This window comes from Polyodon spathula, chromosome 21, assembly GCF_017654505.1.
Source record: "Polyodon spathula isolate WHYD16114869_AA chromosome 21, ASM1765450v1, whole genome shotgun sequence".
Classification (NCBI taxonomy): Eukaryota; Metazoa; Chordata; class Actinopteri; order Acipenseriformes; family Polyodontidae; genus Polyodon; species Polyodon spathula.
The window spans coordinates 30,663,085-30,713,753 of NC_054554.1; the positions used below are offsets into that span (position 1 = coordinate 30,663,085).

At 41.4% G+C, this 50,669-nt stretch overlaps 1 protein-coding gene across 8 annotated transcripts; it reads right to left on the reverse strand.

Annotated features, from left to right (window-relative positions):
- Window positions 1–1,987: 1,987 nt before the first annotated feature.
- Window positions 1,988–43,463, reverse strand: LOC121296732 (septin-9-like). Of its 8 annotated transcripts, XM_041222511.1 has the most exons (13): window positions 43,177–43,463; window positions 40,535–40,561; window positions 39,226–39,282; window positions 24,906–25,535; window positions 11,557–11,751; window positions 10,537–10,665; window positions 10,152–10,233; window positions 9,881–10,018; window positions 7,519–7,636; window positions 6,325–6,420; window positions 5,945–6,041; window positions 4,090–4,141; window positions 1,988–3,651 (listed from the first exon to the last, which is right to left on the reverse strand). In XM_041222511.1, the coding sequence occupies exons 1-13, from the start codon at window positions 43,196–43,198 to the stop codon at window positions 3,519–3,521; spliced, it is 1,776 nt and encodes a 591-aa protein (XP_041078445.1). In that variant the 5' UTR covers window positions 43,199–43,463; the 3' UTR covers window positions 1,988–3,518. The 8 variants fall into 8 exon arrangements, with proteins under 8 accessions (XP_041078445.1, XP_041078446.1, XP_041078450.1 ...); XM_041222512.1 differs by lacking the exon at window positions 40,535–40,561; XM_041222516.1 differs by lacking the exons at window positions 39,226–39,282; window positions 40,535–40,561.
- Window positions 43,464–50,669: the final 7,206 nt, after the last annotated feature.

Genomic DNA, 50,669 nt, shown 5'->3' on the forward strand with positions numbered 1-50,669 from the left:
TCTTACATGTCTTTGATTCCCTTGGCGGTCTGTCCCAACCTGCCTAGTAGCTGCCACTGCTAGTAACAGTATGGTGTTGACTTCTAGTCATTAAACACATACCTATCTGTGGAAAGTAAACCTGCTTCTACATAGTTTCATCTGTGCAGTCTCACTACTTACTGCTGTAACATGATCTGCACACACACACAATTCACTGCTGAAATAACCTCTGTGTTTCCCATTCCTAACTGCACTGTGGGCTTTGTCATCTACTTGGAGAGACCAATATAGAAAACACAAATGGTGGAGGGGGGTGGGGGGGTAGTAATAATGAGCGACTTACATTAAAAAAAAAAAACTGTGTCTCAACCTGAAGGCAGCAGACAATGTAAGAAACGCCATGTCTGGTGCTGAGATGGTGAAAGAGGCACCGCCATTAAAGAGTTAGGTTTGAGTGACTTTCACATCGCTATCTTAGCAGAAAAGAACCCCTCCCTCCTCCATTATGTACATAAACTGTGTAGAGCAGGGCCCTGGAATGAGGAGAGCGTCTCCACACTGAAAAGCGTTTCCTTCTTTAAACTCAGGAAGCACATGGAGAAGCAGCATTTCAAAATCACTGCCAAAACACAGCATCTTAATTGTCTACAAATGTCATGGGACGTGCAGCAAAGCGAAGAGCATAAAAGTATATTCAGGAAGGTGAAGAATAAGCAGGGTTACACCATCACTACTTGGATATGTTCAAGGCCGCCCCGATTATTAGATTTACGCCACTTGCTAAGACTCCTGCCTGGCCCCAGCACCCAGTCAAACTGACTGGAGGAAAGACTGTCTGTGGAAGCCAGTTTGTAGATGCTTATTGCTGGTCAGGCCTCCTATCAAGTGTTACCAGATGATCACATTGACAAAGCTGCTCATTATGGTGTTTTCACTGAGCACATGCATTCTTACCCTTAGCCAGATGGATACTAAACTGCATTCCTGAAATCGATTATCTGCCTCCCATGAAAGAATAGCCCAATGGATAAAGCTGATGAGTTTTGAGAGGCAGGCAACAATGAAATGCAATCACATGTACTTTGAATGAATATACTGAAAGTGGCATCACTGGCATGGCAGGTACATCAGTACGAGGGGCCTGGAAACAGGTTAAGGGTCAATATAAAGAGGTGTTCAAACAGCTGAAGTTCTGCAGGCCAGGCTCTAAGTCTTCTTACTTAGAAAGATTAAAATCCTAATGGAATGCATACATGTTCAAGAAGGTCTTGAAATCAACACAGTAACTTGAGGAAAAATGTGTTCTAACTGCAAACCAAATTGAATGATTAGTACTTCACCCAGGAGGCAGTGCGAACATGCCAATACAATAACATGATCAAAAGGGAAAGTCGTCTATGTGTGTGATCCTATTTTTAAACATGCATAAAAATAATGGAAAAACAAAACTATAGTGGAAGTGATGTTATTGAATGTAGAGTTTCAGTGGCTACAAAACATATCTATTGGTTGCTTGAAATCCACTGCAGGATTGATTAGATGTTGCACACGCACACACGTTAAGAATGCCAGTTACCTGGAAATATGTTCAACATGCAATGCTATCGTCGTTTTGCCCCCTCTCAGCTACAGCCACGTATTCACTGGTCAAACATCCTGCAGAAAGACGTTATTGTTGCCTTTTCTTTCATCACCACTGAGCGTTGCTGGGTAGTAACGGAAAATGGTCAGTTTGCTAACTAAAGTCCCGTAGTTTTGCATCTGGGATAAATGTTACAGGTTAACAAAAAAATAAATAAAAACAGAACACAAATTTGCAAATGTTTATTTTAGGAAATGATATAAAAACATAAAATGTGTTATTTATTATCATTTGATAACAAAAAAAGCCAAATACTTATTATTTTTACCCACAATTAATAGATTCCATACTGAAAAGTTTAAGATACGCTTAAATCTTTGAATTGCTGAAAACAAAAACAAAATAACGAAATGAACAAGAAAACATTCTCATTGAACCACCCTGACAGAAGTGCTGCAAGCTTTGTACTAGGATGAGACGCCCCTGGAAGGATCCGAGGTGTCCTTCATGTTTATTAAACCGATTCAAGATGACAGAGATGCACACTGACAAATACATGATCCACATGACAGAGATGCACACTGACAAATACATGATCCACATAACAGAGATTTCTGCACTTCTATAGCTATTGAACTGAAGCACACTGTACATGGAAGCAGCATGACGATCAGTATGCAAAGCACAACTAAACAGGTTGTGCAAATCCCATCATGTTGTACTGTGATCCAATACAGTGTGTCTCTTGTGCTGAAGACCATGTTAAACATACTGGATTCATCACCAGCTAGTCCCCACCCCCTCCCTAAAGAAAAAAAAAAGGTGCTAATCAAAGAAACAATAAATAAGAGAGAGTCATCATCAGTACAAGTGATGAACAGTGACAGATCATAAATAATGCGCCTGGAAGAAGAGAAGATCTCACCAACCATGAGCTGCATTCAGAGGCTGTACCTTTCCATTCAGCACAAAGATCTTTTATTACATCAAATTATAGATGTTTCACTTTAGAGGAAAAATAGCATAGCTCTTATTTGGTTTACATAAGGCACAGAAAGCAGAACCCCCCACCCCCCCACACCCTGTCCTTCACAGTGAAAAAAAGGACAAATGCAACTGAACAGCACTAAAGCAAATCAGCCAGTTTACAAACGAAGTTCATAAAACAATGAATGAAATGCTGCTCTACACAATCAAAGAGCCCTATCAGCGCAACACACTACACACAATCAGAGCCCTGTCAACCCTGTTACACAAACCTCCTCACAATGCTACACACATTATTACATCATGCAGTTTCTTACTTCCAAACATCTGCATTGCAGTTCTATAAAATCCCTCTGAACTCGCCTGTCCAGTCAGGCAAGCAGTCCCTGCAACTCAAACCATCCCAACAGCCTTACATGGGAAAGCTTGCTGCGTGTTTTAGAAGCTGTGTTATACTGAAGCTGCTAAAACTATTGGCATTTAACAGCAAGCACTACAAATAAATTAGAAAATTGCCCAACTTTCAGAAAACGTATTATAAAACCCAAGAGAACATTGCTGGTGAAAACACACACAGCAACTTCTACAAACAAGCACCTACACCACAACCTGCCACACTGCCCTCTACGAACACGTCTCTCACTGCTCCGAGAAAACGACCCACACGGCATCCCAATACAAAATGCCATGGACACGCACGCATACACAGACAGATACGCACGCACGCACACAGCAAAGCTCAGTCTGTCCCTTTCACTCGCCCCGAGCCCCAGCCTCTAACTCGTCATGCTGCTGCAGTTTGTCCCCATTGCGATTCAGACGGGTTTCAGAGCGAGCGGGAGCTCATAGACACTATTACTCAATACACACATTTGGTCACTGGAGGAGAGTGTTGGCACTTTGTTCAAGTTGGTTTTCTTTGTAGCAGATCCGGGTGGATGGAGGGGTGTGGCCTGAGAGGCCTGCTTTACATTTCATTGGTTGAAGCGTCTTGTTCAGAAACTCCATTGGAGTACGCGTTGCTGTCGTTCAGCCTCTTCACACGGTACATCTCATAGTGGATACTGCTGGTGATGTCCTTTATGTTCTGCATGTGTGTTCTGTAATAAAACAAACATGAAGCTGAAAGCCACCGCTGCAGACATTGCTGTCAATGTAGTAGCATCTTCTAACACATACTGGGTCCTACTATGAAGCAAAGGCAAAATTGTCAGAGGGGCCCCGAGCAGTTCAATTATATTTCCAAGCTAGTTTTATGCCATTAAAATATTTATAATAGGGACCACATAGTTTAGTTTTCTTTAGGCTTCACTAAAGTTTTAGTATTGACTAAACAATCAAATGAGTCCAGGAATGTGTAATACAAGATGTTAGAAACAACACTAGACAGATAAAACCTTTTATTTAGAGAGGTTTTATAACGGATCATTGAACTAAAGAGGGAGCTCCTTACGAGCCAACCAGGCAACAGAACTCATGCAACTGGCCTATATAACATGCTCATTATTCTCAAAGTACAGTTTAGAATGAATACCAACCTTATCAGGAGGTCTCGCAAATATGCAAACTCACAGTGTGCAATATTCTCAACTGAAAAACAAAAGATTTAAAAAAGGGATCATGAGCTCCTGTTAAAGACACAAGCAGATCTATATTTCCAGCCCTGCCGTGTGTCAGCCCCACACCAGTCACTAGGCTGCAGTTTAACAGACCCAGTTACCCAAGAGAAAGTAAAGCTTAATACTCAACATACAATGCTCCACATTACTAAAATAAATAAATAAATAAAAATAAATAAAATGTTTTTCTAAAAACAATGAGCAGATTCTCATCCACATCCCTGGGGTTAGCTGCTATTGTGATTCTGTGGCAAGGCTCAGATTGAGGATTCGACTGTGAATTCGTTTTATTGCACCATTCAAAAGCTGTCACTAGAGGGCAGTCTTGCAATGCAAAACGGAGCAAGAAAATACACAGTTACATTGATTCCTGTCACAAAGACCAGCAATCACAGAGCAACTTCTGAGGAATTTAGTTTGTTGAAACCATTTCAGAAGAGAGAATTGAAGGCTTGACAAAATGCAGGACAAGCATGCATTAACTTTACAAATGAGAGTGCATGTATGCATGTATTAGATGATGTCAGTTTGTAAGTGAAAATCGTATTTGAATAACTGCACCTAGAAGATTGGCAGGAATATAAGATTTGACATGTTAGTTACATTGCTGTTGCTTACAGTGGCCTTATGATGGAGAATGTAGAATGAGAATGTAGATAGCAGCTTTATATTAGACACATGGTATCCACACAAAGATAAAGGCTTGAGTGTACACTAGCCTTCTGTCGAGACTATACAAATTCTCTGAACAAAAATTGCAGACAGAATCTAAGGACACCCACAGAGACAAAGAATTGTCATTGAGAAACATATTCAGTGAAGAGAACTGAGATCATGTTGCAGACAACTGCATTTCCTTCCTTCAAGGTTTGGTGCTCTGCCTGATATTCAGACAGCCAGCCTGGAGAATGTGTCTGGCTGGGACCCCTAACAGGTAGACACAGTCCGACGGGGGCACAGCCTCTGTAGTGAAGCGCTTGTTTATTGCACTGATAGAGCAGCAGGGCTGGCTGGGTATAAAAGGCTCTTTGTACTCTCTGCAAGAAAACACAGCAGTGTAAGTCGAGTCTCTCTGCTTGAGGCATCCTCCTGGCTTCATTCATCTCCTAACTGTATAAACATGTGCTGCTCAGACAAACAGGGACTGTGAACGGAGTTTAGAAAAAGCAGAAAGCTTGTCTGCACACAAGGACTGGGCACTAGCAGGCAGTGACGTATGTTGTGTTGGAGGGGGGAGGTGGGGGTGTCTCTGTATGTTCTCCCCATTCTAATTGGCTTCCATTGTCAGTCCTGGTTTATTTTTAAAAAACTGTTCATGCAGACTCTCTCCAAAGTGTTTTCACATCTCATTTTAGGGGGGATACTTAGCAGTAGCATAACAGATGTTGTGAATGTTCTCTGGCACACTGCTGTAAACCACAGCACCACTTCTCAGGAATCAGACCACTGCTTTTCCATGGAGGAGATAAAGGTATACAACCACATACAGTAATGCAGTGGCCAGAGTACCTGCTTCCATTACTACATGTATGCTTTGCTGATAAGAACCTTGTTCTGAACAAAGGAAACTGTGTGTGGAGTCAGTACAGCTTGCACTTTGCGTGTGGCACCCTGAGACACACTGTGTAACAACAGAAGCTCCTTTATTGGTAACTTGTCTTTGCCAGCCCAAGAAAAGAATCCTTATCCTTAAGCAGAACCGAGCCTAACATGAGCACACATACAGAGCACTTCCCACTGCATGTCTTGTTTGATAATTACTGATTAAACATACCTTCAATGGTGCCCCATTTAGTTTTCCTCCCCAGGACTCTCCTCCCATTCACCTGGTATTCCTGGTCACTGCCGACCACAGCGAATGGAATCATTTCCTGGAGAGCGAAACAGAAGCATAGAGAGGCAGGTATGAGTTAAAAAAAAAAACAAAAAAAAACCATGAACTAAACAAATGAGATTGATTATCTGATAATTTACATGAAGAAATTTACAAATCAGTCAATTTCCTAAAGCGTCTTTCTTTCCTGTGCTGTGCTCAGCTGTAACACACAGCAGCCACTGGAGCTGAACCTCAGGACCTGCTGGTCAGCGATCCTCTCCACGAGTCTCGAGCTGCACACAGCCATGTCTCTTCAATGATCAGGCACAGACACTCACTCTTATCTTCTCATTGATCATGCGGTCCTCAGCGTCCTCGTCAAACTCTTTCTGTGGATACACATCAATGCCGTGGGCTCCGAGTTCCTCCCTGATCTGCACAAACACACAACTGAATGCTAAACATTGTCTTCAAACTGCTCACACTTAATGGCCCTATGGTGTCAACACGGTGATGTCGAGTATATTAGAACTCCTGGAGCTTGCAATAGAGTTCCTATTCACAAGATTACAATAAAGGCCCTCATTCAAAGGATTACCAGTCAGTTATTCTACTAGTTAACACAGCTATTAAAAAAAAAAAAAAATCCACACACACCACAAAATAAATAACTAAATAAATAAATAAAAAAATCACACACAGCAACAGCAAAAAGGAAACAAAGAACTCATAGAAGTGTGTGGGATTGTACTCCATTTGAAGTCATGGATTGTTCAGCTTTAGGAAATGTAACACTTCACTGCTTTGCCATCACCAGCTGCAGCTAAAGGGGAAGAAAAAACACCTCAATACACACAGGCTCCCTTTTCTTGATGTTCCTGATTAATGAAGTATGACGTGAGAGGCATGCCGCTATTAATAAATATGTTCAAATAAACAGCCAGTGCACAGAGGCAGGCTGGGCTCCACGCAGTTGGAAATGACTGGGCCAGCTTCCCAGGAAATGATGTCAGCCGGCCTCACCCACAGCCACATCAGCAATGAGGAGTAAGTGAGACAGCAGAGGAGCACATGGAAATAACGTTCAAACAGACCTCAAAAGCAGCCTTCACTGTAAAGCTGTGCTGGGAGAGCCAGAATGAGCAAGACGTGAATGCCAGCTCTGCTTCACATTCATTCAGCTCAAAATGCAGTCCAAGAGCAACACAAGGAAGGGGTTATTTTTATAGCCTGCCGGCACACTGTAGTGAATTGAGTCAGATAAACAAGCACTGGATAGCACCGTGCCCCGTGTTTGAACAGGACTTTTAAAAGGTTACTTGTAGAGCAGCACTCCCACTCCGGATATCTTTTACTGTACCTTGTTAATTATTAAAGAGACACATGATTGGGGGGGACGGGACGGGACGGGACGGGACACTGTTTACCCTTTCCTGCATATTGTTAGCTTTGTGAATGGCATTGAACCATGGATTTGTTATAACACAATAACACAGTGCTGTGTATCTGGTAGGTTCAGAGCAATCATGTACCTTTTGTTTAAAGAAGTCTCTCTCCTCTAGCGTCAGCGTGTCTGCCTTTGCGATCACAGGCACTATGTTGACCACTTTACTGAGACGCCTCATAAACTCCACATCGAGGGGTCGAAGGCTGAACAGGGAAACAAAAATACACAACTTAGTCAGCAATAGAATCTAAACAACTGAGTTTAAACATGTGATCCTATGAACCCATACACTACCGCTTGCATTTGTATTTTTCAAGTAAGCCACTCATGAAAACAGACGGCAGGGAATCAATCTCTTGGTTGGGTAAATAAGCATGTGTGGAAGCAACAAATCGCATGAAGACTGTGTGTGTGCTGCATAGCTGTACAAGAGGAAAGATTTATTGTGGCACAGTTCCAGTTGAACCACTGCTTATGTACATACAAGCACTTAAGTGAATATTGAACAAACAGTACTAAAAAGTAGTTATTTGCAGGAATAAAATTCTCATTACTTGAAAACAGATGCAGCCAGCTTAAAGCTCACTGATGTTATCTTCCCTTCCACAAAAGCAGATGACCCTATTTACACTAATAGCACAGTAATTCTGCACCGGGCTGTACAGTTACAATGCAACATGCTTGAGTTGCAAAAAAGTGTCTTGTAATTTTACTGCATTAACACACAGTGTTATGTCATTCAATGCTATGAAAGTGTATTGAGATATCCTTCATGGAAAGGGTCAGATTCTTCATCCAGATGTGAACACTGCATCCCTGCTATGATGACCTCTTGAATATCCAACAAAATTAGAAGGCTTGTTTGTTTCATCCTTTTTTTATACTTTCTTCTTTTGACTCTTGGCACTAGCTTAAAAAAATGCCATAAAGTACTGGATCTGGTTATTGCACTTTTTCCACCAATTAGTATCACAGTTCAAAGCAGCCCAGCAGCTGTTGAGTAGCTTTTTATTCTGGAGATAGAAATCTATGATGCTGGATAAACACTGAACACTACAGGAATATGTTAAATGGGCCTTTCATTTTAGGAATCTCTCTACTACTATTGGCCTCAGGAAATGTAAAGAACATACTAGATCATTATATTTCTTAGCAGTAATGAAACATGCAATATCACGAAAATGAAAGCTGCCACTATTTTGTGTTCAGTCAGAGTGTGGATAATCCTCAGCGTGTCTGTGCATGATAAAGCCAGCAAGCCTGGCATACAATCTGCAGGGCTAAAGAGGAGAGCTTCAGTCTTGATTACTGGGGTCTGAGCTGTGATTGAACCAGGTCTGTGTTCCGAGTCTTTCACGGACAGGTGTGAGCTTACAGACACCACTCAGTGGCGACATGAACCCATCTAGTTTATATGAAAGCCTGCTGCAGGCTACACATTTTTAGGGGAGCCTGTAGGTAAAATATCCAAGTGTGTAATCAGATCAGTTACTGTCAAGCAGCCCTGAGGAATGGGGGCATTGTGTAATTGCAGAAAGAGTGTCAATCTCACTGCCTGCAAGGAGTGAGTTTGAATTCAAGGCTATTAGACTATATGGCATGCATCAGCTTACCAGTCTATATTAACCAAAGGGTTAAAGGCTCAGGTTTTTAATGTAGTGATAAACAAGATGCATGAAACGCGTGGCACAGAGTTCAATTACATGCAGATGTGAAGGCAGAAGATTATAAAATGAAAAGGTCAAGATTCAATGTACCCCATCAGCCAGAGAAAGCATGTTCCTTTGGGAGGTTGTGCACAGTGACATGAACAGACTTCTCATGCATATTCCAGACAAAGCAATCCGTGCAACATGAATATCCCAGTCTAGATTTAACACAGCTGGTGCTCAATGAAGCTCAGGTACTGTAAAAGTCAGGAGTCATTTTAACACAGAATTTGAAATTTCAACATAAAATTACACAGAGCATACGGACTGAATTTGACAAAGAACCAAAACCCTCCCCCAGGAACTCCCCCTCCCCTCTCCTCTCCTCCAAAAGGCCCCCTCCTCCCCCCCCCCCCACCCCTCTGGGGAGTTTGCTTCCTGACATCCTGCGCACAGTTTCCACAATTCTGTGTTTCTTCAGCTCATCAACAGCCAGCTGTATCCTCCACAGTCACATGGACAGGAAACCACAGCCCCGTGAGACAGGCCTGAACACAGAGCTAAGCCAGAGCAAGCAGAACAGCAGCCTTCAGAGCAGCTGACAGCACAGCCAGTTCTCTCACATACCCACAGCAGGGTAGAATACAGAGCAGCTCTCTCATATACCCACAGCAGGGTAGAGTTCAGAGCAGCTCTCTCACATACCCACAGCAGGGTAGAGTTCAGAGCAGCTCTCACATATCTGAATATTGTGGAAAGGAAATGCTCATATTGTGTTGATGACAATGGGGTACTCACCAGTGTCCGGTGGGGGGAATGAAGTATATACAGCAGTGCACTCTGGAGTCAGGGATCCACCTCTTCCTGTTAATGTTGAGCTCCTCCTGAAGGTACTTCTCATACTGATCATTGATGAACTTCATGATGGGCTGCCAGCTTCCAAGAGGTAGAGGAGAGGAATCAGCACAGAAACGCTCTACACATAGTCTGGATACAAGGGCTTGGCAAGTTCATAGTTCACTTATTAAATGGAAGTTTAACTGGACCAATGGAGAGGGGGCACACTTACCAGTTCTCATTGTTGATGTGATCTCCAAATCCAGGCGTGTCGATTACAGTGAGCTTCATCCGGACTCCCTTCTCCTCAATATCTGGGAGGGAAAGGGAAAGAGCGAGAGCAGGGATGAGCAGGAACACAATGCGGGAGCATCGAGGAATATTTCATTGATTTGTGTTGTATTTTACTTATAACCAATCTATTAGTTAGTTAAAAGCAGCATAAACTGGACCCTACACAAGTCTCCTATTCAGTACACACTCACTGAAGGAAGGGTCTGAGAAGTACAGCAGCCCTGTGACTCATTTCCTTCTGGTTTGAATGCGGGTGCATCTTTCTAAAAGCCTGTCTGAGTAACCTTTGCCTCAGTGGAAACGCATGGCTCTGATGTTCTCACCGTGGCTGACGGATTTGATCTCAATCGTCTTGGGAATCCTCTCCTCGGCTGTGGCTTGCATGGATCTGCGGCTCACCTTGGACTTGAAGAGAGTGTTCACCAGCGTGGACTTTCCCAGTCCGCTCTGACCTGAGCACAGAACAGAACAGAACAGAGAGAGAGAGAGGTAACAGTCACAGCTTCACATTGAGCATTGGAAATAGATGGAGTCCTGGATTTAATACAAATTATAGTCCTCCTATAAACATCCAAGTACATGAGTGACAGTTTGCTCTGGTGTTTCTTGTATTGAAACATATGCACTGTTCCTTAAGAGAAGTATCTCTCCTACAGCAGTGTCACTGACTGTTAATCTTTCTAGATGTGCCCGCCCGTGTGATGAAACTTTACAGAGAAGCTTTTGAATTTTGGGCCCATTGGAATCCATTCATGTGCCAGATCCCCCTCCTAATCATGCACAGCCAAGCTATAGCAGAGGCTGCCCATTCACTCAGGCCCAAGGCATCGGCAGCTGAGCTTCCATCAGAAATCTGCTCCAAAACCTCCAGCCTTACATGGCAAAGTCGGTTCAGTAAAATAACAGCTTTTATTTTTCAACATCAAATCCTGCTAGATAAAAACTGCGGGGCAAAGTGGCTGCCGATCAATCTCTATATTGTATGGTCATTTGTTAATTGTAATGTTGTCGTTACTTTTACACCCTTTGCTTTCAGAAATAACAAAACCGAAAGCTTTTTTTTTTTTTTTTTTTTTTTTTTAATTAGTTTCTATATTAGTGGCTTTATTGATTTGTTTTTTTCCACTTTCAAATCACTAGAATAAAACTGAGATGCCAATACACCCTGGTTACATCACATTAAAAAACAAACAAAGTCTCCCCAAAAATAAATAAATAAAATAAAATCCCCATTTTTGAAAAGAATGCATTTGGGTTAGGGGAGGATCAAAACAGATCAGTTACTGTGTTTGGATGATAAATCAGGCTTTGTAAAGTTAGGAAAATGCAGGGCAGGGACTCACCCACAACCATAATGTTGAGCTGGAAGCCCTGCTTCATGGCCTTCCTTCTCATCTGCTCCAGGATGGCATCGATGCCCACGTAGTTGAAGTCAGGGGGCGGCCTCTCGCCGCGTACTGACGGGACTGGCTTGCTAGCCGCGTCTCTGGAAGGCTCTGCCATGGCGGTACTTGTGTTGCAGGGAATTACCTCTGGCACTGTTGGGAAGCAGAGGACGAAAGGAGGGAAGCTTTTTAAACAGCAAGCATTGTGGGTGACGTTGCAAAGGCTTCTTCATCCTTCCTAGGGAGTTATGGGTTGTCCCTGCTCAGGAGGTTCTGAGAGCCAGACTGTTGGTCTCTCTCACTATGTATATTGCTTGTGACTTTGCAATATTCAAAAGCAATGTTAGAGGTCAGTGGAACTATTTAATTAGCATGTTTGCTTCACAGACCACATGGACCAGCACTGTATCAGTGGAAATAACAAGGCTGATTACGCACAATGAGAGTGTAAAAATAACTAACAAAGCAAGGGTTCCTAATAGTGTGGTGCCCCTTAAAACAAAACTTTTAAAACCAACTGGTTCTAAAATGATGGCAGCTCGCCTTATTGTTTTATTTGCCATGTAATTTTTCTATAGAAATCAGAAATTAAGCAATTATAAAGTGTCAACACAATGTGGTGGTGGCAGTGCGCCAGGAGGAGGCGTGCCGTTTTGAATGGCACTGGGATCTATGATGCAGATCATTGGCAAGACAGATTGGTGCAGTTGCTAGTCAGAGCGAGAGCTGGAGAGACCGGGCTGTTGCATGCTGTCAGAGCTGTGGTTGCTCAGCTAGCAGGAAATGAGAAAATAGGACAGAGATAAGAGTGTCTGATGCTGCTTTGTTGTACAGAGCAATGCCTAAAAGCAGCTGTATAAATGCTGTCAAGATTATCCAATTAAACTCAATTATAAAACATATATACATGAAGCCACAGCTTCATGAAATACAGACTTCATATTTGTACAATTGCAATAATCCTGTAAAACTGTATATTGCCGCTTTAGCATTATTTCGTGTTTTGAAAAAGGAAGTTCTACAGCATTTAGGGTATAGCTCCAGTTACATCTATTTCTACGCTGTACATCAACAGAAATGTAACGGAGTAAAGGATATGTTACCAGTTTTGTGAACACTGATGTTCCTCGCATTCTCATTTGCCTTTTTAATTTTTATACATTTTCATTTCATTTCCAATGCTAGATTTGACCACTGTTAACCCAAGTTAACAAAGAGGAGTTCAAAGCACTTTATAAAACATGCAGAGTGTGCAGCAACTGCTGTGCAGTCCCTTCAGTTAAACTACAGCATACCATGTTTCAAGCACAGACCTCACAAAACAGAACAAGTCAAACAAAGCAAGATTTCCATCGAAAATTGAGCGAACTTCATTTGCTGCCAATAACCAACAGTGACAGTCGAATAAACTGACTGTTGTAAATGCAAAGAGAGGCAGGTAACAATCCCTCCAGCTAAAACATTTGAGCAGCTCCTACAATCTAGCATTACAGTAGAATAACAATAACATGCACATATGTCATCAGCATTGAGCAACATGCAGAGTGTTCTTTGAACAAGATTCAATAATAAAAACAGCTACATTGTCCTTTGTGTGTTCTGCACATTCTGTTGCTGGCTGAGACAGTACGATATCGGTAGCAGCAAATCCACAAGAATGTGTTACTTCTCTCAAAGCTCAGAATATATAAAACAAATACACACAATTCACCATACCTGCATCACCAAGAGTAAGCCTGCGCCAATAAATAACACACACAAATACCATGGAATAGTCGTTAGGAGAGGCGCCTAGTATCAGCACAGCACAGCCCCAGTGAAACCACGCACATGCAGAAGCTCTCACCCTATTAAACAATTACATCAAAGTGTGCTATTTTAACTGCTGCAATCACACATACAAAATGTGCATATAAAAGGGCATGACTAACTTGTTAATTGTTTTGCGGATAGAAAGCTCCAAGCTGACCCACCTTGTGCTACTCAGCTACCCAGCGCAGGTTACTCCTGATTTGAGACTCGAGCCGTTGTAAAATGGAGGTGTCTGAACAGGAAGAGCTAACGGATCTGGTGGCCCACGCTGTCTACCACCAATAATCTTGCAGCACTTTCAAAAGAGGCACAACGAGTACTTCGTATGAAGAGCTAGGTTTGATCTGTAACCGCCTGCACTGAACCACTCCAAGCACTAACTTTTCTTTCTCTTTTTAATTGAAAGTATTCATGGAAGGGCTTCTTTTTGCTTGGAGGCGATTTTCTAGTTCCTCTTAATAGAACTATCCATGTATTCCCAGCTTTCGTAAACTAAATGCACCTCAATTAGTTTTTAATGGCTTTCATTTGAAAGAACAGAAACCCAGAACGCCAGACATTTCTGTTTGTGCGGTCAAAGGGTTTTGTGGTTCATGTTTATATGACTAGGCTGTGCTGTCCACAATTATTTTTTGTGGGGGGCTTCTTAAAATCCTGACTGACTGAAAAGACTTTCCTGATTTTCAAACCCATGTATGAAACCCCACTGCAGTGCTTCTAATAGCAGGTACCCTTGCTTGTTCAAAACTAGACAGCAGGCAGGAAACAGCAAGCCTCACTATCTCCCTCGCGGTCAGGACTGGCTTCTGCTAAACTAAACGAATCTCCGACAGTCAGGTGACAAGCTGCTCCCCTTAATAAACCACAGTGAACATGCAGCATGTAGCAACAATAAGAAGTACAATCCAGTTTTAGTACTCCGTTTCAATAACATATTACTACAGTATGGTGTATACCTAATACCTATAGCAAGAAATCCATTGAAGAACACTTTAGCTAGGTCGTTTTCATTTGTATCCCAAGTATGCAGCAGCTCTTGGTTAACATGCACGTTATGTAGATCATTTCATAAATAAAAAGGATAAATACATTCCCTGAGGGCTTTTCAGATAGTGTGCCCATTAGCAATAGCAGGGGTACCAAAGGGTGAGCATCAAATACAAACACCAAGCGTCAAGTGTGTGGAGTGCACCGTGCCTTCACAGTGTAATCCTGCACTACCTCACCAAAGTTAACATTAGATAGTTCAAGATTAGGGTTACTCAGGGTCTGTCAATCCTTAGGATAGGATAGCACCAAATACCATTGAGGCTTGCCACCTTCTTTCAATGCAATTTTATTTTGCAGGCATATTTGAGAGAAATCCTTCTTGCTGAATATGTTATAGGACAGCTACAATACTGCACCATTTCTGATGTTAGTTTTACTCTGCAAGCCACGGTTTTTAGGTATCAGTTAAACGTGTGGAGGAGAATGTTAAGTAAACAGCAAGTTAAATAACTTCATTTAGTCTGACAAACAGCTCTGCTTTACCTGCCCTGCATGTTTATAGTAAAGCTTTCCAGAAATCACTGTGTGTAAATGTGGCATTATCTGGCAATACATCAGTCATTCCTACACTGTACTCAACATGACAGACACAGTGTGGCACGTGGCTCCTCATGCAATAGCGCGGAGCCAATGAATGTGTCATGCGATCAACTGGGAAATATAAAGATGCAGTGCAAATACAAGGCTATGAAACCACTATAAACAAAGATTCATCCTCCATTCAAATAAGAACGACGGCAGCTTCCAAACTAAGTGGAGAATCTGTGCCGGTCATTAACGAATGGCTAACGTTCAACAATCTAAAACACTGCTGCCAATGCAATCAGAGCTTGTGACTAATAGGGGACGGCAAAGGCTGCAGTGCGATCTGTTAATACACACAATAAGCAAAGCCCTCAATGCAAGTAGTGACAGGGCTACAAGAGAAAGAGAAAGGCAATATTGGGTTGCAGCGCAACATTTCTGTGCAAATATCTATTTGTGGATGTTTCTGCTCATGCGCTTGTACTGAAACCAAATCTACTTTGCAATCCAAAGCAGAGGAGTTGGGCTTGTTATGCTGTTGGATAAGTCCACCTACAAACAATTCACTTTGCTTCAATCAATCTATTCATTACAGAGTGCGCAAACATGGTTAACAGAAACAAGTCTATGAAAGAGACCATGCAAGTCCTTTTCATTTTACACCAGGCTATCCTTTACTGTTGTGATTCAAATCCACAAAGATACCAAAGCACAGCAAGCTAAGGGTCTGTCCAGGGCTCTAAAAGAACAGCAAGCGAAGAGACCGTCCGGGGGTCTGAAAGCACAGCAAGCCAAGAGACGGTCCAGGGCTCTGAAAGCACAGCAAGCCAAGAGACGGTCCAGGGCTCTGAAAGCACAGCAAGCCAAGAGACGGTCCAGGGCTCTGAAAGCACAGCAAGCCAAGAGACGGTCCAGGGCTCTGAAAGCACAGCAAGCCAAGAGACGGTCCGGGGATCTGAAAGCACAGCAAGCCAAGAGACGGTCCGGGGCTCTGAAAGCACAGCAAGCCAAGAGACGGTCCAGGGCTCTGAAAGCACAGCAAGCCAAGAGACGGTCCAGGGCTCTGAAAGCACAGCAAGCCAAGAGACGGTCCAGGGTTCTGAAAGCACAGCAAGCCAAGAGACGGTCCAGGGCTCTGAAAGCACAGCAAGCCAAGAGACTGTCCGGGGATCTGAAAGCACAGCAAGCCAAGAGACGGTCCGGGGCTCTGAAAGCACAGCAAGCCAAGAGACGGTCCGGGGCTCTGAAAGCACAGCAAGCCAAGAGACGGTCCGGGGTTCTGAAAGCACAGCAAGCCAAGAGACTGTCCGGGGATCTGAAAGCACAGCAAGCCAAGAGACGGTCCAGGGCTCTGAAAGCACAGCAAGCCAAGAGACTGTCTGGGGATCTGAAAGCACAGCAAGCTAATAGAGAGACAGGGCCCCTAAATGAACTATAGACCATTTTGTACTAATTTTTTGGTGTTTAGTTGTGCTGAAGTAAGTTTAGTAAACACTGATATGAAACACTGCATGTTTGCAGTGATTTATTCCCAGTGGAGTTTGGAGATGCAACAGGAAAGGAAGAGCCAGTGGTCTGAGGCGTGGTCATGATACAGAAAAAGAAGCTAAACCCAGCTTCCCTGTCTCTGAAATGTAGTTCAGCAGAGGGGCTTTAAATTCCACATCTAAACATCAATTTTCATATATATTCTGCTACTGCGCTGAAGTGAAGCATTACAAATGGAAAGAAGCACTTCAAGCAGTAGTGTATATGGTTCAGCAGCCACTGTGCCCTCAATAATACTCCTACATACAGCAATGGCTTTGCTCCACCTTGAGCAATCTGTCACTATTAGGTAGACAGACTCTGCTGAACTCAGACTTACTGAACTATGTGACCTTGCCTGTCAGAATGGTCACTAGCCCTATGGACTGCCTCCTCACTGTAGCTAGCTAGTCAGAGACAGACAAATCCAGAGTGAATCTTATACAATGAGTGAAAATGGGCTGGAGAAGGGAACCAGCCCAGCAAAGTGGTACTATAATACAATTAATACATGCAGTCCATTATGCTGTGCCTCCCCAAGCTGCAATGTAGTATGTAAGGCACAGCTTGCAGGTGCATTACAGTTCCAAGCCACAAATGAGCAGAAGACTGAATTAGAGAATCAGTTCAGAATGAAGCCATCAGTCTGTTGCACTTTCTATTGTCTCTTTGCAATCTACCCAAACAGTTCAGTCAGACACTGAAATACTGAACTTTTAGAGTACTTACACATTCTCACCAAACAGAGAAGGGTGTGCAGGTCTTGCCGTGTGCAACTACTGCTGTGCATTATCACATAACAATATAGTGTGCAACATGTTTTTAAATATACATGAAGGCACATAGAACAGACAGTTATATTCATGCAAAATGAAAATCATACTAACGTGTGTCTGGGCCTTTCCTGTAGAGAGATATAACACATTGAGGTTAATTGATGGATAATTGTGGGTGTAAACTCAATGTTTTCTCTATTAAGTTATTTGATAAGATGTGGCGAGAAACACATTAACCTGTTGCATTTAGAGTATAAACAGAGAAGCTCTATTATGTGGAGCAGCAGCAATTAAATATTGAGCTGGCTTTACTGTTCATGCAGAAAAGGATCTGAAACCTTAATGCAAGAACGCATATGAATACAGAAGTGATCTGAAACCTTAATGTAAGAACGCATATGAATACAGAAGTGATCTGAAACCTTAATGTAAGAACGCATATGAATACATATGTAATGTAAGAACGCATATGAATACAAGTGATCTGAAACCTTAATGTAAGAACGCATATGAATACAGAAATGATCTGAAACCTTAATATAAGAACGCATGGGAATACAGAAGCGATCTTAAATCTTAACATAAGAACGCATATAGCAGTGTGCTGCAACAGGGGTAACACAGAGAAACCTCACTCTGCAACACAGACCCCAGGCGTTACCACTTTGAGCAAAAATCACGTAAAAGTCTACGAACAAGATATCTAGCAAATTGACGCTTAATCGCAAATACAATCTACTCTGAACAAAACACTGGCACGGGAAATGATAATCCTTTTGGATTAAGGGCAAAGAGAAAAGATGTAATCACTGCATTATTATGAAATAGAGAACGAAGTATTCCTATTCTACTGAATACAATTAATCAAAAGACAGTGAGCTGTGAAACACATGCTAATTGCCCATCTGCATTGCTGCAGTAACAAAACAATGGAATTCGAGACTTCAAGCTGCTATTCCTGCAGTTCACACGGAGCATTTAGGAAGCGACTGTAAAGAGAAAATTAAATTCTGACAAGAAGACTGCTGAATGAAGCCAGCAGGAATCGAGTTTCAACTAGATTAGAAATAACAATCATGTCCTGCTTGTCTCCCTCTGCTGCACACCTGATAATCCTTTACTTGCAACAAACAAACACATCCACTCCGACATGAAGCTGTACAGCAACGTTCCTGGCAAACAACTGTGCGGAAACAGAATGCTGTGTAACAAAAGGATTTATATTGGAGACTCACTCACCCAGCTCTGCTATCTCTAAATCCTCCCTGTGCGCTCGAGAGAGAGACCCACACATAACGCGGACAGACTCCTCCCACCAGCTAGGCATGTGAGAGATACTGGAGCTATATACACCACACCCCTGATTCGCTGATCAATGGGGCTTTGTGCTGCATGCTGTAACAAGGACACAGAATCACTGAGGCAAGCATCGGAACTTCAGAGTACAATTGTTAGATTGTTTTTATTCTTGCTGCCACACCTTTACGTTTGTGTTCTGATGCTGAGCAGCATGGCTGCATATAGCTCAGCCATGTGCATATCTGCTATTAGCTGCTGAGTTGCTGCTACTATTTCACATATTAAGTTACTATCATGTATTATGCACTTTCCACTGTATTTAATGTATTATGTATTGTCTTTTGTTCTTGTTTTTTTTTTTTTTAACTGTATATCATGTATTATGCATTTGTCTGTATTTAGTGTATAATGGATTTTCTTGTTGTTACTGCATCTTGTAAAGCTCTTTGTGATGGTGTTCCACTATGAAAGGCGTTATATAAAATAAAGATTGATTGATTGATTCTCAAGTGTAGCTCAAGTTACATTGTAGAATAACCAAAGCTTACCAAGCTATTTTTTACTTTTTCAGTTGAATCAGTTGCTGCCACCAGTACCAACCCATCGGACTCTCTTCTGAATCACTATTCTACAGTCAGTGCACATTAATGGAGCAGAGAGAGATGTGCACAGATAGCTCATCTTTGCTCAGCTCCACGTTGACAGCCTCTCACAAATCACAGTCCTGTAACTGTACTTCAGTAGTGATGGTTCCCAAGCTCCCAATACTGACAACGGTTCTGTTCTGTTCCGGTTCTAATTTATGTAATACTCCTAGCTGTCGAAATAGTCAGCCGTTACCTAATGTTGCAAAGAACTAAGTGTCTTCCCATGTGTATAGATTTACAAACACGGCGCTCCATGTAAAACTCTATAAATTGACTTGAATTTGTCAGATGAGCATTTTTAGATGAGTGGCGGGTCATTAGCTGGGGGATTTGTTGTACACAACTAGGGAGTGTATTTTTACTACAGCTAGATCACATTCTGGAGAAGAATGAACCCGATTTGCAGCTCTTGCAGTCGTTCCTATGAGGTGTTTACCCTGTCAGCAGTGTAAATACAGAACAATCCTTCTCATCTTTTAATGTATATCTTGTACTACCAACACCACAGCTCTATGTAAATAGACATTAACGAAAAGCATGTTGTAAAATTCCTAATTTACAAACAGAATATTTATTTAAAAAAATTAAATTTCAGTGTTCAGATTCTTATTGTTTTTTGACATTGGAAAAGGTAAGCATATTCCTGTTACGGTTGTTTTTTAAAAGGTACTGTTAAAAATAATCTGTTAACTTTTGACTAGAAGAGTGTGTTAAAAGAAAACATGTTAAATACATTCAATATATGTGTACTATATAACATCAGATTTAATTCAAATCCTGAAGTTTTTCTCTATGTTCTCCTTTTATGGGTCTCCTGTGACAGCTGCTGGCAGATTCTGCAGTGCTTTGAAAAGCAATGCAAGTCCAGATTTTATTTACTGATGTAGATACAAAAGACAGCCCTGTTCTTAGCTGGTCACACACACTATAGTACACAGCCACACAGACCACACAGCCCTGTTTACTGTCTGGGAGCATGTGGCAGGAGATCACATGGCTATGTTTCAATATACAGAATCCCTTCTCTTTCTCCTGTATCTGTTCACTCCCAGCAATGAAGCGCTCAAGTAGTTAGAGCTCAGAGGCTGGGCATCTCCTTTCATCCTTCCACAGCCCAGGTGAGTTTTTACTTTGATTTTATATGGTAAGAGAGGTGTAATACATTAAAATAATGTCTATTGTGAGGAAACAGAACTCACTTTCAAGATCACACAAGTCTTGAGACCACACAGTTCAGCAGTGAATGAAGAATGTGTTTTCACTGACACCTGAGCAAGGTACTGTATGGACTTGTAGCTGAGCTCCTCAGAAACATGTGGTATTTAATAAACACACCTAAACTTGTGTGTTTCATTTGCTTGCAGTTCTATTTGTAAAGACAGTTTTCAGTTTTATCCCCTAAGGCAGAAAGTTTGTCTGCCCCCTGTGACCACACACTGCAATGACAGTTTTGTTTCTTTGTGTTTTAACTTAGAACACAGTGCCACCAGTTAGACAAGTTCCCCATTGTCATATATATCAAAGGGCATGTCATAGCAGAATGTAAGTGAGAGATAATGAACTGCAGTTTGGTAAGAGATGAGTGCTCTCCATAGAGACACGTGTAAGTGATAATGAACTGAAGTTTTGTAAGAGATGAGTGCTCTTCATAGAGACAAGTGTAAATGATAATGAACTGCAATTTTGTAAGAGAGGAGTGCTCTCCATTGGGTCACATGTAAGTGATAATGAACTGCAGTTTGATAAGAGAGGAGTGCTCTCCATTGAGTCACATGTAAGTGATAATGAACTGTCATTGTGTAAACTCTGCTTGATGTTGCCAGAAACCAAACAGTTTTCAGACATGACAAAACAAATGAAACACTCACGATTACAATACAGGTCTCCTTCTGGTTTAGCGTTAACCAAAACAAAGGAACAGAACATCTTGCTACATCCCCTTATATACTGTCAATCATGACCCCTTGGTAAACGATTGCAACTGCTCCTCCAATCCGTGGCTGCCACATTGTTTCCCTTCCCGGTCGATGATTTATTGTACCGTAGCTCCACCCCTTTTCTAGATGGCAGACTTCCACCTAACCCTGGGAATGAATTGTCTGGCCATCCAGTCCAGGGTACTCTGTTCCCTTTACACAGCACCCTCACAGGTCGGGAGGGAGATTTATCACCAAGAATCATTCTGTCTCTGTCACAGTGTTTCATTTAAACCAACCTTCACACACACACTTGCATGAGTACATATTATATACATTTGATATTATCTTGCACACATATCTTGTGGATGTGCTAGAGCCAAGAACTAGGTTGTGGAAGATCATGGATCAAATCCCAATTAAGCCCATTGTCTCACACTGTAACCTAAAGGGATTTTATCAAATACAATGGTTCCCTAAATCCTTTCCATAAGTTATGAAGATTTCAGATGCACAGTTTTCATAGACAAACATGTGTTTTCATTTTTAAAGATCCTATCTGGTACCACGCCATGTTTTCAAATAATTGTTACTGTTTCACCTCAGCATGTCTCTGGCTACAAACCATACAAGTCATCAGGGGAAACAAGGTGTTGAAGAACAATGTCATTCTCCAGGTGAAGTAACATTAGCTATACTGCTTAAAGCTGCACTACCTGTAAAACACAGCTTATTTTTTTCTTACTGTGGTGACGGTACCTAATATATCTGAAAATGAAAGTATACTGTAGGTGAAATATTTCATTATCTATGGCCACAATAAAAGTCTGCTCATAATTTCTGGTCTGTTCAATGCCCTGTAGAACAATTATACTGTTAAACTGTTAGGTCAGCCACATTTCATTTACTGCGGTAAAATGTGATATGTTGTTTCATGCATCAGTTTGAGATTTGATCATTCTGAGAAGATCTTTTCACAGCTGGGTGCCAATCACTGTGTTAAATCGTTTCACAGCAGAGTCAGAAATAATACTCATCACATTCATGCCCATCTTGATGACTAACGACCACTCTGCCCTGGGAAAGCAGGCCAGCTCAGTCTGACCTCATCTCCTAATTCTTCCACAGCTTGGCACTAAGATACTCAAAACACTCTGGGTATCCAGTCAGGCTGGTACTAAACTAATGGTATGTGGCTGGTCCCTATGCTACGATTCTTCAAATCATTTCCTCAGCATCCTTATTCACCATGTATGCCATTCTAGTTATCTTGCATGTGTAGAATTCAGCCTCATGCAGCTTGATACATTGACAGGAGTGGTATAGGGAGCAAAGGCAGTTGTCCTGCATGCAATCAGAATGCTTGTCTTCTGCTATACTTTTTGAACAGCCCTTGTACTAAAACGAGGCCTGGTAGTCTTAGTCTAGTCCCTTGTAAAGTGCTATCAGGGTGGTTCATGGTCTCTCTGCTGTGCTGTAATGTTAGGAGGCAGTCTGTGAGTAGCTTTTGTACTGGCATGGCCATGCCCTGTCTCCTCAATGGAAACCCACATTCTTCAATTTGGAGTTCAGTCATCTGTCACCTTTTAATCTGCACCAACACCACCACCAGTTTAAAAACAAAACAAAATATTACAAGTGTTTCCATGGAAAGAAAAAACAACAACCTCTTTGCAACAGCACTGCTGTATATGAGAGCAGGAAATGGTGTAATCACTTCCACTTGTCATCAGAGAAAATGGTAAAAGCTGTGAGGGATCTGCAGACACAGAGGGGAAGGAAGAGAGGGGTGTGTGTGTGTGTGTGTGTGTGTGTGTGTGTATGAGGCCATTTCCTGTTTGAATTGCATCAGCACCACCCCATCATACAAATATCCAAACTACGACTTGTTAAATTAGAAGGATTGGGACAGGGTTAATGATAGGGACAAGGTTAAGGTAGGTTTACGGATTGGGACAGGTTTAGGGATGACAAGATGTAAGCCGTTGTAACCTCACACTGTTTCTTCTTATGCTTATTGCTTTCTTTACCATGTTGCCACATTAGCTCATGCTTGGCTCTCTAATGTATTAATTTTTGAAGTTTAAACAAATCCATTTGGCTCTCTTCTTTCTTTCCCTCTCAAGCTGTGATCAGTGAAATTCACAATCAGTAATCTAACCCAAATGTGTCCAATGCTGTTTTAAACATTTTGCAAATGTTTCCCTAAGGACCACATATTTCTCCTCTGTCTCATACCTTTTTTTTTTAACTCTGGAAGATCTGACCTATTGTGCATCTATATAAATTGCAGTCTTCATAGCAGTTTACTGTATATTTTCAGTATGTAATTCCCAGATAAACTGTGGTAGATGTAGTTCTGTTTCTTGGAGTTTAAGCTTGATAGCAATACTACAGCTTTGAAGGAAATGAACCCACAGATATATATATATATATATATATATATATATATATATATATATATATATATATATATATATATATATATATATATATATATATATATATATATATATTATGCAGAGATTATAATGTTGGAGGGAAGTTGTTTCTGCTCTCTTTAAATGGAAGAAAAGTTATCTGCAGACCTCAGTGGCCAATAGAGACATCAGAAGGGATTTCAGTTTGACAAGGAGTTGATATATTAATAATTTCTGCAATTGTGAGCCAAAGGAGTCCTACTAAAACCAGGACTGGCTTGTTGTTTAATGAGGTTTCCAGAAAATGATGGAACAGCTGGTCAGTGTTCAGCCTCAGCGTCACAGCTTGATCTTGCACTCCATTGTTTATTAATACATTTATAAATGACTATTGCCCAGCTGTAGCTTTTAATACAAATAACATTATGTTCTATTAGAATAAAGCGCTAAACCAGGGCTAGAAGATCAGGATCAGTCTCTCTGAACTAGGGCTGCTCTGGAAAGGGGTTTGATTAGTGGAGGGATGGGAGGGAAACCACCATTAAAATCCAGTTTTAATCAAACTGGGGATACAGGCAAGCATTCTTCCTACTGCAGAGCCAAAACAACCATTGAAGGTTACAACTGATTTAAACATGTAGCAGACAGCCTCCAAAACTCCAGGATTTCAGATTACTGTAAATGATTGTCATCAGGGAGCTTGGTTCTGTGACTTAACATCAAATAAAGTCTGCCACAGAGTCATTTCTTTCTACAGCGAGTATTTTACTGCTTTATTACTCCAGCCTTTTTCAGAATGGCCCCGACAGCATTACCTAACTCTCCAGCTATTGTGGGTTGCGTGCAAAAGGCAAGCAGCCTATTCCTTACTGCATGTTGATAATTCATAGCAATGCTGTTGTTGATGAAGACCTTGCTAAAGAAAAGGCAGACCAAGTGTCTGCAAACTTCAGAGGATAAATCCTAACTCTCTTCATTATCAGGACAATTCAACCAAACATCTCAGAGCAGAATACTCTAAGGGCCAGTCTAGTTGTCTGCTGCCAGTGCTCAAAGACATATATTGGTGGTTTTAAAGAGGTAGCGAGTAGCTCACAAAAAATAATCAATGCATACATAGTAAAAGACCACCTAACAAGATACTGGCAAATACAAAAACATACTGACAGTTTCTGTTCCCAAAACATGCATTCATCTCCGAACCAGAATGCACGTGCCACTTGTAGAAATTATCCCCACTACCCATGAAATGGATGCCAATATTCTGCACACAATCACATTCAAATAGTATCGAGTTTGAAACGATGGAGAGGCAGCAGAAAAGCCAGTACGTACCGTCTCGACTCTTGATTAAGATCTCTGTATCTGCAGGCTGTGGCTGGCTCTGCTGCACACTGATGGCAGCAGGTAGGATGTTTGGTGCTGCCCTTGCTGGAGCAGGGAGCTCTGCAGGTTTTGTGACCTGTACCTCAACACGTTTTGAAGGGACCTCAGTTTGTGAGGCTGCTGTAAACTCTGTCTTCCTGGGATGCGGGTCAGGGATCCTGGAGAAGGGAGGCTCTGTGCGTCTCAGGGGGGATTCCTGCGGCTTGCCGATGGATATCTCTGCCCGTTTCTGAATTAGCTCCGGGGGCTTGTGACCCTGGGCCTCTGGCCTTCTAAGCCCGAATCTTGATACACCTGGGCTGGTTTTCTCCACTTGCTTGGAGGAGATGTCAATGGAGATCTCAGTGCGCCGGGAAGCTGCTTCAGGGAGCCGGGGGCCTATCAGCTCCACTCTCCTCAGGCTCGTCTTGGGGGATCGCTGGGTTGAGAGCTCCGAGGAGTGTTTGGTTCCCAGGTCCTGGAATCTCTGTGCAGAGCTGGACACTGCAGACCTCAGGGGAGGGTTTGCTGTTCTTCTGGAATGAAGGGAGGGATGCGTTGGGGTGTCTACCTCCTCTACTTCAAAAGATCTTTTTAAAGCTGAAATAAAACACACACAAAATGGTTTTTAGAAAAACATATTAATCACCATCACTCCCAAAAATTACAAAGTAAAGCCCAAGAAAGGTGCTGCTCTAGAAAATTTTAAGATGGGAAGTCTGTGCCACACATTGATTAAGTGACCCTTCCCAAAGCTGATCATGATTCTGTAGTCTGCATCCCGTTGCATGGTTCCCTTCAAAAACATTTAGAAGAGGTCTGTTTGAAATTAAGTTATCACCCCACATCTCGCTGAGAAACTGGTTGTAATAAATTAGTTGAACCCCACCAAAGGGATCCTGCCTTTTGTAGTAAAAGAAATGAGTGAATTATAAGCAACACTAACTTTGTGCTGGTTTTCTTTGACTGGATTCACTGGCAGGACTAGAAAAGTGCTAGGCAGACTCATGCTTTGAGTGCTGGAGCGGAGATGCACTTGGATGGGAATCAACCTAAATGATACCCACATGACACTGAATTGATTTCTGTCAGGTCCATAAACACTGTGCCAGGATTTTAATCCAGCCCCACTAATCTAGCCCATCCCTTTGTGTCTGCACAAACCCTCAGGGTTCCGAAAGGTTTCTATTGCTTTAATACAAGAGCAGTCACATGCTCTTTCTGTGCACCAACACTAAGAGTTTGTACTGTGCTGGGGTCATTTAATCTAAATAGGTTAATATCAGCATATTCAATCAATTTAAATCATACCACAGTACATCACATAACTAGGAGTCTACTTAAATGTGGAACTCGATTAGAAACAGCCCCAAAACTCGTTTACCTAAGGGCATTTGGCATATTTTAATAAAGGCAATGTATGCAGCACATTCTGTATGCAGCATGTTCATTGTCGTGTTATTTGTCCCATCCAATAATTAGTTTCATTAGTAACGAATCAAAACAAAGAAAAGTGGCTATTCGGGTCTAAAATTCCAACTGCAAAAAAGAAAGCAGCAGGTTGAAGCGAGGTGGCTTATGTTAAATCAACATTTTAGTGCTGATTTAACTTGCAGACAGGAATACTTTTTGTCTGGGCTGACTTTCCAGTTTGGTTTCTGAAAGCTGTTTATTTTACGTTCAGTTCAATAGTCTGCAGTAGCCTTTTATTTAATGTGTGATCAATCGTATTTTCTCCAAAGTCACAATAAGATATGCAAAACAATTACCTCAATCTGCATGTACATTTTCATTGGGAAATATCTTGAAACAATCATTACCCGAAATATACTTTGCTTTTTGTCATCCATTTCTACTATTTTACCTCCAATGCTGAAAACTATTTCAGCAACCTAAATGAAAACAATGCAGCATCAGCTTTGTCCCGCCCCCTACTGCACAGTACAGGTCACAGAAAAACAGTAAAGACGCGCTGATAGGCTGATTAAAACATAGGAAACAACATTGAATAGGAAACAAGAACATGAACTGCTTTGGATATATATATATATATATATATATATATATATATATATATATATATATATATATATATATATATATATATATATATGTTTTTTTTTTTTTTGTTTAAGTGCAATGCACACAGGACAGCGAAGGAATAAAAAAGGGATATCTACAGAAGGAAGATACATAGTTTGTGTCTCTTGCATTGTGCACTAGTTCATTTAAACAAGGTTTATTTTTTTTTCTCCATACTTGTCCAGTATGCATTGGCCCCTAAAAGAAGTGCATTTCGCGGTGACCCCTCAATTTCACGATTTCCGTGAAATCGCGATTTAGGTAGACCCCTAAACATAACATATGCTGTATATACCATATTCTTCAATGTTTTTAATCATGCTATACATCATTTTATTGAAGCACACATACATGTTTATAAAGTGTGGTGTAAACTGTAGAAGTTTAAATTAACTTCCTCCAGAACCTTAACAAAAACCCAGCCATTCCTCTCACAAACTGGGACAGGAATTTCAAATCCTATACTTTTCAACACATCTGCCAGGGTCCTTCAAACCATCAGCACAGACAACAGTAAACTTTATCTCAGCACTCCTTTAAAATTGCTCAATCTCAAGTCCTATCAAGTGCACACCAGCAGGTCATTGTTTTGATGAAGGATCATGTTTCTTCCAAAAAAGGGAGAGATTTGAATACTTTCAAAAGTGAACCCTTGGACATATGTAAAGCAGGCTTGTGTTTCTTGTGGTAAACCTGTGATACACAGATCTGGCCAAAAGCTTTTTTTATCTACAATTTTAGGATAGAGATATAACTTTAAAAAAAAAAAAAACATAATTTAGATCTTTTATTTAACATAATGTAATCAAAGACACTACACAATGATATTGCAAAAGACTATCAGAAGCCATAATAATAGTACAGTATTTCATGCTAGATTTCAAAATGTCACATATTTCAAAACTACAAAGCGGTATGTAATTCTATATGTTAATGTAACATTATTCATCAGGTTTCATTTGACTTCATGAAGCAAAATGTGTTAATTCTATAGGATGCTACCAAACTTTGGGCCATAGCTGTAGATTGAAATCCCTTCCAGCACTTCTTAATCTGATTGCATACTCAATTGCAGTGAAAGGAAATGAGTGTTATACACAGCAACTCCTTATCATCCTTTGTGTTCTCTGGGGATAAGTGTGTGTGTCTGTGTTGTGGTGATCTGTGCACACTGACTGTTAAAAGCAGGGATATTGAAGTCTAACACCATATGTTTGTGCAGTATTTGCATTATTGTGTTGGTGCATAGGATAGTATAACAGGTACTTCATGAATAACTGGGTCAAAAACATGCCTGAGCCTGTTCCCAGTGTGATAATAATATTCTGTGACACTTACTTTATGTTTCATGGTTAAACTATAGACTGCAAAGAGGACTTCACCTTCAATTTAAAAAAAAGTAGATGGACGCACTAAACATGGCTTCTATATACACTATATATGCAGAAAATCATGTAATTATTTCAGTTTAGAAGGAACACACAAAACAATAGCAAATTCTCAAATTCACACAATCCTGAATGTGGGGAAGTCTGTATCACTGTGATCACCTTAAAAAAAAACAGAAGTAAATTCTCACAAAAGAGAAGCACATCCCTACCCAAATGTGGGGAACTTTATGGACTTGGATAAATGGATAAAAAAATTAAGTGGATAAAAAACAAAGCACTGTACTAAACATGGGAAACTTTAACTTCTCTCAGATCACCTTAAACAACAGCAGAGAAACAGCATTACTGCAGCAGAGAAACAGCATTACTACAGCAGAGAAACGGCGTTACTGCAGCAGAGAAACAACATTACTGCTGCAGAGAAATAGCATTACTGCAGCAGAGAAACAGCATTACTGCTGCAGAAAAACAGCATTACTGCTGCAGAGAAACAATGTTACTACAGCAGAGAAACAGCATTACTGCTGCAGAGAAACAACGTTACTACAGCAGAGAAACAGCATTACTGCTGCAGAGAAATAGCATTACTGCAGCAGAGAAACAGCATTACTGCTGCAGAGAAACAGTGTTACTGCAGCAGAGAAACAGCATTACTGCTGCAGAGAAACAGCATTACTGCAGCAAAGAAACAGCATTACTGCTGCAGAGAAACAGCATTACTGCAGCAGAGAAACAGCATTACTGCTGCAGAGAAATAGCATTACTGCAGCAGAGAAACAGCATTACTGCTGCAGAGAAACAACATTACTGCTGCAGAGAAACAATGTTACTACAGCAGAGAAACAGCATTACTGCTGCAGAGAAACAACGTTACTACAGCAGAGAAACAGCATTACTGCAGCAGAGAAATAGCATTACTGCAGCAGAGAAGCAGCATTACTGCTGCAGAGAAACAGTGTTACTGCAGCAGAGAAACAGCATTACTACAGCAGAGAAACAGCATTACTGCAGCAGAGAAACAGCATTACTGCAGCAGAGAAACAGCATTACTGCTGCAGAGAAACAATTACTGCTGCAGAGAAACATTACTGCAGCAGAGAAACAGCATTACTGCTGCAGAGAAACAGCATTACTGCTGCAGAGAAACAATGTTACTACAGCAGAGAAACAGCATTACTGCTGCAGAGAAACAGCATTACTGCAGCAGAGAAACAGCATTACTGCAGCAGAGAAACAGCATTACTGCAGCAGAGAAACAGCATTACTGCTGCAGAGAAACAGTGTTACTGCAGCAGAGAAACAGCATTACTGCTGCAGAGAAACAGCGTTACTGCAGCAGAGAAACAGCGTTACTACAGCAAAGAAACAGCATTACTGCTGCAGAGAAACAGTGTTACTGCAGCAGAGAAACAGCATTACTACAGCAGAGAAACAGCATTACTGCTGCAGAGAAACAACGTTACTACAGCAGAGAAACAGCATTACTGCAGCAGAGAAACAGCATTACTGCTGCAGAGAAATAGCATTACTGCAGCAGAGAAACAGCATTACTGCTGCAGAGAAACAGTGTTACTGCAGCAGAGAAACAGCGTTACTACAGCAGAGAAACAGCATTACTGCAGCAGAGAAACAGCATTACTGCTGCAGAGAAATAGCATTACTGCAGCAGAGAAACAGCATTACTGCTGCAGAGAAACAGCATTACTGCTGCAGAGAAACAACGTTACTACAGCAGAGAAACAGCATTACTGCAGCAGAGAAATAGCATTACTGCAGCAGAGAAACAGCATTACTGCTGCAGAGAAACAGTGTTACTGCAGCAGAGAAACAGCGTTACTGCTGCAGAGAAACAGTGTTACTGCAGCAGAGAAACAGCGTTACTACAGCAGAGAAACAGCATTACTGCTGCAGAGAAACAGTGTTACTGCAGCAGAGAAACAGCATTACTACAGCAGAGAAACAGCATTACTGCTGCAGAGAAACAGCATTACTGCTGCAGAGAAACAGCATTACTGCAGCAGAGAAACAGCATTACTGCTGCAGAGAAATAGCATTACTGCAGCAGAGAAACAGCATTACTGCTGCAGAGAAACAGCGTTACTGCAGCAGAGAAACAGCATTACTGCAGCAGAGAAACAGCATTACTGCAGCAGAGAAACAGCATTACTGCTGCAGAGAAATAGCATTACTGCAGCAGAGAAACAGCATTACTGCTGCAGAGAAACAGCATTACTGCAGCAGAGAAACAGCATTACTGCAGCAGAGAAACAGCATTACTGCAGCAGAGAAACAGCATTACTGCTGCAGAGAAATAGCATTACTGCAGCAGAGAAACAGCATTACTGCTGCAGAGAAACAGCATTACTGCTGCAGAGAAACAGCGTTACTGCAGCAGAGAAACAGCATTACTGCAGCAGAGAAACAGCATTACTGCTGCAGAGAAATAGCATTACTGCAGCAGAGAAACAGCATTACTGCTGCAGAGAAACAGTGTTACTGCAGCAGAGAAACAGCGTTACTGCAGCAGAGAAACAGCATTACTGCTGCAGAGAAATAGCATTACTGCTGCAGAGAAACAGTGTTACTGCTGCAGAGAAACAGTGTTACTACAGCAGAGAAACAGCATTACTGCTGCAGAGAAACAGCATTACTGCTGCAGAGAAACAGAGTTACTACAGCAGAGAAACAGCATTACTGCAGCAGAGAAACAGCGTTACTGCAGCAGAGAAACAGCGTTACTGCAGCAGAGAAACAGTGTTACTGCAGCAGAGAAACAGCGTTACTGCAGCAGAGAAACAGCATTACTGCTGCAGAGAAACAATGTTACTACAGCAGAGAAACAGCATTACTGCTGCAGAGAAACAGCATTACTGCTGCAGAGAAACAGCATTACTGCTGCAGAGAAACAGCGTTACTGCAGCAGAGAAACAGCATTACTGCAGCAGAGAAACAGCATTACTGCTGCAGAGAAACAGTGTTACTGCTGCAGAGAAACAGTTACTGCAGCAGAGAAACAGCGTTACTACAGCAGAGAAACAGCATTACTGCTGCAGAGAAACAGCATTACTGCAGCAGAGAAATAGCATTACTGCTGCAGAGAAACAGTGTTACTGATGCAGAGAAACAGCGTTACTACAGCAGAGAAACAGCATTACTGCTGCAGAGAAACAGTGTTACTGCAGCAGAGAAACAGCGTTACTGCAGCAGAGAAACAGCATTACTGCTGCAGAGAAACAGCATTACTGCAGCAGAGAAACAGCGTTACTACAGCAGAGAAACAGCATTACTGCTGCAGAGAAATAGCATTACTGCAGCAGAGAAATAGCATTACTGCTGCAGAGAAACAGTGTTACTGATGCAGAGAAACAGCGTTACTGCAGCGGAGAAACAGCATTACTGCTGCAGAGAAACAGTGTTACTGCAGCAGAGAAACAGAGATACTACAGCAGAGAAACAGCATTACTGCAGCAGAGAAATAGCATTACTGCAGCAGAGAAATATCGTTACTGCAGCAGAGAAACAGCGCTACTGCAGCAGAGAAACATCGTTACTGCAGCAGAGAAACAACGTTACTATAGCAGAGAAACAGCATTACTGCAGCAGAGAAACATCGTTACTGCAGCAGAGAAACAGCGTTACTGCACTTAATGTTATACTATGATTGGAAATACAAATACATTCCTAAGGAGTGCGTGAACAGTTTAAAGCTTGGGTGACTTTTACAAAAAAAAAAACATTGAATTTATAGAGAAGAGGAACGAACACGTTCCACTTTCAGGGCAGTGATGCAGAAGCAATTTTTTCCAGATTTAATTGTCATAGTGACATTAAATGTTGAATTGGTGACACGCATTTTCAATATTTATAAATTATATCTGAAAGTACATATTTTCAAAACTTTTGTTTTTGTTTTTGTAAACATTTATGTGTTAAGCAAAATCTGAAAAAAGGTTAAATCTAAGAATAATTACGTGATTTAAGTTTAAAATAACACCTGGCAAAATACGTTTACTCTTTAAGAAACAGTAAATGACCTGAACTAAACGCTGGTATTTCTTCAATTAGTTAGAATATCATTAGAAATACAAGCAAATTCGAAGCAAAGATAGTTTTACCTAAAATGTCACAAGCCAACTCCCCCTGCCTTGCAGAAATCTAGCTGCCTCATCAAAGCAATAGGCTACAGTATTGAACCTATTGAGCTAATATAAGAGTCATCTCCATTTACAGAAATGTACTAAGAAACACAAAGCATTGAAAAGGCACGTCGACCCAGACATTGTACACCGCGGAATGTGTGCTTCCCATGGAATTTCCTTTTCCAGCCCCAACTCTCCTCCCACCCGAGTGCTGCAGTGTTTCTGTGTGAGGCTCAGCATTTCAATAGAATAATAATAATAATAATAATAATAATAATAATAATAATAATATAATAATAATAATAATAATAATAATACTACAATAGTAACTGATACTGCTCTGTGAGGGTCAGAATTTCAATATACAAATCACTGTAGTTTTGTTGATATGATTATTGTGAATAGAAGATCTTAAAGATGATAAACAAAACAAAACAGCACTGAGATGTAAAAGACGACCCAGCCAAAACACAACAAAGGATCCAAATATAGGAAGCCGTGGAGAAGCAAGCTAGTTATCGAGTCAGCTCCAATTGTGCTTGTCTCATTAAATCCTTATGTTACTGAATGCACTGGGGCTTATTCTGCCTTGGGCTTAGCACTAGAATTCATCCCACTACATAGCACTCGAAATTCAACACATGGATCAAAAGTTACTGAAAACCTAGCACACTCGGACACACTTTTTCTGTTTTTTAAATAATGCTTTAGTATATTCCATTCCAATCTGGGGAATGTGGGCGCAGTTACTGTCCTTTATAAAAAGTTTTCACAATCCATGCGGGCAGAACCATCACTGCTTCATACAGTACAAACAGACTTACATGCCAGCTGAAAGAAACATATTTAAACACATGGAGAAAGCCTGCAAATATATTAATAAGAAAAAAATAACAAATCCCAACCTGGACCCTCACACACCCAACCACCAAAACATTTCAGCCCTTCACCCAATCCACTTGTTAAAATAGAAAAAGAAATGACAAACCTTCAAAGTCTGATATAATTCCTTCCAAGTGTGCATTAACAGTGGAATCAGACATCTTTTATATATATGTATATATATAGTATAATATTATATATATTATCTATAATATATATATAGATATCTGTTATCTATCTTTCTATCGATATTTATTTATTACGAATAAGAACTTATGTACCTTCTTTAGGACAAGGGTAGTTCTTGTGAAGTGCTCCTCGTGTGACCCAAAAATTTGGTTCGGGTTTAATAACTTAGCTTTGTGTTTTTTTTTGTGGGGGGGGGGGTGTAACGTCATGGCGACGTGTCCAGGTTCGGGTGTTTTCAGAGAGACTCTCTTAAGAGTCCAAACTTATTTCGAACAAGATCGCGACTGGTCGGAGTCACTTGTTCTACGTTGCAGCCTCGCATCTGCAGTGAAAGAAAAAGGCACCGCCCCTTCCGCCTCCCTCCCTCCCTCCCCTCTTAGAAGGGAGGAACTGACCCAGCAAGTACTCCATCCCTCCTGCCTCCCACATGCATGCATGCACACTCACACACACACACACACAGACACACTGACATGTTTATAAAGAACTGGTGGAATGAGCTGTCTGTCAAAGGAAACTGCGTCTGAATGTGCAGCTTTATGCAGGAAGTATGTATGCATGTCGAAACAAAAATAAGGACAGCTCATAAAAGGCTTTAGTTTCAAACTGAACATCTGATTTGTGAGCTTTTTCAAGGGGGCCTAATACACCCCCTTAACTTTCTTCATGTAGAGTCAGAGTCTGAACTGCTTGTGAGATGAACTAAGCCTTTTGTTTTATAGCTGACTTCATCATGAGACGACCCGACTCCCACTGCTGGAGAAACTAAGAGTCACTGATTCTGGCAAGTCACCTTAAAAACCATCCCAATAGCAGCAGGAGACTCAAAAAACATCCCATCGGACGAGCAACCAGGGGCTGTCTGCCCCTGGAACACGCATTAATAAACAGTGCCCAGGCTATCATTGGCTCATGGTTAAATCCATTGGCTGGGTCTTAGTACAGCTGCAGCAAATTCACCAGGAGAGTAAAACAAATCAGAAAATGTTATTGAAAAATCGATTCGATCTACTTAAAACAAATTGTCAATTTTACAGTATATATACTGTAGTTATCCATAATTTGGATCAGTTAACACACTGTACATGAAGTATAAGAGACAATCTAATCTACACTAATAATAGTCAGCCATACACACTTGACGCACATTTAGTTGGTAAAATTGTTTAAGTTGTTCAAAGCAATTCATCGATGTTATCTGTAAAGTGATTGAGGTCATTTCCTTGTTTATCATTCCCTTTGATCTTGTATTTAACAGAAGGAAGTTGTTTTACTTCTCAACTGGCAGATGTGTTTGAGTTGCAGACTGAACGAGATCAGCATGCATCAGTGGATTTAGATACTTATAATTGAAGTACCACAGACTTAATAGATTCTGCCTTTACATCATCAAGCATAAAATCTGTAACTGTAAGTAAATAACAACACCCCACTTGCCTCAACAATGTTCCCCCTTCCTAGTAACTCCAGTGAAACAGTGTGAGATTAACCTGTTATTCCCTTTTAAAAGAATAATGGCAACAAACATTGTTTTCATTGCTAAAGGTGTGGTTTCCAAGCCCCAGCCTCCTGCATAGTAACAACTATTTCTGAAGGTATTTCATCTTGGGAAAAAAGACTTGCACAAAATGAGTCATAGAGGAAATCCTATACTTTTATGGAAAACAGACATCAGGCAAATGGCTTAAGCAGCACATTTTTACTAGTCTGCAGTGCTTAAATGTGTTTAAATAATGGTTTAGTAGAACTGTGTCTTGTGAAGGAGTGTTTAAAGTCTTCAGATTAAAAACATTATCTGGGCTTAATGCCGCTCCGCAACCACTGTGAGGAGAAAACGAAAGCCTTCGTGACAGAGAAAACAACAGAGTGAGCTCTCAGCAGTGTTTCAGAACTGGAGCCTAAACCAAGCATACTGTCACATGGGCAGGAGCTTTGTGGGGAGCCGAGTGGGGAATAGGAACCGTGTGGGTTAATAGTGACACCTTGTGGATCACAGTTACATTCAGACAAAGCAGGGCTGTGCTTTAGCTATATGCTACAACAGTGTTTCACTAATCAGTCCGGAGTGAGAATGTTCTAGCATTTTTGCAATATTAAGTTCTCATTTTTCTAACTTTCGATATGTTAATAACATGTGGTCCAGGAACAACAAGAACAAGTGTTTGAGAAATGGACTCACAATTCCTTTTTCTATTCGTCTACTACGACTGCTGAGATAACAACTTGTGCATCCTCTGCTGGCAACTCAACAAAGCACTACCTCTCGAAAACAGCATCTCCGTGCTGCACAGAGGGAATACAGTCTACCTGCTTAACTGTGTCTGGTTTCCAGTAGAGGTGACCTGCAGCTAGTATGGAGGTGGAGGTGTGAGTCGGGGATGATTTGCATCTTATAACCATAGGTGCGCAGAAGGGGCTTGCTTTGCTCTTTCAGAATGTGGAATAGAGTTAGTCGGGTCCTCAGAGCTCGTCTTCAAAGTAGATAGGGCTTTCCAATCAGAAAGTATTATAGAGATGCCTGGACACCAGGAAAGTGCTTCAAGCATGAACATTAACTCTGCTCAGCTGAATTGTACATGGCACCTCGCAACTATGAAGCTCAACTAATGATGCATTTTATTGCTTCAATTTTTGTTTCAAAGGGCAACAAAATCTAAATAATATCTATCGTAAACTCAGAAGACAAGAAACAAAACAGAAGCAGTCTAACGTGAACATTATTCTGAATAGTCCCTCCTTCATGAAAACCTGGTGAGGTACCAAAGAGATGATGCAATTGGTCCAAAAAGGATGTTATTCTAATCCAGATTGTACAGTATTGTGTGACTCTGTTCTTCTCAGATTGTACAGTATTGTGTGACTCTGTTCTTCTCAGATTGAACAGTATTATGTGACTGTCTCAGATTGTACAGTATTGTGTGACTGCTCTCAGTGTACAGTATTGTGTGACTGCTCTCAGATTGTACAGTATTGTGTGACTCTGCTCTTCTTTCTTCAGTTCTGTTCAGTATCCAATAATGCAGACTCTGCACTGGAGACATACGCAACAGCTGGGAATGTGCTTCAAAATTCAGAGTCCCCACAAGCCAAGTAGTGGGACACTGTGTCATCGCAAAGGTCCTGCACATTGAAATGTGTGTTTCTGTGGCTGGCAGCCATCTTGGCTCCGTAGAACCCCTGGTGCTAGGATGGCTCCAGCCTGCTGAGTTCCCTGGGGTCCTAATGCCTGCATTTTTCAATCCTGTGTGTCTGCTCCCTCACACATACACATCATTTCTTTAATGTACATTTGTATGATTTTTTTCTCCCATGTTTACCCAACGCTCATACTGTTTTGTCAATATCAGCAACAGGAACAGTAATATCTTTTTCTGAAGCAGTTTGTGTTACATAAGAATCTCCATGTACATTTCACATGTTCAAATCTATAAAATGACATGTAATGTAACACATTCACATCCGTAGGAAATACATTTCAATGTGTTGGGATTCACAAGGACACTAATTATTAGTCTTGTAGCCACATCATATGTACAAAAACATAGCTTAAGTATACATACACACAGACAGCCATAAGTGCATGGGTATAGCCACAAATAAATCATTTAAAATAACTACAAATGTTCAGACAGCATTTTAAATATCTATAGAACAAATAAATGAAACACAGTGTACTCACAGTCCCCTACGTTGGACGGCTCCATCTAGTCTCCTTCTAAATTCCCTCAACATCACCAGTTAACCCAGCCTGTACAATCCTAGTTAGTGGCATTCAAAGGCAGACTGGCTCTGCCCGCTCCAGCACACAGTGTGGCGTTTGAACTTCTCCACAATGCAGCCCAATGCAATCCAGACAAGGAGCTCGCTTGCCCACTGAAACAGCAGCAGCAGCTCACCACTGAAACAGCAGCAGCAGCTCACCACTGAAACAGCAGCGGCAGCTCACCACTGAAACAGAAGCAGATCCCCAGTGAAACAGGAGCAGATCCCCAATGAAACAGGAGCAGCTCCACTAAATTAGAAGCAACAATTACACCAAGAGCCTACCTGCAATTCTGTCCCCCTCCATAGCTGGATTACACAATCAACCAGCCTTTCTTTAGAGACTTTCCCCTCTCTCTCTATCTCACATTCTCTCCCTCTCTCACACACACATACACACACACACACACACACACACACACACACACACACACACTCTCTCTCTCTCTCTTTCTATCCCTTCACAGTCTAATTCCTTCAATGTGTTGTGATATTGAAGGCACGCACAATGACTGCATTGCCATGTGCTGATCATATGGAGTTCCCTTTTTTTTTCTTTCTGCCCAACACTGAAGCAGCATTGTGTCTGAAATGGAAACCAGGGCCACGTGACTTGTACTCCTCAACCCAAAATAACCCGCTCTGCTCAGAAAACTCCTGATGAAGCCATTGTGCTTCCTCTGTGAGGCGATCAGAAACTCTCCGCTACAGACCTGGGAGCCCACAATGCTGTCTCACTCAACACAAATAATTATACAAAACTATTAAAAAATATATTTTAAAGTGTGGACTTTAAGTATCCTGGAGGGCCTGTCTGCACCAGGTACAGCAGGTATAATGTATCAGTGAACTGCCTGAGGGGTAACCCCAGTCCTGGAGGGCCAGTCTGCACCAGGTACAGCAGGTATAATGTATCAGTGAATTTCATGGGGGGTAACCCCAGTCCTGGAGGGCCAGTCTGCACCAGGTACAGCAGGTATAATGTATCAGTGAACTTCATGGGGGGTAACCCCAGTCCTGGAGGGCCAGTCTGCACCAGGTATAGCAGGTATAATGTATCAGTGAACTGCCTGAGGGGTAACCCCAGTCCTGGAGGGCCAGTCTGCATCAGGTACAGCAGGTATAATGTATCAGTGAAATGCACAGGGGGTAACCCCAGTCCTGGATGGCCAGTCTGCACCAGGTACAGCAGGAATAATGTATCAGTGAACTGCATGAGGCCCTGACTCGGGTTTAATTAGTTAGTTTAAGAATACATCAATAAAACAGCACCAGAGTGTGATGTTCTGAACTTCACAGAGACCAAGAGGGTTATTTAAAAACACACGGTACAGACCGCCCAAAATACAAGCACAGCTGTATGTGTTTCTTTTAGCAGTTCAGCTGTATGTGTTTCAGTTCGTATGCTACTCTAGTTTGAGACAGACTCCCAATTTAACTGCAGCTAAATGTCCATACTTAAGCCAAGGCTGCAATTAGTGGGACAGATAGCTGGATACAGACACTCACTTTCAGCAGCATGAGATCCAGATTCCTGGGGTTTTGTGCAGATGACACAAGCAGACTACTCACAGTAAAAGCATGTTTTTATTGTTAATGTGAACTTTGCACACAACATGTCTTTGTGTAAACTTGGGCTGCAGACTGGGCAGCTCAGAAAGCTTCTGGTTCATGTTGTACAAGCATATCAAATCTGAGCAACGGCCAAAAGCAAAAAACACCATTAGATATGAAAACAGAAGACAATCAAGGGAAATATCCAGAATTATGTGCCATCACAAACATGCCATTAGTAATGAAATGTAAAATAAAAACTATGGATTGGGCATAAAACATTCGACTTACTTGGACTTGTGGGATCTGAGATTTTCCTTAACCTCCCACTAGGAGTCTTTGTAATCCCTAGAACAAATACAAAGTTAGTCATACAGTTCTGGAAATACACCTTTTATGTGACATCGTTATTACACTCAATACTTTGGACACATTTTTGCTCTTTTTCTGTGAGTAACACAGTTATCTCAAAGTTAAAATATGACTGTATTTAAACATATCTTTAGATGAACATCCTGAATTGGTAATTTTGTTCACATTTAAAGGCCAAACAGTGATATAAATGAAATGTTTTTTAAAGTCCACCTCTTTGAGAGGCATTCCTACAGGACCATGAAAACTTGTTTCATCTTCAAGCTGAATGGTACGATACTGATAAAGACAGCTGACAGAACAATCAAAGTGTTACTTTCTGTGTCTCTGCCTTCAGCACCACACACAAGGGTCATGTGCTGTGCTGATTCCTGGAGCACGTTACTCCAAGCTAAGGGTTAACAAAAGAACAAACCCTGATGTAGCTCATGTGTCATTATCAAAGTGATGAGAAATGGAAAGGGAATGAGGCTGCTGTGGAAGTATCTATCACATGCTACATCTTTGAACCCTGAATCACATGTGTTCAACCAGCAGGCACTAATCACAGAGGCCCATTACTTTTAGTGAGCTGTTGTTCTGCTGGAATTCACTTTGCGGTGAGCAGCGCCTAGATCAGAGCACAGAGACTGCAGACAGGCTCAAGCGCTTTCCATACCAGGACACACAATATGAGTCAATCCCCCAATGTGGACCCAAGGATCGTACCCTCACTGAGCTAATGATGTAGTGTGGATCTTACCCTCAATGTACTGATGATGTAGTGTGGATCTTACCCTCATTGTGCTGATGATGTAGTGTGGATCTTACCCTCATTGTGCTGATGATGTAGTGTGGATCTTACCCTCATTGTGCTGATGATGTAGTGTGGATCTTACCCTCATTGTGTTGATGATGTAGTGTGGATCGTACCCTCATTGATCTGATGATGTAGTGTGGATCTTACCCTCATTGTGCTGATGATGTAGTGTGGCTCTTACCCTCATTGTGCTGATGATGTACAATGTGGATCTTATCCTCATTGTGCTGATAATGTACAATGTGAATCTTACTCTCATTGTGCTGATGATGTACAATGTGGATCTTACCCTCATTGTGTTGATGATGTACAATGTGGATCTTACCCTCATTGTGCTGATAATGTACAATGTGGATCTTACCCTCATTGTGCTGAAGATGTAATGTGAATCTTACCCTTATTGAGCTGATGATGTAGTGTGGCTCTTACCCTCCTTGAGCTGATGATGTACAGGGTCTGTTGTTATTGTAGATCATGGGGTACCAAACATAGAGACACAGCGATAAGCCAACAATAAATCACAAAGTGAAAAAGCAGGACAGGTCAATGTGTCTTCACTGCTACCATGATGCAATGGTTAGGGTTAGGGTTAGGGTTTGGGTTAGCCAGCAGTGACTCTAGGTCTTCATTGACACATCTGTTTCAGAGTCTCTTACTGGGAAAGCTTTCACTGTACGGTTTCAGCTGCATTAACTGTTCCACTTGGGGGGGGGGGGGGGGGGGGGGTGTCACAATGCATTTCACAAACAAACCCCTGGCAGTGATGTGCTGCTACACACTTGCAGTATCAGAGTAAAGGAAAACCAATCACATTGAGTTCATAAAAACAGCATTCCTGCAAATTCCAATAGCATTCCTGCAAAAGCAAAGAAGGTATGTTTTAGCTAACCTTTGAACAACCAACGATGCTGCAAGTGACATTGCTATTAAAACATATGCATTCCAATGGAATTAATTGTGGTGTGTTAAAACAATCAGATAGTATGTGCAACAAGTATTACTTCAACTGGAAGACTATTATACAAGATCAGAAGTAGATATATTGCCCTGCATTTAATTTATGTTTATGTGCAAAAATACCCAACCTTTACCATATTGGTACAGAAATCCCTTATTTGTCTAAGGGAGGTTTAGTGTGCTGAGTGCATGCTTTCATCAATGAACCGAGCGTTGTATTTTGCTGGAACAGACTGTGTTTTTGCTGCAGAATGTTTTATTGTCAGACCAACATCAAAGTAAATCAACCTGTCAACTGGGGAAGTTATTCATTAACAAGACTTGCAGAATGAATGGGATCCATGCTGCCCTGTGTGCATTCTCACCTATCCTTTAATTAACTTATGTTTGCTTAGCAGGCTGGTTTATGTTTAAATAGCAGGGTTCAGATCAGGTGTGAAGATTATTCTATATGTACATCTGACAATCTGGTTTTATGTGGTTCATTACATCTTTGTGCTTCTCAGCCTAACCCTTATCACTTTAAAACCCTTCTGTAATTTATTTAGAAAGTGAAAAAGTTGGGAAAGGCAGACATTTTTCTTTGAGATTAACAATGACCTCTGTGTAAATAACTTGGTTTTTATGTTGTGTAAATAAAGATTAGTTTTAACCCCATCCCTGCCAACTACCACTGGTGGAATGTGGCCATTCTCTAATTAAGTAATTGAACACTAATTAAGAAATGGCAACATTTACATAAAGGGAGGAGTCTTTGTTAGGTGGATGAGTTTAGAAAGGGTTCAGTGAAGCAAACACCCACCCAGGACAAGGACAAGGACAAGGACAAGGACAAGGACAAGGACAATTCAGGAACTGCGACTGTCCAGCTGATAGTAAGACGTGTTTTGTTCAGAAGATTTGTTTTGTTTTAATCATTTCTTTGTTCCTGTGTTTTTTGTTTATTAATGTCTGCACTTGCGCTTTAACTGCAGCTTTGAGTCTACTTCCTAGTGGTAACCAATTGGGACGCTACCCTTTCACACCTACCTTTTCTTACAATGATACTCTGACCCATAAACACAGCATTAGAACAGTACAGTCAAAGCACAGCTCCCGTTAAATACAAAAGCTTCTTGAAAACACAGAAATCCCTTGGTGTCACTCTATCTTATTTGTACATTGCATGTTAATATTGGATTTCTCTCAGAAAGCTCTTTGTAAAATCCCACAGTTAAAAATTTGTTGTAAAATGCTGAATAGAGATTAACAACGTATGTAATGGATAAGGTTTGTACTATTTATAAAATCCAGTGCGCCGACTTTGCACCCTGTTTATGGCAGTGCGGTTGAGTTTGGGTGTGTCTGTATGTTTAATCACGAAAAAGGAATAGTTTTGACCTGAAGAGGTTGGTTGTTCACATTCAAGGGAGCGGTCAGCTAAATCCCCTTTGTTTCCACATTCGTGTGTGGGGTAGGGAAAGTGCAATGATCTCACCAACTACAAAGGTCCTTTTCCGAGTTAAAGTTAAACTACTGCAAATAATAGTCCTGGACCGAATAATGCAAGCAGACGACGGGCCCCAACAAAGGCATGGTATGAGGAAGACGGCGCAGTGCAAAACGCCAACTAATACCGATTTTGTAAGTATTGAATGCGAAGCTGCACACGTTACCACCACCAAGCAGCCAATTTTGTAAGCATGCTATTTATTCCCTAACTGAATAGATGTTTTACACGAGCTTACTTTGGAATAGTTTATTTAATTAATAACCTCATTAAACAGCAGAACACGTAACCTGTCACTTCCTCCGAGTCTAAATACAAAATACACTCGCTTAAGGAGCTGCGCACCTTGTCTACTCTATTATATAGTACTGTACCGGACTTGTTATGCGAATACTGAAACAGGGACAAACATGTATCACTTTCCCAATGTATCAGAAAACACCGTTTTCATTACAGCTCAGAAGGTAATTTCAGTTGAGCGATCAAGGACTTTAATGTTTGACAGTACTTTTACCTCATCCAAATTCTTCAAGTCCTGTCTATACTGTATGTGGAAAACGGCGGTGAAAAACACTTAAAGCAAAGGACAAGTCTTTTTTGAATTGTTACACAGTTTGGTGCTTACCTGAATATCCGGTTCTCCTCATAGTCAGCTCTGTCAGCAGACACTACAGTACAAGGAGGCTCCGAGATCTCTGCCGCTCTCACGCCGTCTTATTTTCACACTAATCCAAAGAATAATCCCGCTTTCAGAACAACTTTAACGATTCGATATTCCTATAATCAATTGACAATACAGCAATGAAAACACAAGTGGAATGTAATCCCAAATCCAGCTGCTAATCCAACTGGGTGGCAAGATCAATCGGAACACCTGCCCTTTCCAACCCCCGTGTGATGCAACATGGCATTGCCGCCGTACACAGAGCGCAAGGATCAACGCACAGTTCAACGAACATTTAAATACAGATCAGGAGAAATTACGGCTGTACAAACATCTGTGTTTAAGATATCATTGTGAAATTGCACAAAACAAAGTCCAAAGATCATTGGGCGTTAGTTATTACTGTACGCGTTGCTGTATTATTGTTATTATTTCCTGTATATAAAAAGCCTACTTGCCTTATTTCCTCCCAATTATTATTATTTTCCCCTTTTTACTTACCGACGCCTTTATTGAATTGCGTATTCATGTTATGAATTCACTTTGGTGAATTTTGTTATGAATTCAAAGGCGTAACTGACGAGTTGAAGTTCCTTTAGTTCTGCCCCCATGCCCCCTATGATCCATTGTAAATACGCAATGCCTACTAAACACCGCATATGGCCTATGCAGTTAACAGTACCTTTAATATTGAAGGAAAGCAATATTACACGTGCTACATATTACTGCGTAAGGGTATTATTTGTGAGGCAAAATACAAAATAAAATGCTCAAAATCTATTATTATTATTTTTTAAAGGGTAGCACGAGATTGTATTTTAAAACCCTTACCCACTAACAAGAGGTACGGTATACTGATATACAAATGTAATAGTGTAAGACAGTGATACTCAAATCGTGTCTCCTGCGGCTCTTTGCAGCACGATATTAAAACACTGAGATTATGTAGTTCAGTTAGAAGCAATGTAAAACTACATTTCCCGTTATACACTGCAAACACAATTTACTCAATAAGTGTATTAGCCAATCAGGATGCTTTTACTATGTCACGTAGTTCCTTGCTCAAATAGCTGGTGCGCCTCGGAGTGTAACTAGTGTGAAGGAGCATGAAATAATGTCGCATGTTTTAAAAAAAAAAAAAAAAAAAAAAAGCGAAATTATGAAGATGATTACAGATCGTTCCGGGAAGAATGGGAAAATGAATTTTTGTTTGTGCGTGGCAATGGAGGTGAAAGTGTCTGCTTATTATGCGATACTGCACTTGATTAATTCAAAAAATCGAATTTGGAGAGACATTTCGGAACCAATCACTCTAGGCCGAATTCACGCCAGGCAGTGAACTCAGAGAACAGAAACTTAAAAAACTAAAGCAGCAACGAGCGAATCAATAATGTATGTTTCAAAGGGTTTGTAACACAAACCAACAAGTTACAACGGCTTCCTACGAAATCACACACGAAATTATTAAACGAATGAAACCCTTTGTAGACAGTGAGATGATTAAATACTGCATCTTAACTGCGTGCGCAACGCTGTTCCCCGACAAAAGGGAGATAGAAAAATAGTTGAAGAAACTTCAACTTTAAGATTCTACTGTGATAAGGAGGGCTTCGGACATTTCTGAAAACACTGAAAGTATCCTGAAGGAAAGGTTGGCTCGCCCTGAGTTTGTTAGCTTTGCGATGGATGAAAGCCTCGATATCAACGACATCCCACAGTTACTGATATTTGTCAGCGCTACAGCTGCTGAACTTGATGTGACAGAAGAACTTTTAGATATGGTCCCACTGCAAAATAATACGACGGGAAAGGAAATAAAAACAGCTGTAATGGATGTCTTGAAAAAGTTCGATGTACCACTGGAGAAAATTACAGCGATTACAACTGATGCAGCCCCTGCTGTGAGAAACGGTGCAGTTGCTTTGCTTAAGGACCAGCTCAAATATGATAAGACAGAGCATGACATTTTTTCTTACCATTGCATTGTACACCAGCAACCATTATTTGCAAAGTTTAGTTTTCGTAATGACGTAATTAAATATGTAATTGAATTGATCAGTTTTGTCAGGGCATGAGCTGGGAACCACCAGCAATTTGAGATTGCTGTTTCGAGTCAAGAGGAGGTCTGCGATGTACAGAATAAACTGACCGACAACTTCGCCGCTAGATTCCAAGATTAAGAATTGTGACAAATATTTGCCTCTTGTGAATAATCCGTGCCTCCTAGAGGTGAACGAAATTGAATAAATTTGCTCTACACTATGTGATTCCTCCGAACTGCTGATGAAGTTTGTGGAATTGAAGAGCTCTGATGAACTGTCGAGAATTTCGTCAAAACAATGGAATTAATTTTTGGAAATTAGTAAACCATCTTCCAAAAACTTGCAGAATTAGCCAGACGTTTCATTTATATGTTCCCGTCAACCTACAGATGTGAAGCATCCTTCTCTGCACTTTCACGGATTAAAAGCAACACACGAAAGAGTGCCTTCGTATTGCTGTCTCCAGTATAGAGCCCAACTTCACAGCGCTTGTTTCAGAGGAGTGCCACGTTATCTGCGAGTGACAGCTACATAGGTAAGGATCATCAGATTAAGTTTTGTTTTATTGCTACTTGTGTGTGTGTGTGTGATATATGTAAAATGTATATTTCCCCCTGCCATTCTGTTTTAAATATGAATATGTACTGCTGTGACTCTTGGGAACCTGCTGCTCACTAATGTGGCTTCTAAACCTCAGGAGTATGAGTACCACTGGTGTAATGCATAATGGATGTACCATTCCTTCATGTAGTCCTGACCAATGCTGCCACCCGGTGGCGATTAAGAGGAACTGCTATATCAACGCAACATTTACCAAAATAACATGTTCATACATTAACAATCATTGATTGGATAAATCTCGCTGTAGTAATTACCTGCTCCTGATTGGGTTATACCAGTGGTTTTAAAACTTTTTAGGCCCCGTGCCCCTTTCCAAGAAGTCAAGTCTACCGTGTACCCCCATCTGAGATGGGGTCTAGATATTCCTATGAAAACATAAAAAATTGTATTTTCTAATTACTAGGCTTAAGTACTTGACAAATGGACCCACTTGCGATGTTTTCTGACTGACTTCTAATAATGTGTTTACAGGTACAGGAAGTGAGAATGAGAGAGAGACGTGAGTGAGAGTGAGCAAGACTAAACAGCTGCAGTATCCCTTTGCTCTGTGCACCTCCTCATACCGTGTGCTCTCCTAATAAAGCCCTTTTGAAGCCACTTCTTGTGTCTCGACAACACAAGCCTTCCTCACACAATCTTCTTTAAGAAGTTTGTTCTCAGAAGCTGCCTTGCTAGAACGGCTGGCCGTTGTTTGTGTTGGGATCGGGCAAGTCAGCGGTTGTTTGGTAACAGAACATAAAACATCACAGAGTGGGCTGAACTGTGGTGCTGCAAATCAGAGCACTTTAAAATATGTACCTTCCAAGCTGAGATTATTGAGGTAAAGAAACACTTCCTACACGTGCGCGTGTTCCTCTCTCTTCACAGATCTGTGACAATGCAAGTTAGTTTCAGTGTTGGTGCTCACTGTCACCTCTCTCGATTGATAAGATGAAGTGTGTGTGTGAGTGTCTGTGTGTTTCTGTATCTTGACAGGTCTGTGAGGATGAAGATGTAGTTTTAGTTTTAATGCTCATCCCCTCACTGTCTGTGTGTTCTTGTCTCTTGACAGGTCTGTGAGGATGAGAAGGTCTCCACAGTCTGGAGTTTGGTCTCTGAGAAGCTCAACATACCTGTCAATCAACAGGGACTCCTCTACAAAGGCAAGGCACTGTCAAATAGGTAGCACAGCACACACAGCACAGCATACACAGCACTCAGGTAAAAAGCATGCATGTTATTTTGCATATATCTGTAAACAGTAACACCTACAAACAAAGTGTTTTGAGTTGCATGTCTTTTAATATGACTTTTAATCTCTCCCCTCTGAGCACTCTCACACTACTCCATCGGTCCCAAACACAGACACTGCTATATACAGTCACACAGATACATAGATACAGTATACACTAAGACACACACACACACACACACACATACACCCTCCTCCACACACACCCACACACACAGTGAGAGTCTGGAGCAGCTGCACAAGGTAAACTGAACACAGTAAACATAGACACTGCTATATACAGACAAACACACACACACACACAATCCCAGCTGCAAGACAGACACACACTCACACTCACAATACACACAGACACAGCTGTACAGTCACACAAAGACAACCAATTGCAGCTGCAGCACACAGACTCTGAAATGCAGGTGTAGACCAGCGTGTAGTTGTGACTCTGTGTCTCTCCCTCTGCCTCTCTCAGGATTACAAGCAGAGCCTGCGTTTGTTGAGCCTGGATGATATGGAGCGGCTGGCGACCCGCATGCTTCACCCTGAGGCTGTGGAGTGTATGGAGCTGCCCCTCCTGGACTGAGGAATGCTGCTGCCTGCTGCCTTCCCCCCTCTGCCCTCACCCCTCGCCCCTTTCCCCTCTTGTTTCTTAGTGCATCTGCCAGTGCTTCTCACCCACTGAGCAAGGCATTGAGCAGTGCCAGATCCTGTTTCACAATACTGCTATATATTTACTGACTATTCTTTAATTAGAACACTGTATATGTTTGGTAAGATAAACCACACGATAAGCCCTTTCTGAGCACATTTTCTACTTTTCTGTTTCAAAGGAGCCCAGTTTGGTGCAGGAGGATTGTGGGTAACGCAGTGTGTTTTTGTTGGCCTGCAGCCCCCGTATCGGCTTCCATTAGCATTGCTGGTAGAGAAGCAACTGGTTCACTTTAAAGCCTTTTTCTTAAATAAACGCAGACGTTTTGAAATATATACAGTGTGGACGTTTCCCTTCTTCACAGCACCATACAGCATCCTGTCACACCAGCCTTGGAAGGGGATCTATACATATTTATTCACAGTAACCAGGCAATAATTGCAGCTGCAATACACACTGTGTCGCTTGTATTTGCTCAGATTTTAAACTACAACTTAAAGCCTTTTCCAACCTGTCCTTCCTCTGAGGGGTTGCTTTCCAGGCTAATTGTCCATTTCCTCTGAAGAAAGAAAAGTCCAGTGTTCACTTCACTCCTGCAAAGCAAAGGCATCCAGGTTCTTGTCCTGCTTTGCTCCCCAGTGCCCCAGTGCTTGCTGAGACATTGATTTAACATCTCATCCAAAGGATGGAGCAAAAGTGACTTGTTCAGGGTCACATTGTGAGTCTGTCAGTGGGATATGAACCAGTGATCTCCTACTTACAGGAGCTCTACTTTAACCACTGGACCACACTGTGTTACCACTCCTTGTGTTGATCCTGGTATCCAAGGTATTTACCTCAGAGCCCTGTGTTTCATAATCCCTATCCTCTTCAGTGGGATGAATCTCATATACAAGGTTAGAGTGCAAGACTATCACAAACAGGCAGGTGGTGTAGTGGGTTCATTGCCTGGCATGCTGTGCTGCCCATGTTGGGGACCTGGGTTCAAATCCAGGTGAGTTCTTCCTCTTTTTTTTTTTTTAAAGACTTGCTTAATATCCTATATAAGGCATAAAATATCCTGTAAGGCATAAAAGGATTTGTTAATTGACCTTATATATAGTGTGAACCAACACTTTCTTGTGGGAGCTGGTGGTACAGGGGGTTAATCCCACAGCCTCCTGTCTTTGAAGATGGTGATTTAAATCTGGGTCCTGGAGGTGAGTTCCTGAGGTAAGTAATGCTGTTGGTTATAAGTCTGGGTGTTGGTTGTAAGCAATGATGCTGGTTGTAACTAATGATGTTGGTTGTGTTTCCACAGATGGCAGTGGAGGATGAAGAGGAGAGCAGCCTGCCCAGAAGAGGAGGATGAAGAGGGGGCTTGGAAGCTGGAGGTGTTGGTACCAGAGACAAGGGTTGGGAGAAGAGACAAATTTCTGGTACCACCCTAAGGTATTTTTCAATTTTTTTTTAAAATTAAGACTAGGTAAGGGGCATAAAAACAACTTCTATCTTCATCCAGCTCCAATCATCTCTGATACCGACACCCCCCAGGGCCAGCAGCCCAAGCCCCTCTTCACCCTCCTCTTCCGGGCAGGCTGCTTTCCTCTTCCTCTGCCATCTGTGGAAACACAACCAAAATCATTAGTTACAACCAGCATCATTGCTTACAACCTCCACCATGACTCACATCCAACAGCATTACTTACCTCAGGAACTCACCTCCAGGACCCAGATTTGAACCACCATCTTCAGAGAGAGGAGACTGTGGGATTAGCCCCCTGCACCACCAGCTCCCACAGGAAAGTGCTCATTCACATTATATATAAGGTCAATTCACAAATCCTTTGAAACAAGCAAAACGATTTGAACCCAGTCCATCTCTCTGCCATGAAAGGCTATTAAGCAAGTCTTTGAAAATAAAGGAAAAACTCACCTGGATTTGAAACCAGGTCCCCAAGATGAACAGCACAGCATGCCAGGGAACGAGCCCACTGCACCATCTGTCTGCTTGTGACAATCTAACATTGCACAGAAGACCTTATATCAGCCTCTTTATGTTATAATGAGTATGATTAGACCACTGACCCAAGTCTATCAAAATGGTAAAGTGTTTGAAGATGAACAGAAGACTCACACCCCTGACATGGGTTTGAACCCACTAACCTGAGAATTACCAGCCACCTGCTCTACCAACAGAGCTATCCAGCCAGCAGGCTTCAGTGCTCTGTGAAACACAATATTAATCTGTGTGATGGGGACCTGGGGATAAGAAGGGATTCTCAGCTTAGTTTCCTTTGTGACTTGAACTGGATTCAAACCCAAAAACTTATTGATAAAAAGGTAAATTAAACAATATTTTTAAAAACTCTACTTCACATGGGACTTGAACCATTTACCCTAGGCCTTCGAGGCCAATGCTCTAACAACTGAGCCAGCCAGAGAGCTACTCAAGCCTGCTGTCATATTCCCTTCAGTACTTTAACTAATAATTTGTACACTATGCAGGTGTTTACTGTTGAAAATATCCAATAAAAGTCACTTCTATTGTATCTTTGACAGATTCAAACAAACAGACGTTGTGAGGAAAAAAAAACAAGCACAAAACACAATGTTTCAACGACAACTCTGGTGTTCATTTATCAATTATTATTTTAAATCTCGTAATCAGAGAACACTAGTCATGCTGTATCATTGTGTTGTGGGTCTGCTTTCAAAAAATCTGCTTCTACTATTAATCACAGCACAGTAATGATCCAAGCACAAACTGCAGTAGAAATAAATATACAGAACAAATACTATGTCATATCAAATGGGAAGAAATTTGATTATATGAAGTAACCATTTAATAAATAGAAATATTGAGCTGTGTAATGTTTTCATAGAGGAAGGGCCTGGTTTCACTGAGACACGCAGACATTATGAGCAAACCCTG

What these genes read in the sequence shown, in the direction of transcription:
- LOC121296732 (XM_041222511.1), bottom strand. Translation starts at nt 43,198, where the DNA reads ATGAGGAGAACCGGATATTCAG. An exon ending in CTTAATCAAGAGTCGAGACG is followed by an intron (nt 11,752 to 24,905) that starts GTACGTACTGGC and finishes GCTTCCCAACAG; the next exon opens with TGCCAGAGGTAATTCCCTGC. An exon ending in GAGACTTCTTTAAACAAAAG is followed by an intron (nt 6,421 to 7,518) that starts GTACATGATTGC and finishes GTGTTTGTGCAG; the next exon opens with ATCAGGGAGGAACTCGGAGC.